Source organism: Pseudochaenichthys georgianus, chromosome 22 (assembly GCF_902827115.2).
Source record: "Pseudochaenichthys georgianus chromosome 22, fPseGeo1.2, whole genome shotgun sequence".
Classification (NCBI taxonomy): Eukaryota; Metazoa; Chordata; class Actinopteri; order Perciformes; family Channichthyidae; genus Pseudochaenichthys; species Pseudochaenichthys georgianus.
This window is the reverse complement of record NC_047524.1, coordinates 12,753,219-12,825,307: the sequence shown is the minus strand read 5'-3', so window position 1 is coordinate 12,825,307 and position 72,089 is coordinate 12,753,219. Positions and strand designations below refer to the sequence as shown.

The 72,089-nt window shown below is 40.9% G+C and overlaps 1 protein-coding gene across 5 annotated transcripts; it reads left to right on the top strand.

The window, feature by feature from the left end:
- Positions 1-31,894: 31,894 nt before the first annotated feature.
- On the top strand, positions 31,895-63,006 carry ppp2r5ca (protein phosphatase 2, regulatory subunit B', gamma a). 5 transcript variants are annotated; one of them, XM_034111002.1, is made up of 17 exons: positions 31,895-31,975; positions 32,061-32,278; positions 32,370-32,432; positions 33,422-33,572; positions 51,339-51,538; positions 54,299-54,409; positions 54,605-54,697; positions 54,792-54,922; positions 55,016-55,075; positions 56,254-56,362; positions 56,668-56,721; positions 57,241-57,411; positions 58,328-58,455; positions 59,211-59,312; positions 59,482-59,554; positions 61,134-61,250; positions 62,838-63,006. In XM_034111002.1, the coding sequence occupies exons 2-17, from the start codon at positions 32,252-32,254 to the stop codon at positions 62,970-62,972; spliced, it is 1,725 nt and encodes a 574-aa protein (XP_033966893.1). In that variant the 5' UTR covers positions 31,895-31,975; positions 32,061-32,251; the 3' UTR covers positions 62,973-63,006. The 5 variants fall into 5 exon arrangements, with proteins under 5 accessions (XP_033966893.1, XP_033966891.1, XP_033966889.1 ...); XM_034111000.2 differs by having other exon boundaries at positions 61,169-61,250; positions 62,838-62,927; XM_034110998.1 differs by lacking the exon at positions 61,134-61,250.
- Positions 63,007-72,089: the final 9,083 nt, after the last annotated feature.

Below are 72,089 nucleotides of genomic sequence, written 5' to 3'. Positions count from 1 at the left end.
AGAATACAAAAATCAAGTGTATTCAGCTGGCGTTACATTTGAAAAACGAGTAATCTGATTACAGTTACTTTCGTAAACCTGAAGTGAATACATTTTGGAATACTATTTGGAATTATTGGTGGGAAAGTTTCCTCACAAAATGTGCACGGCGCTGCAGCATGTCTGTGAGCGAGAGAGATGCAGCGTGTCTGTGAGGCCCCGCCCCCGCACGCAGATGAGAGAGAGAGAGAGATCTCTTTTAAAATATATTGAAAGTTAGAAACGGAGATGGTTAGATAAAATGTGCAAGATATGTATGTAGCATTTCTTTATTGTCGAAATGATGACATTTATAACGGGATAAGATCAAAGTGAATGGCCTGCTGCTGCTGAATGCATGGGGCAAGTGACTGGAAAAAGTTTTAAAAGTTATTACATCGTTTCAGATAATAATAATAAATAATAATGATAATTCATTCTATTTAGGGGCGCCTTTCAAAGCACCCAAGGACACCTTACAATTCATAACATATTCTAAGGAAAGGTTTTAAGACAGTACAAAGAATGCAGTCCGGGTGATGTTTTTTATGTGGGGCGCAGATGAGAGAGCTGTCCAGAATGACACCAAGATGTTGTGTTTGTGCTCTTGATAAGCCATTAAAACAGTAAAATACGTGTCTCCTGTTCACCAAAACATACCCATCTGTTATGGAAAAATAAAGTATTCCAAAAGTATTCTAAAAGTAATCTGTCACCGGTTCTGATGCACAGAAGAAAAATCTGGCCCACCCTATTTTTTACAGGCCCACCCTAAAGTACATTTCTGCCTACGCTACTGCATGAAGGTGTGAAGTATAACGCAAAGTCATCACTGCTGTGAGTTTACTAGAAACCTTTATGCCAGCTATGCAATGTACAACCCCGGGGCAGGGTGAGAAAGAGTACAAATCAGGGAGTATGGGGAAAGCACAGAGTATTTGCTGATTCTACAAGAAAGCTACCGATTGGACTGAAGGTTAACCAAGCAAGAAAAGCGTGCTGGTTGGCAGGCTGAACTACTGAACATGTGATCAATAGCTGCAGGGGTAGAATTCAGAAGTGAGTAAATCTCTCTGGTAATCTTTGAGCAAAGCAGAACTCACTCGTACCAGTTTTTCACTGAAAGATATTATAGTTTTCTATGTCTGAAAATCATTCAGCAAGAATCAAATAAACCCAGAAGCGCAAATCTGGAGCCCTTGAAGTGTGGTGTGAAGTTCAGATGTTTGTGAGACCCTACAGCCAAACATTTCGGAGGCGAAATATTGTAGTTGACAGCTGACAACGATACCTCAACACCAAGGAAAAACTTGGTGGCTTGTTTTGCAAAACCAATCATTCGTTATGTTTTCACTCCCGCCTGAGAGAATGGCAGCACAGAACAGAGCAGCTGTCCAGGGGGGTAATCTGCTGCTGGATTCTTTTCTTACCTTCTTCTGGCAATCCTTAAAATGTAATCCTTCACTGTATTTAAAGTTGAAATATTTCTTTCAGTTAACACATCATTAGTTTGATTTTCCATTTTCAATATGAAATCACTCATCAAAAATGGTGCCCTTCTATTTCTTTCAAATTCGAAGGTGTCCAAGAAGTTGGACCAAAGTCTCCTAATTGGACTTTCTTCTCATACATTGATAAGATTGTATTTGCACTTTTATAAAGAGGGTATTTTACTCAGAGGTTTCTCTTCTCTTCAGTCCAATTTCAGTCTGTGACACTTTTAAAATACTTTCAAAGAAAAGTTTTTCTTCAGCTGCATCTACAATCAACTTGGACGCGCTATCCTTTGAAATGTATTCCATTAAAAGTTCCAAATCTCCAAGTAAATATTCAGCGAGTACTCTCTGGGAACACTTTGTCCGTCCTTCCCCTCTTTCTCTTCCTTCAAATAGCTCTATGATAGAGCAGTTTAGACTTGTCTCATGTACTTTCCACAGTCGGGGAGGAGACTCATAATGTTGTTCATAAATCTTTGAAGCAAGAGGAGAGGAGAAGAAAACTGATGCTTAAAGCAGATAGCGTTTGGATGCAGAAAATAAGCATGTGGGTTAGAAGAGAGGGATTTTTGATGAAGAATTAAAGAACTTTACAGTCAATCAATCATCTATGAATCAGTTAAAATCTCATTTTGAAACAAAAATGACTGATGAAAGTACTAACAGATATCATCTAATCTATCTAATGGTATTATCATTCTGCAGATTTTGTTGCGATGATTTATAGAGCTTCAAGGCAACTGAAATGCTGCATTCAAGTTGCACTGTATGATGAAGTTTTACATTGCCTTGACACAATAAGCCTTTCATATTCTGCTCTTTGGGCTACTGTGGGGTGCTGGACAGGAAAAGGCCAGGATATTAAATTTGACTAAAGGTCAACAGGCCTCCGCAATTAGCAAACACATGGCAGGTAAAGGAAATGGGCGGTCACTATGGAGAGGCAGATTGACCTTATGAACCCCTATTGTGAAATATACCCGCCTGTTAGGTGGACGCACCCAGGTAGGTGATGGGTTTGGAAAAATAATAATAATCACCATAACAACAGAGAAAGAGACTGAAACTGAATATACCTTTGTACACACATGCAAATGTTTCCATACAGTGACGTGAGAAGGCGAGCTGCATGCACAGGTCACAGATACAGAGACACAAAGACAGATTAATGAGCAAACAGGCAAGATGCCTTCCATAACAACTCCTGCTGCTCACAACAATGTTAATCACGGAGCTCCTGGCACAGAAAATGCAATATCTTCAAGTGTGGGGGGAGACAGAGAAACGGGGAGGGTGTAGGAAAGACACACGCACACGCACACGCGCAGGCACGCACACGCGCACGCACACACACACACACACACACACACACACACACACACACACACACACACACACACACACACACACACACACACACACACACACACACACACACACACACACACACACACACACACACACACACACACACACACACACACACACACACACCTCCCAGAGGTTGTCTGTTACAGACAGTGATCTATCTAGTTTAGCTGATGAACCACAGTTGAACCCAAATGGAATGAGGCATGGCAATCTTCTTTATTTAATGTATTATTTTTTTAATATTTGAAGAAGATGTTTTCAAAGTCTGTGCACACAGAGTTGGTAAATAAAGCAAATCAAGTAATATTCCCAAAAAACATAATTTGTAGTCCTTTATTTGTTTATTTTTTGGAGAGGATGGGCTATTAAACTGCTAAAAGACATGTCCTTATAATTATTACCTTCAGATAGATGCCTTATACAGCCACATTGTCTTACTACTCACACTAAGAGATTTAACACCTGAGGCTGCAACAAGACAAATACATGGCAGCTTTATTGAGTTTTCTTTAATCAATGAATAGACATTGTGAAAGGAGATATTAACCCAGATATCCTTTTCTCATAAAAAAAGAAAGAAGAAGAAAATATTTCATTAATTATTCAGATGCGATTAATTTAAAATCAGATACTCACATCACAAGAGCTCATTACTACGAAACATTATCTTAACAACAAATGATTGTACATTTATGTAGAATTCCTCTTATAGGAAGGAATAATAAATGAAATATCTCAATAATAAATGTTGTTAAGCCTGGGTCGACTATTATGCTGTATAAATGAAGCTTAGCGCAAGTTCAATAAGGAAGACCTAACACGAGTCACTTACACGTCACTCGATGGCTCCCTTCCCCCCTCATTAAATATGAGGGCGTCACCCCTCAGCAGCCAATAGCTGCACATGCTAAATTCCTTAAATGCCTGCTCTTCCTCCCTGTCAGTTGTCATTTGCAGATGACCGCAAAGAGTAGCAGTACTACAATACTCCTCCTCGTGAGAAGAAAAAAAAAAGCACAAGAAAAACTAGCTCAAGATGTCCAACTCGGACAATTCAGATCACGAACCTGGTATGGAATTATTCGAGCCCGGTTCGGCTCCCCACAGCGGCCTATCACCAGAGGCAGACTTCCTCATCGCCCGGCTCCTGCAGCAGGGCATCCCCACAGCCCCAGGCCTCACTCTCTCGCAGCTCCGAGAGCTTCTCGGATCAGGTCTCCAGCACAGCTCCCCAGTCCGGGGCAGCAGCTCCAGTCAGCTCCCCAGAGAGCAGGGCGAGGACGCGGAGGTAAAAAAAAAGAAAGAAGTCGAGCCCTCCAGGATCCCGTCCACCTCCAAAATCCACCCCTTCCCAGGCTCGCCAGTCCGGGAGCGTCACTAACACACCCCTCATGGAGAGTAGCGTGGCCGGCTCCCTGCAATCCCTGGCTAGCTCCATGATAGCTATCGATGCTCGCCTCCAGGCCCTGGAAGACTCGTCACAGGAGCTTCGACTTCCGTGGCACTCAGGTTAACGAAAATGTTTGCACTCACCCACACAGGGTCGGGTTGTAACGGAATAGATGTAACGGCGTTACGTAATCAGAAATACAAAAAATCATGTATATTAAGCGGGCGTTACATTTGAAAAACGAGTAATCTGAGTCAGTTACATTCGTAAACCTGAAGTGAATACTTATTGGAACTATTGGTTGAGAAGTTTCCTCACAAAATGTAATATTCATTACCAGCAGAATCGTGTGCACACTGCACAGCGCTGCAGCATGTCTGTGAGCGAGAGATGCAGTGTGTCTGTGAGGCCCCGCCCCCGCACGCAGATGAGAGAGAGAGAGAGAGAGTTCTCTTTCAAAATATATTGAAAGGTAGAAACGGAGATGGTTAGATAAAACGTGGAAGATAACGTTTATGTAGCATTTATTTATTGTCGAAATGATGACATTTATAACGGGATCGAATCAAAGTGAATGGCCTGCTGAATGCATGGGGCAAGTGACTGAAAAAAAAGTTATTACATCGTTTCAGATAATAAATAATAATGATAATTCATTCTATTTAGGGGCGCCCCCCAAGGACACCTTATAATGCATAACATATTCCAAGGAAAGGTTTTAAGACTGTACAAGTATGCAGTATGGGTGAGTTTTACGTGTGGTGCAGATGAGAGCTGTCCAGAATGACACTAAGATGTTGTGTTGTGCTCTTGATAAAACAGTAAAATACGTGTCTCCCGTTCACCAAAACATACCCATCTGTTATGGAAAAGAAAGTATTCCAAAGAAAAAAGAAGAAGAAGAAGAAGAAGAAGAAGAAGAAGAAGGAAAGAAAAGAAAAAAGAAGAGGAAAGAGAAGAAAGGAACTCGGAAGTATTCTAAAAGTAATCTGCCAAAAATCTGGCCCACCCTATATTTGTACAGGCCCACCCTAAAGTACATTTCTGCCTACGCTACTGTTTTTTTGCGAGCAACGTGACCAACAACCAATCACATGAATCTCTTGCCCCCGAGATACAAAGCAATAGCAATGTTAAAAAAAAATTAAAAATTGAACATTGCTCAACTTTTGAAGCGAGCAACACCAGCAACGCTCCACGTCGCTTCCCAAAATACAGTTCTGCTAAAAGTGACGTCACCCTATTCAAAGTGAATGGGCAGGAGCGTTGGAAGCTTTAACGCACGCCACCGTGTGGACGGGCCGTCACAGTAGCACTGCGCCAGAAACCTCGTGGAGGGGGAAAGAAAAAAATAAAATAAATTGGAATATCACCCCTCCACTCCCATTATCATCCCTCAGCTAGCAGCTGCGCTATCTACTCACCCAGATTCCGTGTTTGTTGACTATCTCCTGTCAGGGCTCTCCCAAGGCTTCAGGATAGGGGTCCTCCCATCCGCCACAGTGACTTTCACAGCAAGAAACTTACAGTCAGCCGCTAAAGAACCCAACATAGTTTCCCAGCTCATCGACAAAGAACTTCTCAAAGGATATATAATCGGCCCTTTCAGCTCCTCCCCCTTCTCAGTGTTCCGTTCAAATTCCATCGGAATAAGCCACACGTAAATGAAAGGCTGATTTTCGATCTGTCCGCTCCCCGCTCCGGCCATTCGGCAGCGTCAATAGCATCATCCCTCTAGATCAGTTCTCCCTTCACCATGACTCAGTGGATAATGCAATAAAGATGATCAAGTTCACAGGGCACGGAGCTCGGCTCTCCAAAGCGGACATTACCGATGCCTTCAAAATCATCCTCATTCATCCGTCTCAGTGGAATTCGTTCGGTATTAAGTGGGAGTCCAAACTCTATTTTCACCGTTCGCAGAAGCAGCCCCTGCATCTTCAATTCCTTCTCGGAAGCGCTCTGCTGGATCCTGCTGAACATCGTCAGAATCCCCTCCGTCCTTCACCTACTGGACGACTCCTCCCCATAGTCCCACCACAGGACAGCTCAGGGACCTCACTGGCCAAGCTTAAACACTGCTTCAGGAGTTAGGTGTCCCTCTCTCCGAAGAGAAAATGTTAGGTCCCGACACACGCTTAGAGTTCTTAGGCATCATCCTCGACTCCATAGACATGAAGGCATCTCTCCCCTCCGACAAATTGCAGCGCATCCGGGACATCACCAAGTCATACTGCGAGCAACAAGTTATCACAAAACAACAGTTGCTCTCCCTTCCCGGACACCTCAACTTCGCCATGCACGTCACCCCCCAGGGGCGCTCTTTCATCTCCCGCCTCCTGGACGCAGCATCAGCGGTCGACAAACTCCATGACTGCGTTTTCTTAGACGAAGGCTGCCGCTCAGACCTACGTTTCTGGTCCCTCCTGCTCGCCCACTGGAACGGAGTTACTTTCTTTTACGATGACCTCGTGCGTTCCTCTGACTCAATGAGGTTCTTCACGGATGGCGCCCCATCCGTGGGTTTTGGGGGTTGCTTCCAGGGAGAGTGGTTTGCAGGGTCATGGCCCCTGTCAATTTCTACCTCAAGCAAGTTCTCATTAAATCCGGCCTATCACCTATATCAGGGGTAGCCAACACGGTGCCCGCGGGCACTTAGTCGCCCGCAGGGGCAACGTGAGTCGCCCGCAGGGGCAACGTGAGTCGCCCGCCGGGCATGTTCTAAAAATAGCTCGCCAAGCAAATCCAAAATGTATAAAATACACAAAACAAAAAAGGAAATGTAATTAAAAGAATCTACCCTATGCATAAACGAAACCTAAATCATAGCGAACTCTATCTACTTACTACAACTCTATAACACCCCTCCCCCACCCCCACAATGAATATCGACCAATCACGTTCTTGCTTGATTTGCGGGACCAGCGTTGCAGTCGGGAAGAAAACCAATTTGTCACCTCCCCGCTGATTTTCCTTCTGGCAGAATCTACACTACACATCAGCCCCATTGAACACAGCCTATCATGCGAGCCTATACAACACATGAGGGGCAGAGTTGTACTCTGTGTGTTGTAACTTATTGCACTTGACGCACACACACGCATGGCGTAATTTCCACTGGGGACATGTCCCCCGCACTTTTCGAAATCACCTTTGTGTCCCCACTTTACAAATATGTTTATTATTATTTTTTAACGCAATCCGTCATCGCCACGGAGGAGCACACAGCCTTTGTGAGCGAGCGAGACAGAGAGAGAGAGAGAGTGAGCGAGCTAGGGAGGGAGGGAGAGAGAGAGAGAGACAGAGAGAGACAGAGAGACGGAGAGAGAGACGGAGAGAAAGAGAGCTAGGGAGAGCACACCTTTATCTATTTAATATAGATAAAGTAAGAAATAATTCCAATGTGTACTATAGGACAGTAAAAAAAACAGTTTAAAAGGGGAGTGGTTAGTAAAATATGCATAAAGAAAAAGAAAGAATGCTAATAGGTAACATAAGATAAGAATAAACAAGTTTAAATGATTTGTTATTGGTTGTGATCATATTCTAAAGATGTATGGATTATTGAAAATACAGCTCCCTTTCATCTGAGTGTTGAGAGCTGTATCCATCAATTCATGTTGTGCTCAAAGTGCACCAGATTGATGCATTTCACTTCAACATTTAAAAAAAAAATCTTCCATGCATGCTCATGAGGCGGTGAGGACCCCCCCTAGAGGAGGTGAGATCCACCCCCAAATAAAGCAGGTTAAATTAATTAAATTGCAAACATTTTCTTTTAGTAAACACTGCAAACGGGTCCCACAGACCCAAACAGCACACAAAGGTTAATGGTCAGCATATAATAATGTTAAAATGTGCTAAATATATACACTGCAAAAAACAAAAAAAAGAGGAGTAAAAGTAGCCCTTGACTTGTTTTATTTTTTGAAAGTAGCCCTCACCCTAAAAAAGGTTGGTGACCCCTGAGCTATATCATACCCGGGACATTTCTTCAGGATAGGTGCAGCCACCTCTGCTGCTAATCAAGGTCTCTCTACCTCATCCCTACAACAACTAGGACAGTGGTCCTCCTCCGCCTTCACAACCTACATTCGCCCGGACATCAGCACCGTACTGGCTTCCCAAAGATCTCTCAGACCCTAACTATGGTATATATGCATATAACTGGTGGTGGCTCACAAACACATTCACAAGTATACATGTCTCACTAAGGTACCTGATATTCAAACTGCAGTCCTGTCCTAATTCCACGGGCCCCGCCCACAGGGAATAATGTCTCGTCTCACGCTGCAACTACATGTAACGGGCTTCATCTCCGGCACACAGGTATTTCATGTCCAGGCCTTGCTCAAACGTATCAGTGTAAAATGTATGTCCAGTCAGGCGTGGACTCGGGCCACCGTACACCCCCGTGGCAGTTACAAAACAAAGAAAATAAAGAAAGAGTAAAGAAGGAAAAGAAAGAGATATCCTGTGAAGTCAGGCATGGACTCAGGCCACCGTACACTCCGGTGTCAGTTACAAAACAAAGGAAAAAGGAAGAAAGAGAAAAGAGTAAAGAAAAAGATATATATATATATAGCCTGCGAAGTCAGGCGTGGCGGAAGGCCACCGTACACTTCGGTGTCAGTTACAAAAACAAAGGAAAGAAAGAAAGAGAAAAGAGTAAAGAAAAAAAAATATATATATATATATAGCCTGCGAAGTCAGGCGTGGCGGAAGGCCTCCGTACACTTCGGTGTCGTAGCTTCGGGCTACCGTACACTTCGGTGTCAGTTACAAAACAAAGGAGAAAGAGAAAAAAGTAAAGGAAAAAAAATATATGTATATATAGCCTGCGAAGTCAGGCGTGGCGGAAGGCCACCGTACACTTTGGTGTCGTAGCTTCGGGCTACCGTACACTTCGGTGTCAGTTACAAAAGAAAGAAAGAGAAAATATATATATAGCCTGCGAAGTTCAGGCGTGGCGGAAGGCCACCGTACACTTCGGTGTCGTAGCTGCGGGCTACCGTACACTTCGGTGTCGTGGACGTTGGGCCACCGTTACAAAACGAAACCGCTCGCTCCTCGGCGTAGTCAAGCCCTGCTGGCCAGGCATGCGACCCGCAGGTCGTTTTCAGGTAAGACCGGCACTGATTTCGGCAGTCAGAGTCTCAGCATGACCCGTAAGCTCCGGCAGTGATTCCGGCACTATGTCGCTCATATATGTGTTAATCTATTATCTTTCCTTCCCAGATCACCAGTCACCCCACAAGGTAAGCAACTCAGTTCATCTCAATATTTCATACTTCACTGGTTTTGGGGATTTCATCGGAGCGGTGCTTTCCCTCCTGAATGATTATCCTGCAAACCGGGGCCTAATCGCCAAACACCATTACATTCTCCTGTCGTATTATCATGGCAATCATTTTATTCATATGACGTGTAAACAATAAATATGTAATTCTTACATCACGTCTCTCCGGTTTGAAATGAAGCTTAGCGCAAGTTCAATAAGGAAGACCTAACACGAGTCACTTACACGTCACTCGATGGCTCCCTTCCCCCCTCATTAAATATGAGGGCGTCACCCCTCAGCAGCCAATAGCTGCACATGCTAAATTCCTTAAATGCCTGCTCTTCCTCCCGGTCAGTTGTCATTTGCAGATGACTGCAACCCGCCTCCACCCCTCTCGCCTCCAGTCTCCTCCAGGACAAAGCTAAACCTTCCTTCTTCAGACCGGTCTCACCTACTCAGCACCACCACCAGTGTCTAGACCCCGGGGATTTCATCGGAGCGGTGCTTTCCCTCCTGAATGATTATCCTGCAAACCGGGGCCTAATCGCCAAACACCATTACATTCTCCTGTCGTATTATCATGGCAATCATTTTATTCATATGACGTGTAAACAATATGTAATTCTTACATCACGTCTCTCCGGTTTGAAGTAGAATATGTTTCCCCATCTGCAACACAATTGATGAATTCTTATCTGGAGTTTGTGAAATACACACTTGATGGCATTCCTGCCTGAATGTCTTCCTGTTATGTTGGCCTCCCTCTTTACAGACACTTGGAATAGCTCCTGGGATAGGACTCCTGCCATCAGTGGTGGGCTGCAACATCTCTGCTGAGCAACCGACCGAACCATCTCACCATCCTACGCTGTCCAGTGGCAGATCCAATAAATACTTCTGCTTCTCCCTCAGAAAGCTCCTTCAGGAATTAAAATAAATCTTGTTTTTCAGACCTACACTGGAGCAGATGTGTCACTCAAAACACACAAAGTCTACAGTGAAGTTTGTCTATTTTCTCTATAAATATGTCAAGGGTTAATAAATTGCCAATCTGGGAATAAAGATTGGACTAGTGTTTTGAATGAAAAAATATATAATGATATTTTCACTTGTATTTTAGTATAACAAACATTTCAACATGACTACAAGCCTTTATTCATGCAAGCAACTTGGCATACTGAGCATGGACATATTAAGACAACTTCCCTTTATTCCTCTAAAAGTTGCTATTTTAAATGTTCCAGAAAGCATCCTACAATTGTCATAAACAAGCTACAGTGAATATAAAATGCACAATTTGTTAGAACGGGGTACAAAAAATACTGGACTCAAAATGCGACGGCTCCGATTTTAATGAAAAAATAAAACAAAGTTTTAACAAAAAAAATCACTCAAGCGAGGACAAAACTTCTCGATTTCAAACAAACAAAACTCTTCTCTCTGGTTTTAACGCTGGGTCTCTGGACATGGAAGCACACTGAAACAAGACGAACTGGCACAAGACAAAGGGAGACAAGGACTATTTATACATGAGGGAATAGGGACCAGGTGGAAACAATCAGGGGCGGGGCAGACGCTGACGATGACGGAAAATCACCCAAAGTGAGGAATTAACAGGACCTGAAAGGAAAGACAAGAGGTAAGTACAAACTAAAACAGGAAATGGGAAAACGAGACATGACATGAAATAGACAGACAAGACATGAAGTAACAAGAAAACGTGACACTACATAGAAACCTTACTAGACTTGGAATTACATACCTGACTAAACATGAAGTGACAGACATAAACAAACACGACTAACACAATTGACGAGACACCACAGTACCCCCCCCTCTAGGGACTGCTCCGGAAGTCCCAGACCCTCCTGGATGATCCTGATAAAAGTCAGTGATCAAACTCCAATCTACAATGAAGCTTGCAGGGACCCATTGTCTTTCTTCGGGACCGTAACCAACCCAGTCCACGAGGAATTGTTTCCCTCGACCATGGTTACGGACTCCAAGCAGTTTCTTAACAGTGTAGACAGGACCACCATCAACCATCCGGGGAGGCTGGCACCAGAGCACTCTCTCTTACAGGCTTGACCTTCCCCACATGAAACGTAGGATGGACTTGAGGCGACCTGGGTAGACGTAAGCGCACAGACACTGGGTTAATCACCTTAGACACCTGGAAAGGACCCACGAACCTTGGGGCTAGCTTTCTGGACATGACATGAAGGGGTAAGTCTTTGGTAGCCAGCCAAACGCTTTGTCCAGGCCTATAGGATGGAGCAGGTCTGCGATGCCGATCCACCACCTTCTTCATCTGGCTGGCACTGCGCAGGAGAGCACGACGAGCACCTGCCCAGATCCGGCGGCACCGACGGACCATGGCGTGTGCCGACGGGACCGTGACCTCACCTTCATTGCAGGGAACAAGGGTGGCTGATAACCATAAACACACTGGAAAGGAGTAAGTCTAGTAGCTGCGGTGGGCAGTGTGTTGTGAGCATACTCGACCCACCCAGGTGCTTGCTCCCGATGCCTGGTTCTGGGAAACGAGACAACCGCAAACAGGTCTCCAGCTCCTGGGCTTGATCCGCTCTGATTGGCCATTGGACTGCGGGTGGTAACCCGAAGACAAGCTGACTGTGGCACCCATGGAGATGGCAGAACTCCTTCCAACAACCCTGAGATGAACTGGGGCCTCGTCCGATACGATATCCCTGGGAAAACCATGAATGCGGAAAACTTCATGTAACATGACCTCTGCCATTTCTTTGGCAGAGGGGAGCTTGGGTAATGCAATGAAATGTGCCATTTTACTGAATCTGTCCACCACCGTCAGGACGGTGGTGTTTCCCTCGGAAACGGGTAATCCAGTGACGAAGTCCATGGAGAGGTGTGACCATGGACGATGTGGAACAGGAAGAGGCTGCAGCAGACCCATCTGAGCTTGTTGGAGGTCTTGTTTTCTGGCACAAACGGTGCAGGCTGCCACATACTCTGCCACCTGTTTCTCCATAGCCGGCCACTAGAAACGTTGCTTTATCATAAAGATTGTGCGTTTAACCCCCGGATGACAGGTGAGCAAAGACGTGTGAGCCCAGTGAATTACCTGTGAGCGAACAGAAACAGGTACAAACAACCTATTTTGCGGGCAACCACTAGGAGCCGGTTCTCACCATGTGCTTGCTTCACTACAGATTCTATTTGCCATGAAACTGCCCAACCACACAATGAAGTGGAAGGATGCTTTCAGGTTTTTGGCAGCAGGTTCAGGCTCGTACATGTGTGACAAAGCATCTGTTTCACATTTTGAGAGCCTGGTCTGTAGGACAAGGTGAAGTTAAAGCGACTAAAAAAACAATGACCATCTAGCCTGGCGTGGGTTTAGTCTTTTGGATTTTCCTAATGAATTCCAGGTTCTTGTGATCAGTCCATACTATAAATGGTTGTTCCGCCCCCTCTAACCAATGACGCAGTCTCTAAGGCTATCTTTACTGCCAAAAGTTCCTTGTTCCCCACATCGTAATTCCTCTCTGCGTCTGTCAACTCCGTGACAAGAAGCACAAGGATGGAGCTTGTTGTCCTTGAGCAACCTTTGGGAGAGCACCGCTCCGACGCCTTCGTTCGAGGCATCCACCTCCACAATGAATTGTCTCTGCTGGTCAGGCACTGTGAGGATTGGAGCGGGTTGTGAACAACGTCTTAAGTCTTTGTAAAGGCTTTCTCCGCCTCAGTTTCCACTTAAAACAACATGAGAAGAGGGTTAGTGCATGTAATGGGCGGCCGCAATGGTGCTAAGTTTCTTATGAACCTTCTGTAGAAATTGGCAAAGCCTAAGAATTGTTGGATCTGTTTCCTGTTGTGGGAGTTGGCCAATCTTCCACAGCACTACCTTTACTGGATCCATCTGAACATGGTTAGCGGTGACGATATAACCCAGGAAGGAGACCGTCTTGACAATGAAACTCACATTTCTCAGCTTTGCAGTACAGTTGATTCTCCAACAGTTTCTGGAGTACTTGGCGGACATGTTGAATGTGAGTTTCCTCCTCATCCGGTGACAAAATTAAGATGTCGTCAAGGTAGACGAAGACAAACTTGTTGAGAAAGTTCCTCAACACATCATTGATCATACCCTGAAAAACACCTGGAGCATTGCATAAACCAAAAGGCATAACAAGATATTCGTAGTGGCCACTCGGAGTGTTGAACCCTGTTTTCCACTCATCCCCCTCCCGAATTCTGACGAGATGATAGGCGTTTCTGAGGTCCAGTTTGGTGAATACTTGGGCATCCTGCAACAGTTCAAACGCTGTAGACATTAGTGGAAGGGGGTATTTATTCTTGACAGTTATTCCATTGAGTGGACTATAGTCTATGCATGACAGGAGGGAACCATCTTTCTTGCCCACAAAGAAAAAGCCTGCAGCCGCAGGTGATGACGACGGTCTAATGAGTCCAGACTTAAGGGAAGAGTCAATATACGTCTTCATGGCCCCTCTTTCTGGTGCAGAGATGGAGTAAGAGCCGACCTCTAGGGATCGGAGCTCCAGGCAAAAAGGTCAATAGGGCAGTCATAAGGTAGATGAGGTGGTAGCGAAGTAGCCTTAGTCTTGTCAAAAACCTCTTTTAAGTCCAGATAACATGCAGGCACTCTGGACAGGTCAGTATACTCTGACTTGATGTCAGTGGTAACTCTATTGGGGATGTCTGTCTGATTAACAGACTGTCTGGAGTTCCCAGGGGAGGCTAAGCAGGTTACTTTACAATCAGAGCCCCAGTTCATAATGTTTCCCGACCGCCCAGTCAATATTCGGATTGTGCCTGAGGAGCCATGGAAGTCCCAAAAACTATAGGTGAAGTGCAGAGTCAAATAAGTGGAATCTTAATGTTTCTGTGTGCATGTCATCTATGGTTACTTGAATGGGTTCAGTTATATGGGTTACTCTGAATAACAGCTTGCCATCTAAGGCACTGGCATCTACAGGAGAAGTCAAAGGAACAGTAGTAATACCCAGTCTTTTAACAAGACCCCAGTCCATCAGACTTTCGTCCGCCCCTGAATCCACTCGTACCCCCTGAGTCATGGTGTGGTCACGTACTGTAATTTTACCTTGGTCAATGAACGTGGAGGAAAGTCAGCTGCAGAAAATCGGCTCACCAGCGCCCTCCGTCGCGCCGATGAGCCTGTCCTTTTAACGGGCAGGAAGATGCAGCATGGCCATGTTGTCCACAGTAGAAGCAGCATCCTTCACGGAAACGGCGCTGTCGCTCCTCTGCCGTGATCCTGGCTCCGCCCAGCTGCATTGGTTCCTCGGATGATGTTGTCAGAGGTGTATTGTTTATCCATGGGCGTTGTGGGGCAGATGGGCGCACGCTGGTCCTTAACCTTTCACTGTTCCTTTCATTAAGTCTAATATCAATGCGGGTAGACATTGCAATGATAGAGTTAAGATCTGTTGGTAGCTCCAGGGGTGCTAATTGATCTTTAATAGAATCCTTTAATCCATTCATAAAGGCATCAATAAGGGCTGGGGTGTTCCACCCGCTATCTGCTGCTAAAGTGCGAAATTGTATCGCATAATCTGCCTCTTCTGGGTCCCTGTTTAATCTGCATTAACACTCGGCTGGCCTCTCTGGCTGGTGAAAAGTGATCAAAAACATGCCTTAGAGTCTCTGAGAACATGTTCACTGACTGGCTCACTGGAGAATTAGAGGACCATTCGGCCGTAGCCCAGGCAGCAGCTCGCCCGGTTAAATGGGACAGCATAAAGGCTACTCTAGCTTGGTCTGAGATAAAGGCTGAGGGGTTATGGGTGAAATGCAGTTCACACTGTACCAGAAAGGGGCGACAATCCCCAGAGTCCCCGGAAAACTTTTCTGGAGATGCAAGGCGAAGCGACGTTCCAGAAGAGGGAATGTGGTCTGCAGCAGCACCAGCGGATGCAACGGATGGGCTTGGCATAGTAGGAGACCGTGTAGATGATCCAGCCTCGAGCTGGGCAAGAGCTCTGTGCACTTGAACCGCCAGGTGATTAACTTGATTCGTTACAGCCTCCTGAAATTCTGCTTGGCGATCAGTGAGGTTACCAACTCCTCTGTTAATGGAGACCAGCTGTGCAGCATGGTGAGCAAGCTCTGCTCTCTGTTCTTCGACATCCACTTTAATTTTTTCTGAGTCGGCTGAGTCCATAAGGGCCAGTTCGTTCCGTTAGAACGGGGTACAAAAATACTGGACTCAAATGCGACGGCTCAGATTTTAATGAAAAAATAAAACAAAGTTTTAACAAAAAAATCACTCAAGCGAGGACAAAACAAAACTTCTCGATTTTAAACAAAACTCTTCTCTCTGGTTTTAACGCTGGGTCTCTGGACATGGAAGCACACTGAAACAAGACGAATTGGCACAAGACAAAGGGAGACAAGGACTATTTATACATGAGGGAATAGGGACCAGGTGGAAACAATCAGAGGCGGGGCAGACGCTGACGATGACGGAAAATCACCCAAAGTGAGGAATTAACAGGACCTGAAAGGAAAGAGGTAAGTACAAAATAAAACAGGAAATGGGAAAACGAGACATGACATGAAATAGACAGACAAGACATGAAGTAACAAGAAAGCGTGACTCTACATAGAAACCTTACTAGACTTGGAATTACATACCTGACTAAACATGAAGTGACAGACATAAAACAAACACGACTAACACAATTGACGAGGACACCACACAATTGTAGTAAATAAATGATTGCATATGTTACTATTTAAGGAAATGTCTTTTTTCCCACCCTCAACATTCATCATACATCAGGGCATTGCTCTACCAAAAGACCACCAGCAATCCTCAAATAATTGCCTCACTGTCTAACTTTGCCAGATAATAAATTAAATCCCAATGTTCTTTCTTTGTAAATGGCTGCAATGCAACCCTGGCCAGATAAAATGGTTGAGTTATTTCCATACCTGTTATAATTCCCACAAAGTAACAGTGGGACTAATTATTGTGGCATGGCAAAAACGCGCAATCTGGTTTTCGGCACATTTTTTAAAATACCCCAGTAAATTTCTAATTAAGGGAATCCATACTGGCAGAAATCACATTTTACATTTCTGAATCTGTGCCTTGAGCCTCGAAGGCAGAGCCCAAAGCAAGTTCAATTACAGGCATAAAAGGATGAATTAACAACTCCCACACGTACAGTAACATGCAATTATGTAATTACCCATTCAAAAAGCTGTTTATTTACAGGCGGATGATTGATGTGAAATGCTTTAAAGTATTATTCCGCTGTTGATGGTTTCTTTCTTCTTTCTTCAAAACTGCCAATACACAGCATCATCTTTTCCATCAATCTCAGGTCCTGGTGTTAAATTCAAATGTCTTCTTCTGCGAGGCTATTTGAACTTCGTGTCTGTCGTGGAGCCACCCATGAAGCTGCATTTCTTTTTCTTTGGAGTTCGAGTACATTTATAGTTCAAGTTAGATGATATCTGATTTGAGGCCCAAGCACAGCCTTTTATCGATGTGGAAAAGCTGGCCTTTCTGTCAACCTCTGTCTCGGTCTCCAGCCGCCTGTATTCCCCAGATTAGTCCGGGCAGCTGGCTCATTTTCTGACCTGAATACCTCACCAGCAGAGAGGAAGAGAGCTCAGGCTGAGAGAGAATGCAGAAGAGGAGATAGTATGAAGAAATGTGAAAAGGATAGTGAGAGAGAAAAGTCGGTCTTAGATAGAAGAGAGGGGGTCAGAGTACTGACTGACAGAGGGAAGGAGCATTATTTCATTCAGGAAGCTTTTCAGTAATTTTATCTGTAATGCAACGCAGGCGGATGAAAGCAGGATGAAAGTCAGAGAGCAGACCTTTTTTTCATGATCCACTAGTTTTCGGAACAGATAGTTATTTAGAAGATAAACCAATAATACTCTTATTGTCATGCTTTATTTCTATGGCTGTACACATCTCAACACATTTTTATATTTAACATCAGCAAAGCAGACACAGTTTAACCATCACAAGTCGTCTCTGGATTGGTGGACGTGGCAGAAAGCGACCCCAGTTTGAGTACCTCACAACGTTTTCATATGTCTGCGGACAGATTGGGGGTACGAGATATCACTACAACTGTGCAAGATTCAGTCAAGAACATTACAGAGGTGTAGTTGACATCAAAGTAAAGGTCATGTTTGAAAATGGCTGTGGTCCAATGTTTATTACAATGTGAAAACAGCTTGGTCAAGTGGCTGCCGCCGGTGGTCAAGTTGCATTGTAGGTAATGTGTATTCCATGTTTGACAAGAAAATAAAATGACTGGAATAAAAAAGACAGTATCTCTGAATCGGCTGCAACCATTTTATTTTAACGGTCTGATTGGTAGTCTGACAATGCTAATGGAAAGCAATGCTTAATATCTATCATTCACTTTAAAGGAATGGTATGCTCATGACACTCATTTTTAAATAATATCATCCGAATAAAACAGACCAGTCTCTGCCAGTCTTTCTTTTCTTTTTTTTTAATCCGATGAACATTATCAGTGATTTTAAACTGATTATATACACTGTGGGCGCCACCATTTCCGGACGTGACGTAAACCATGCGTTTGGTTTCGAGGACACGTTGATCTCCATGTTATTTACTGTAGTTTCTCTCTTCAAATATGCCTCACTGTATCGCGAAATATTGCCACAATTCTGATAGGAACAATCCACGGAATGCTCGGTTCCATCTGTTGCCAAAAGGTAAGCGTAAGAAGTACATTCAGAGGCAGTGGCTAGCAAAATGTGGCCGGCCCGAACCGAAAGATTCACAGGCTCATGTATGCAGCGAACATTTCAAATTTCCGGACGACTACTCTGAGAGTATGATAAAACATAACATGGGATTTATGGAACAACCATTACTTAATGGAGATGCAGTACCATCGGTCTTTCTGGTGTCATCACCGACCAGGACACCAGTTCGGCCTCTGCAAGTGTGAAGCGACGGAGGAGCAGAAGTAGTGCTCGGAGTAAGAATAAGGTATGTTATAGCGCATTTCCATTGTAGCGGCTAGTCCCGTTTTAACGTCCTTTAGCGTCCAGGCCAGGACAGTTTTTGGTGGCCTTTCCATATAGCGTAGTACCGACTAGTGTGTATTTTCCCCCAGTTTTTTCCGGCCCCATAAAATCGTGATTCTATGGCCAGGGACAATGAAGCTGAGTATGCTAAACTAGAGAGGGAATCGCTAGCAAGGGTGGTACTACATGCATACATATAGTATCTTATATCATCTTCCCATTATACACACATGCATTTCCAAACATCTGGACGATGACTCCCACCCTCTGCACTCAGAATTCAAGCTTCTTCCTTCGGGCCGGAGGTTACTTGTCCCAAGGAGTAGAACGAAGCGGTATAAAAACAGTTTTATCCCAGCAGCTATTGCACACATTAACACATCATAGGAGCGTCACACAGATGCCTATTTTTATTTATTTATTTAATTTTGAATTGTGAATTTTGAATGTCCATGTTTGTACTAGTGTTTTCCTTCTTAAAATGTTTTTTAAATAAATTAAATATACTTGTACTTTTACAAGTCCTTTATTAGAGATGTGTCTGTTGTTTGTGTTTGTTTTTAGTGTCAGGATGGAACCCTTGTATTTTTCTCTGCAAACAGAATCTACCTACGGGTACAAATAAATAACCTGAACCTGAACCTGAACCTGGACTACCTATGTTGCAAATGTATTATCTCTTCAATTTACACACGGCATCTATTGCACGTCTGTCCGTCCTGGGAGAGGGATCCCTCCTCTGTTGCTCTCCCTGAGGTTTCTCCCATGTTCCCTTTAAACTGTGGGTTTTCTTCGGAAGTTCTTCCTTGTACGATGTGAGGGTCTAAGAGGGTGTCGTATTGTCATACTGATAAAACATCAAAACTTCTTCCTCTGCTGACGAGTCCGAACTCAAATACTCCGCCATGTTTCCGTGTGTTGACAAAGTGAACGCATGGATGACGTCACGACCATCACGTGACTACTGAAAATGGCAAAAATGGCGGCGGCCAGACGGAATATAAAGGTTTTGATAAAAAAGAGATATAAAATCATTATTTACCGGGGAATATCGCTGATTTCTTCAGGGTATGGTTTAAACATAATGTTTCACTAAATACTGAAGTTTTGATTAATTATCTAATGAGTGGACCATTCCTTTAAAGAAATTATCTAAAAACTGAAGAACAGAAACATTTTGTCATGAGGTTTGATCAAATGCCTCGAAGATAAAGCTGTAAAAACATAAATTCAGTGTTTTGTTCTCACAGCTTACATAATATGAACCCATGTTTCTTTTCATTTATGTAAGACAAAATTCTAGTCACAAGCAATAATACAAATGCGTGGGAAGTAAAAACGTAACTGCCTTTGGGGTTGTCAACCAATCAATCACAACTGTCGGTGAAAAGATAAGTCTAAGAAAAGATTAGTGCATATACCAAGTTATCTTTTGTATTTGAACTCCAACTAAAAATGAGTCAATCATGAAATCTCTGCAATGTTTAATTCTGATTATTACATTTAGATTCTCTCTTAATCCATTGCCTCTTTCAGCCTTTCCTCACTTGTTCTTCTTCCTTTTACTGGACTGACAGCTGCAGCTGTGACAGGCCTTTTCATTCCCTTTTCATTTTTTTCAATGAAAGATAAAGGGAGGTAAAAACAAGAATAAAAAAAAGGATTTGACCCACACACACAGGAGATTCAGTTACATTATTGACTTGTCCCCCACAGTTTTCAAAAAGCCTGCAGATTTCATCTAAGCAGCAGAAGAAGAAATAAGTCCGCTCAGGAACCGTATCCTCTAGCCATTTCAACCCAGGACTGACAAACCCAGTGTTAGCATCGGTATCGCAATGACATGACAGCTGTAGCTGAAAACTGTGTGTCTCATCCATCAGAAAGAACCAGTCACAAACACATGACAGCAGATACTGTCTGAGGTAACTGCCAGAGTGAAGAGTTTACACTGTAGCTTTACGTACTGCATTGTAACATAATCGTTGTCTGTCATATGGATTATGATATGTCCAAGAGGATGTTTGTGACTGGGTGCATCATATGCTATTCTTTTCTTATACTTGCAGGCATGCTAGGACATTCAGATGCTCACCAGAGATACTATATCTAGTCAGTGGCGACTGGTCATTAGGGGCACAGCCCCACCTAGTGTCAGCAGAAAGTATTAAAATAATGATTACAACAAAATGCAAAAAATAAATTAAAATATATATAAAATATATTTTAAGATCATGTTTAATCATCTGATTCGTCTGTACATTTCTGTTTTAGTCTGTGTTCTTCTAATTAGTGTCTACAGTGTGTGCCTATTGAGCTGTTTAGAGCCATGTGGGACAAAACCCGATCCTGCCCCTCCCTCTCACTGTCTAAGTGAACGGTGACTGTAAAAACTACACTGCGCATGCTCAGAGTATTTTCCTATTTAATGTGTGTGGCAAAAAATAATGACCATAGGGGCATAGAGCTGCCATCCCCACCATACGTCATCTCACATAATTCAGAGCTGATTGGCTGTAAGTATGTGTGCCGCGAAAAGTGTGGTGTGTGAAGAGCAGGTGAAGAGGAGGAGAGAGACGCGTCCTAAAACCAGGAAGTAAGCTGCGCATGGCTTCCCTCCACAAAAAAGCAATGAGATTTCTCCATAGAATTTTAGAAAATAGCTCAAAATAAGATCTGTGGGAAACGTACCTGTTAGATAAATGCACGTTTTGTTCAGCCGGACAATATCCTACTTTTATCATTTTCGAATCATAAATCTAACGATTAGATTTATGATAGACTTTTGAAACTACAAGAAGATAGGGAGGACTTTTACAAAAAAGTAATAGAGATTTTTGTCCAGAGGGATAGGCAAATGGACTTCACAATTTTATTGAAAATGGGATCTTACTAAGAGAGAACAATTCAATATTTAAATGATAAAATAAATTTTTTTTGGGTATCCTTCTGTTGAACTGTCTGTTAAAATTAATTGAAGCATCAGACAAAAAAAGCTTTTGAAAATAATATTATATTTTGATTTAGGTCAAAATATAATATTTGTAAACCTGAATAGTCAGTGCCAGTGCCTCACCAGCCATGAACCTCACTGCAGAAGCTTATAGACATCTAAGTTTTTTGTGCCCCACCACTTTTGCACATATAGAAACGCCACTGTATCTAGTATATTGCAAAACGTTTAGCTCATTTGTCATCATGGACTGTAGGTGAGGTTTCTATAAGGATGAAGCTAAGTGCCTGAAATTGGGCCGCTAAATTCAAGATTAATGAATTAATACTGTAGTCAACGTTTATGAATCATTGCAAAGAGTTTTATGCCAACTTGTACCACTCTCATAAGTCTGTTCAATATTACGATCAGACAAGAAACTGTTCATCTGAGCATAAATAATCGAAGTGAAGAACAACAGATGGCCTTACTCTGGACAAACAAGGAACAAATTCATCATATGAAAATAAAATAAAAAAGTAATGATCTTTTCACCTAACTATCGGCAAGAATGCAAAAATGCACATTTCCAAGAAATACCTTTAAAAAACATGATAACACCTTTTTTTTGTTTACATTGCAAACAATATTGTAAACAACAGAGCCTTTTCACATGATGCTGCATTGATTCAAATGTACAGTTGCAAGTAAAAGTATTTGAACCCTTTGGAATGACCTGGATTTCTGCATAAGTTGGTCATAAAATGTGTTCTGATCTTCATCTAAGTCACAACAATAGACAAACACAGTCTGCTTAAACTAATACCACACAAACAATTATATGTTTTCATGTTTTTATTGAACACACCATGTAAACATTCACAGTGCAGGGTGGACCCCTAGGCTAAAGACTTCTTCAAGAGCTAATTGGAGTCAGGAGTCAGCCAACCTGGAGTCCAATCAATGAGACGAGATTGGAGGTGTTGGTTAAAGCTGCCCTGCCCTATAAAAAATACACACCCGTTTTGAATTTGCTATTCTTAAGAAGCATTGCCAGATGTGAACCATGCCTCGCACAAAAGAGCTCTCAGAAGACCTACGATTAAGAATGGTTGACTTTTGTGCAACAATCCTGTCAAAATCCCTCAACCAATAGGAGGCCTGGTGTCCTTGCGGGTGCGTTGGCTTTACTTATTACAGCGTCCTGTAAGGGCGGTTACTCTTTGGTTTATAAAGGTTACTCTTTGGTTTATAAACTCCCGCCCTCCACGGCTTTATAACATAACATGTACTTCACTTCGCTGTACAACTTTTTGTTTTTTGTGTGTGGGGGGGGGGGGGGGGGGGGGGTAAGCACAGTTAGTATATGTTTATAAAACGGACAAGTCAAATCAAGCAATCTGATGTTTCTTAGCCGTGATATAATGAGCGTATATCCCGGGTATAATTGTAGTTACTTTTCACAAATCAGTATCCCTCCGTGTCTGAGAACCGTTACAACTGTTACATTACGTCCGTTACGAAACTAACTAACTAAGCTAACTAACAAAGCTTAAGATGGAAAGACTGAAATACACATTTCGATCGCTTCTTCTGTCGTTTACATACATCGTTTTGGTATATTTGGCTGGATAGGAACACTTTGATGCACATTCAGTACCCAGTGTGTGAGGTTGTGGTTACGATGGCGATATCCGAACGCGAACAGCGAGGACTACAAAAAGAAAAAACGAATTGACTGGGGATGTCCTGTTCAAAACATTGCGAGCTCCAATAATCATTTAAACAGCTATTGTTGGCAGACTTATTACTGAATATCGTTCTTTAATGTGATACCAAGTCCATCTGAGACCTGTGTACACCTTCAGACAGCCTCCAAAGTGAAGCACCACGTTCTTTACCTCACAGTTGAAAGCAGCGTGGAGAAGTCTTCAGCTGTGTTAAAGGTGTGATCCGCTCGAATAAATCCTTAAACCAGATATTGTTGGCAGACTTATTACTGAATATCATTCCTAATGTGATACCAAGTCCATCTGAGACATGTGTACACCTTCAGACAGCCTCCCAGTGAAGCGTACGTTGTTTACATCAGAGTTTGAAAGCAGCGTGGAGAAGTTTTTCAGCTGTGTTAAGCTGTGATCCTCTCAGGTAAACTGTGATTCGCCCAGGGAAAATGGGATCTGCCCAGATTAAACTGTGTTACATCTTCTGTGGCTATCTACCAGCGATCATGTTGAATATGAAAGACACACACATACATCCCTTATAAAAACGGCATTCTGCAGCACTCATCCAGATCAAATGTGACTCGTTTTGCAAAGATAGCAGCAGAAATGTCATTGCTGCATGTGCAGGGATATTTAGACTTTTAAATGCTGATGGGTCATTAATCTTGGTCTCGGCCAACAATATTAGGAATCCTCTATTCAAACTACATAATATTCAGTGTACATCGACATGAAAATAACAAAAAAGTTCCCTGGCCTCATCCGTCCTTCCTCCTCATCCTGGCCTACAGGTTTAAAATAACCTGTAAGCTTCGACATGTTTTGTAACAGCTGCTTGTCTCGAAACTCCTTTTCCCTCAACAATTTCCTTTCCCGAGCGCCACTCAAACTTTTTCTTCTCAAACTTTTTCTCCTAAACAACCTTCATCTGTCACTCAATCACTCGCAATTTGAATAAATCACATGTGAAACATATTCTCATTCTGATTGGCTGTTAAGTGGTGCCCACTGACTGTTTCGGAGTCATCTCTGGAATCCATCGATCTGATTGATTAGCGGAGCAAATGATCAAAATACTACGGAGGGAAGATATTTTAGTTTGGATTACTGGTCTGGGGGGAAGCTCGCGAGTGTGTGTGTTTGTGTATTTTTTGCGTTTGTGTGTATTGTGTTTGTTTCCCGGGGAAAACACTCACGAGAAACACAGGCTGTTGTTGTGCCTGCTGTGACGTCAAGTTACTCCGTTCTCCGCTTGTAATTATGCCGTGAAGCTTCAACGTTGTATTTATCATCTGAATTTGCCGAAACAATTTTAATATTCTGAAAGCCAAGACTTTGTTTATTTGAAACCAGATGAAAACAAACTGTAACGGACCCTGCCGTGTTATCTATGATACTAAACGCCTTACATTACGTGAGTGGCGGCGAGTGAGAGCTGTCATCTTCCCTTTACAAGCTTCAAAAATGTATTTATTGTGTGATTTTGGAAATAAAAGTTTCATATTCTGAAAGCCAAGACTTTGTTTGTTTTTTTAAATTACATTTTTTTTTTAAACTTTTTTATTGGTTCATGATAGGCCCCTGATCTCCGTAGGCCCCTGGGCTTCAGCCCAGGTCAGCCCGTGCATTAAGGCGGCCCTGGGAATAACCCCCATAGTTGTTCTCCTCTCCTGTAATCTTACATGCCTTTTATCTCTAATCCTCATGGACAAAAGAAAGATAAATATCTGAAGCAAAATCTCATTTTCATCTCAGTCCCAGTTCAGTGCTCAAGTTGAATCAGTGTTGACAAACTAGGACTTCAGCTTTTCAAACAAGTCTTAGCTTGGCAACAATGATTTAGCCAGAGAATACAATTGCATCCAACATTGACTCAGTATGGGCCATATTCACCACTGTAACATGTGCATTGTAAACCATACCATACTGTAACTGTGCAGTGTGAGCGTTTGATGTGCCAGCTGTGTTCACATTTGTATGCGTGTGTGTGCTTTCTGAGAGAGATGAAAAAACCTGAGGGCTTTTCCTTCTTAAAAGCCCGGCCCCTCTGACCTACCACAATCCAGACTTGAGCTCTCAGGCTGATGAGAGAATTGAAATTGGAATCTGTTGAAAATATCCTCTACTACTCGATGTTATATAAAAACCAAGTAAGTTTTTAGTTACAGCCTTAAATTCAGTTATGAATGAATACATTTTTGAATACATGAAAGGGGAACTTTTTGAAAGATCAAACTTTATTTTGAGATTAGCTCTTTTCAATTTGATGTATGTCAAATAAATGGAAATAAGGTCCCATTTTGCAGACTTTACTTGCATAACTAAGATTTAAAAATCTAGCCCTCACTGTGCCCTGTGAATGGTGGCTCTTTAACTTCTTCTGGTAAATGAGCAGGTCAGCAAAAGGCAATGTACTGATTCTGAAAATGCCTTTAATTGCTTCAGCGAGACAGAGGCGAGGATGGTGGTCTACTGAAAAAAAGTGTAACAAGTCAGCCAATCAATGGCTATTATGTCTGTGTCAGAGATGAATGGTTGGCGTAATTGTTCTTAATGAACTTCTGAATTAGAGATGGCTTGACTGGCATTAACCATAATGACTTGTCTTTGAAAGAAAGAAAAAACAACTTCCTCTCCAAGAACCTTGCCGTTGTATTCTCTCTTTTAACATCTAGCTATATAGGAATCTAAAATAAGAGCAAGCTATGTATAACTCATGTGAAATGTTACCACCAGACTCAGGGACAGTTTTCATCCCACAGGGAATAAGACTGTTAAACAACATCCATAACATCATCTGGCTGCTATTTAGAAATTATTTATCTATTTATCTAATATAATATTCCAATAACTTGCATATAGACTCTTATTGCACTATTTTCCTTTTTGTATTTACTATTTACTTGCACTATATTTTCTGTTTACCTGTTTTATTGTGTTGCACTGTTGGAGAAGCCTGTGACCTAAGATTTTCATCGTCATAACTACACTGTAGCTATGTTCGTATGACAAAATAAAAACCTTGAACCTTGTTTATATGAGGTGCGCAGAGTATTTTAGTATTTTATACGCCGATATATATATATCTACGCCGGGATCCGGAGTCGAGGCTGATCCTCTTGCTGTAGTCCTGTGTCTTGGATCCTCCATCCTGAGTTCTGGATTAAGTCGTGGACTTCGGGTCGTGGCTGAACCTGTCTCTGCGGTCCTGCCTTGGGTCTCGTCATGCTGCTTCCCTGATGGCTTCCACTGGATTGTAGCTGACATCCTCGTGGATTCATCTTCTTATTACAGACACATGCATTTCCTAACATTCGGTAAATAAAACTTGATTTGATTAGATTTGATTTTAACCTTAATGTTTTCAGGCTGAATGTTAAAAGCTGTCTGCAAGCACAACATTTCTGTAAAAGTTAGAAATAAAGCTTCAAATAAAAATGCAAAGGGTAGAGTACAGGGGAGAGCAGTCTGGGGAGCGCTCCAACACCCAGGGGAAAGGAAAAGAGGTTGGAGCTGGTGCAGCAGAGCTGGGGGTTGCCGAGCGTGAGGTGAGTTCCAGTGGAGTTGGCATGAAACAGCAAGGTGACTGCAGAAAGTAGCTACAGGCTACAAGACTATAAGGTCACTTTGAAGGAACTGGAAAGTTAAATCCCAAAGGACGATGTTCCTGAGGCAAGTTGTACACGATGTTCTTGCCTCAAACATCTTCTCTGCTGAGGCAAGACGAGGACACCTGGATGTTGTCTCTGTTCTCAGTGAGAGCGCTCCATAATGATAAATATAAGCACTCCAACATCCTAGTTGTTATAATATGCATGGCAGTGTGCTAACAGTGGCATGCTGATGACAGGATCCTTTTCTCTAGCACAGCAAGTACTTTTAACATTCAGTAATAAGCAGACATTTTAAACATTACTTTTCTGCTGATCAAGATTGTGGAAATCTCTACCAATTGGATCTCGAGGCAAGATTATTTTGTAACCAACATAAGTATTTCTTAATGCCCTTAGGAAAACAAGTACATTTAAACATGACATTTACTATCCAACGACTACTTCGAAAACCTCATCTGCTAATGAAAAGCATGTGAAGAAAGCTCTCAAGAAAGAACTCAATAGATCTTGAGGCGAGGCTGCTTTGTTAAAAAAGGGGGAAAGTTCTTAAAAATCGTCTATCTAAAATGTTGTTGTGTAATAAGAGTCCCACAGGGATGCTAACATTCTCATCTAAGCTACTGCTAAGCTCTGAGAGGTCAACTGTTCCTCTGAACTGGCAGAAACATCTGTCATTTAGCCCATTTGGAAATTCTTAAATTTGGGTTGACAACTCAGAGGTCTGGTAACCAGGCCAGAGCCATATAATAGAAGTGTTACGACATCTCCGTTCACTCCAATGGACCACTTTTTTACAGCAATGGCGGATCGTGGAGCCTCTCAATCGTTCCCCGGAAGTTAGCGCCAAGGCTGGCAGGGCTGTGGAGTTGCAGCATAATAGACCGTTCGTGACGGACTTTTAAAGGTAAGAAGAAGTTTAAAGATTTATATTGCGGATATTATCAGTACATCTGATTCAAATGAACATGTGTATTAAAGGATGTCAGTGGATTATCCCTAAATTAGTAGATTTAGGGAACGTTTACAGATAACAGATTAAGCTAGCATACCGAAGCAAGTTAGCAACACACGTTGAACAGCCTTTTAATTGTAAGTTCCGTTCTCTTAATGTCATTTCGTCCAACATGTTGAATTAGAGAAGAGGGGCTTCTAAACGGGATTGTATGTGGGGGTGGAGGGAGTTAAATATTAGATAAATATAACTTTGGTGCGTGTAAGAGTGAGTGTTTTTAGCAGAGCCATATTGTGTCCTTGTGATTCTGTTGATTATTACCTGTCTGTATAATGTTGCAGCTCAGCTGATTCTGGATTGATGGCAAAGGGAGAGGGACTTAAGTGAGAGTGAAAACACAAGGTACGTTTAATACTACTGTTTTATATAAGTAAACACCTTATCTCCCCAAGGCATTTCCCATCCAATAGGTGTGCTGTGTGTGTATAACCCTTTCTCCTGTCTGTTACTCCCTCTTTCAGCACAAGAACCAGAGGGGGATTCAATGGAGCCTGAATACCTGCACTGAGACCCTCACCCTGCACCCTGAGTCTCAACTCTCAGTGTTTTTCAAGCCTTTCCCTTTTTTTTTGTATTAAACAAAACATTAAGCTTTCCCAATGGTGTGGTTTTCGTTTTGTGAAAAAGTGCAAATGCAGTGTTTGTATATAATTACCTCACATATGTTGTTGCTGTTGGTCGTGAAATTGCTCCTGCTGACTTGAGCCAGCCATTTTTTCCTCCGCTCTGTGTCAGTGGGGAAGCCGTACATTCGTACTCCTTTCTCTGAGCGATTTGAGCATCCCCAGGCAGCAAACCATGGTGGCGACTAGGAGGCAGCACAGCAAACCAGGACAACACGGAGGAAAAGGCACTGACAAACTGCATGATATGCTATTCAATGTTTATTGAATTCCATGTATTTGCAATGGATGTTCCTAAAGCAACACATTTAACATCATCATATGCTTCTGCTGCTGCTGCTGCTGCTGCTGCTGCTGCTGCTGCTGCTGCTGCTGCTGCTGCTAGTCCTTTGATAGTCACCTGTCGGTCTCCTGTCCTTTCTGAAAGCCATAAAGATGACATTAGTCATTTAGATAACTTATGTCCTCAATTACCAGGGGATTACTGAAACTACCATGAATTTAAGAAAATGGTAGAAATGAATCTAATCTGAATTTTAAAGCATTACTTTAGATCCCCTCCCTCTAAATGTATCAATAAACATTAGAAAGTGATGCTCCTGACTACCATACAAGTTTAAGAAGATAATATTGGTTTGCAAGAATTCAAAGCTGTAAATAAACAGCAACAGGCTCTTTAACCAAGGCACTGTTAGCCTAACATGTAAACTAGTTGTTCACACTAATCCTAATATTATCACTTAATATTAGCAAATTCGATTTTATTTTTTAAAACATATTGATGTAAATACATACACATATCGATTTGTTGTATAAATATTGCAAATCAAAACCTTTATTCACTAATAATTACCAAAAATCGTAGTTCTATCTCCTGTTATCAATGCATTCACATTGCCCGCCATGAACTTCCGGGGAACGATCCTCGTCTCCATGAACCACGTGACGATAACCGTTTTTGGACTTCCGTTGTCGTAACTCTTCTATTATATGGCTCTGAACCAGGCTAAGTGACGAATAAAAGATAATCAAGATTGAAATCACAATTTATTTTATAATGTGATTTTTTTTTTGCTTTATCTTTGATTCAGATTACATTTGGTAACCTACAATATTGTTGCCCACATTAACTTGTTTTTACTTCCTGAATTTGTGATTTTATATTGTTAGAGTTATCTGTGAGGTGTCCTGATTTTCACCAAAGACATTTGAAATGTGATGAAAAACATGAAATACAATCCTTTCTAAATCAATCCACCAAGCCTTGACAGTCCCCTTTCACAATGAAAGAAGGCAAACAGACCCCCATGCAAGTGTGAGCCTGTGTGTGACAGATTGTGTCACAATCAATACACATTTATGTCTTATCATTGGGGATCGTGCACCTGCACAGTGATTACAGTTAACCAAGCCATCTTTTCCCCTGTTACCCTCTTTTGTTCTCTCCAGCAATCTTCTTCCACTACAACAAGCTGTCTATTGCTATCTACCCTTAACCCTTTCTCTACCTCCCTGACAAATAAACAAGCTTTTGTCGAGCTGCCCTGCTCATTAGGACCTATTTGCCTGACAGCTTTCTTATAAAACAAGCTGGTGTTATCGCAACTCACATTTCAGCTCTGGCGTAAAAGAGGATTAATTGTTATGGCAAAGGATAAAGAATGTTAACCAGGTGATTCTCAAAGAAAGCTTTAAAGAAATATAATGATGAAGAGTCAGGAAAATGAAATAAATATGAGAGAGAAATTAGTTTTGAGCCTGAAGTGGATCAAAAAAAGTCTATTGGACATATTTATGTGGAGGAATAAAATATGTATTTATTGGAGAATGGAAGAAATACAAATCTTCCCTCACATCACTGATATTCTTCATTAAACAGCTGCCTGTGAAAGTCTAGATTATTTATTGCATGTCGCTGTGTACTGTCTCACACACAGCCATCCACCCAACTGTGTACGCACACATGCACGCACACACCACAAACTTTTTCCCTTTATGTTGTTGCACTCACTGCTGTTGCAGAGACAGGAAATGAAGGGAGCCGTATCAGCCAGTAATAACTGAGTACTGATGAAGAAGCTCTGACCATGCACAGAGAGATGGAAACACAATGTGAACAGCACACTCTCACAGCCTGATCAATACACACCAGTGTTCAGCATTGACAACCAGAATAGAAAAACAATCCCACTCTCTTTGTAGCCCACACATCCATTCATTGCTCGAGTCAATCTTTACTTCTTTTAATCATGATAAGAACATGCACACCCTTTAGATGTTAAAACAAGTGTAAAACACAGAGGTACACTATAGTTAAATCATCAGAAATATGTGGGAGTTCATGACCTATCAACCTACAGACAGAGGTGAAGAAATTCAAGGACCATAATCTCATTTAAAGTGTTTTAAGTAAAAGAGTATTGAAGGATTATGTGGGTGGTGTATGTTTTCTTGTTTTTTAAGGTTAGTGGAAGATGCATTGTCACTGCATGGCAATCTTATATGACAGAATTGTCTACAGACTCCTTGGTACTTAATGTAAGATTTATATTCATAGAGTACACCTGCCTTCAGGTAAATGGAAACCCTTAAGAATCAATTTACACAAAGCTGAAAAGCATGCAACACTGCCACCACATGAACCAAGTTACGTATTGCAGCAAAATAACAGTAATACATTGAGAACATTACCCAGGAAGAACACTTTCTCATTGATAAGCTCAACTAAGGAAGTAAAATAAATAGTATCACACTTGAACCAATACAACAATGTATTTGTAGTTTCAACTTGAATACATGCTTTTCAATGCTTTTTGTTTGGGTGGTGTTCAAAATCAGTGGAGTTGTGGTACTGATGTGAGGATCTGAATCATTGCATCAGCGTTAAACATCAAACATTACTGTTTTGTGAACCTTTATTAATTTTCATTCTTACATGTTTCCATATATTTAGCTATTTTAGTTATGTGTAACAGTGTTATTATTCACTTAACATCACCATGGTCCAAATCAGGTCAAGTCATGATAACCTTTGTACTCATGAATGAACATTTATGAAAGTTTTGCATTAATTAATTTAAATTTGAAGAAGTTAAAGATCACATCCGAATGAAAGAAATTCAACTATTGTCCATAAAGAAAAAAACATTTAGCAAAACAATTAAAAAGCTATTAAAACTGACTTTTCTATCCATTTATTCGCCCTTTTAGCTTCAATATCTATGTATTTGTCAGTTTAATTTGAAATAATGTTTATGTGTATAATTGTATTACATACTTCGAGAGAAACACTTTCAATCCATTGCCCTGAGGTTGTAAATCCACCTTCTTTTTGATATCCAACACTGCCCTCCTGTGGCACTCACAGAGCATTACAGCCGGCAGAGGGCACACATCTCTCGGTGAGGCTGGTGGAGGACACACGGCTATCAGAAAGTGCAGCCACCCACCGGCAGCAGTAAGTTGGGCGCTGACAACGAACACAATCGGTATTTTCTTTAATCATGAACTGTACGTTTTTAACAAGTTGTTGTGCTATGCAGCCACCGTGGAAATAGGTCGAGATTTTGAATGTGGCTCGGAAGCAGTCACATGGTTTTTGTCAGTGAAGACACATCAGTGTGTGCAGAGCTGTACAGTCTGTGGTAGAGACGCGTTCACCAGGCTTTAGCTGTCAGTGTGTGACACACACAGTTTCAACGAGACCTGCTGACACCGGGATTCCCATCTCAGCATGCCTCACAAGAGCAAAAAAGAAAAGGTAAAGTGGATGTTTGATGCAATGGTACTTTATTACATGTTACCATTATATAATGTGGGTTAATGTGTTTCATTGATTCTTCACTCATTAGGAAACTAAACCTGGAAGATCTAAAAAGTCTGGAAGTAAAAATGGGCCTGCAGACGACCAAGATGTAAGTATTGTTTTACTTTTCTCTGTCCAGACAGAACTTACATTGGCTTATTTTTTTTAATATGCAAAACATAAAAATGCATTACTAGCATGTAGATAAAGTATTAACCTGTGCTGCTTTTTGTGAAGACACCACAGGGTACTGCAATAAATACCCTTAGCAAGGTCAGTGCACACATTTTATTTGCTCTAATGAAGATGTTACATTTATTTTTTATAGGAAACAAGCTCCTTTTATGCTGTTGTGAATTTTATAAAGTAAATATATTTTGTCTTTTGTTTTAATTGGTGTCCTAATTAACAAACAGCCTTGATAGCGCTTAGGAGGTTCACTGTAAACTTCTTTTGACCTTTTTGTGGAAAATGTTTAGCATGAATTAAGGAAAAGTTGCTCATGTGACACTTCAGCATGATCTTATGACTTTATTTTGTCTGAAAACAGTGGCATTCAATCCCCCCCGTCATGACTTGTGCTCTGAGTATAATACGAGCCATTGTAGCGGCTATTTTTGGCTCACATTCATTTCTGGCAGGCATCAGTAATGTTGAGTATCCTGCTTTGAGATTGGAAGAGACCTGATTGATTGACAGCTTGGCCTCCTGTTTGTTCCAATGACAGCTTTATCAGCTCCATCAATGCTCAATTATTCTGTCCACTAAGGTCCATCACAAACACTGTCAACAGATGCAGTGCAGTACACCGCCAACTATGATCAGGTTGCTTCACTGAGAATCACCTGATCTGATTCGGAAAGGAACTTGACCCTAGCCACAACACCCTCACTCCTTCTCTTTTCCCTTCAAGTCCTATGTTTTTTCCCTCCTCCCTTTGGGTGTCCTGACCCTCTCCACTCCTTCTCCTGCTTTGAACTACATGGGTGACACTTGAGTAAAGTGATTCCTGTGCTATTTCCTTTGGGTGCAGGAACTACCTCACTCTACCTTGCTCCAGTAACGGGAGCTCTTCCTTTGCAACTCTTGTTTCTGCAGGGCTCCAATAAAAAAGTGCCTCCTGCAACTCAGTTGATGAGGGTGAAGCAGCCGGGGTCACATTCGGCCGTCAAGAGGGAGAAGAGGTTCAGCACTTCCTCCTTCCCACTCAGTGCTAACAGAGAGCTACAGAAACTGGCTGCACTGGCAGGTATGCCTAACTAAATATAAAGTTTCTCTATTTTTATCTTCAATGCAACTCCACTACATGTCCCTTCTCTGTGACGACACAATGATAGGCGGTTACTCTTCTCCTGGAAAATGCTAGCTGACCTTTATCTAGATTGCATGTTTGGCCTATATGGATGAAGGGGATGCTATTAACAATTCATGGCCTTGGTGGATCCTCACAACCGCCTTTTTAACCTTTGCTCACTACATAATTTAATAGCTAAGCAGACTGCCCATCAGCTTTATCTGTAATGCAAATGATGTGCAATCAGCTGCATCTCCAGCCGTTCAGTGCATGGAGGAAACAGATATTGCCCTGGAAGGACTCGCTCGTGTAAGATAACTCTGACTCAGACTGAATGGTCAGTGGTGGAATCTGGGCACAAGATGTAAGCCCAAATTAAACATGAACCCTAACTGGTGACATGTGTTGGAGCATCATGCAGCTGAAAGGCCTTCAATACACTTCAATACTGCACTTTAAAATAAGGTTAATCGGAAATACAGCCTGATGAAGATGTAGAAATAACTGGAAGCGTAGTTACTATAACAGAACCATCATTATACTGTAAGTTGTTAAATGTTGATTTATCATTACGTATCACACTGATGCTGATTCTGAGACGAGACAGTGAGGTTGAGGTTTGAACATACATCAATCTTTCATGGCTTCTTTGTTTACACACCACATTACATTACATTACAGGATCTGGCCTAAGTGGTTTCCTGTAAACTATACGCAGCTATGCTTTGTTCTCATACCTGGATGAGCCTGGTGACACTACAGAGGAACCATTGAGGTGTACAGCCCAGAGGATGTGCAAGTTTGAGGAAGACACGGTCACAGTTGACTGCATGTGACAATTAATTAAAAATAAATACAAAAAAAAGTTTGGTTTTTCATTTAAATAAACAATTTCTGTGAGTCTTGGAAAGATGAATCAGGCCACAGAGAGAAATACAAGAGAAGACAAATTGATTTTTGTTTCTAGCTAAAACTGTTGCCACAGGTTTCAGGATTCAAATGTGTGCCCTTTATATCTGACCAAATACTAAAAGAGAAAGAAAGGACACGTCGATTTGTAAGTGTGTACCCTGACAGCATCAAATAAAAATGCAACGTATATTTCTTGATCATGGATCCAATTTGAGACTTTATCTCCCTTTTTTAAATGTTGAATATCAAGCGACTACAGACAACAGTCCTACTTGCTGCCGTGGGCAACATGTAGTCAATAGAAATACAATGCATGTTTGAGTCATAGACTGTATATATAAATGGACGTAGTGTCCGTGACGTCACCCATAGAATTCTGCAGAGTTGCCGTGGCCACTAACGGCTCGACTGTGACGTCAGAGTCTAATCCCGCCTGCTCCAAATAAGGGCAAAGAGGCGGAGCCGAGGCGGGACCTGCAGCCTCCGAACTGGAAGTAAACAGAGCTAGCTCAGGCTAAGAAGCTAAGCTAACATGAAAGACATGCATACCAAGTTACTGCTAACAGTGTCGTTCCCCTATATAAACGTCACATTCATAATCAAATGAGACAATCTGCAAGAGAATTATCCATATTTTGTTATTCTTAATGCTTGTCATTCACACGTTGAGAAAAGACGGACTCCACCGCCCGGACCTAACGGAGCTGCAGTGAGCTAGCTCCGGGACGCCGGCTGGAGCTAGCCCCCTGCGGTTCCGTTAGCTCCGGCGGCCACCACTGGGATAATTGGGTCCCCTATTAACATTTTCTCCCGTTTAGCATTATGGGCGTCATAGCCAAAGACTATAAAAGTCTTACCCAAGGCTGAATCATAAACTAAAATGTATATGTATGCATAAAGGGTTACGTCCTTAGCTGCCTAATAAGTAACAAGCTAAGCTACCAAGCACACACACACCTGCGAACGGGTTAACATGTATAATATTATCATTTTAGACTTCTTGGAAGTTCTGTTAGTACATTCAAGCGCACAGCATGACATTTTAATTGTCTGGTATTTGTAACAATATTCCCTAAAAGGCACAATCACCACGAACACGGCTAAAGCTAAAGGGTCAAGTACAGTACTATGACTAACTAACGTTGTAGCCTCTATGGTTGTAGCCTAGCAGAGTGGACAAGTTGCTGTTAGCTGACAGTGAGGCATGCACGTGTCCATCAACGTGACCACGCCCTAATTTATGCAACAACTTTAAGACCTAATATAAATAAAAGGGTCGTGTTGGAAAACAATTCACTCACAGATTCATAATCATGAAGGTGGAATCTAACTATATCGATAATAATATTTATTGCATCCATGGGTAGAAACATGTTTTTTTCTGCTGTAAAGTTGGGCATTTTAACATGGGGGTCTATGGAAATTGCTCCTTTCTGCAGCCAGTCCCTAGCGGCCCATGTATGAACTGCAGTGTGTGGCACTTCCGTATTGGCTTCCCGGCTGTTCCCCAGAGTTTGCCGCTTGGTTTGAGTACTAGTTGTTCCAAGTGTCAGTAAAACATTTAGTGAGGGGCTCATGTTACAGACAAAGATTGCAGACACTCTTGGACAAATAGCTCAGCCTATGCTGCCATCGTCTGGCTGGAAATGGGAAAACTGCTGTTTCATTGGTTGAACCAATTTACAGTAAATTGTGGAGATTTTTCAGTAGTTAATGTCTAGCCTTTTTTTTCTTCTTTTTTTTTTTTAAAGTTAACCTATTGTTTCTCTCTGTTAGATGAATAATGGCAGTGTATGTTATGTGTTTTTAATGTCCACAAATCTATTGAAAATACAAAAAAAACAAGATGTTATAACTCTCAATACGTTTCTGACTTCCCACTCCATCTGTTGCACTTACCTGCATTATCATTTGTTCATAGAAAATACATGGATGTCTAATCCTGGGACACATACAAACTATTTTGTCTTTATTAAAGTCTCATTAATTTCCTTAAACAGCTTGTCATCTGTCTATATTGCAATTATCTCACCCGAATGTTTAGTGATTTATTTGTAATGTTTTTTATTGTTTTGTGGTTGTCCACCAGCCCAGTGAAAGCAGATGCAACATTTGCTTCTATAAGTTACTCTGATGCAATTACTTTCAATGGAGGACTGTGCAAAACATAAACAATACAATAATACAATTAATGGGGAGCATGTTCAAGTGCAGATTAATCCACATTTGGTGCATTAGTGAGTGTTTACGTGATCAGGATGCTGTGTGTGTGGGCCTGACTCAAAATAAATGTCAAAGCCTGTGTTGAAATTACTATTATAGGATGTGTTTTGTATTGATTTTGGAAAGTAATGGAGGTGTATGGCATCACACTACACTAATAATACTGGATAATATCTTCATGGTGGCTTTTGGTCTACTTGAGATTTGTTAGAGCGATTAAAATATATAACATCGTCAGAATACTCTTTTTTGTCTTGTAAAAATCCAGAAGTCGTCCTGGAGTATTTCTGATCCGGTCCACTTTTTGAGCCTGTCCTCTCTTTAGGAAGTAAGTGGCAGCTTTTAGAAAATACCGGTGCTGGTTGTCATGACTGAGGAATGTAATGGCACCTCTTGGAGAGGCTTTGGCCCCTCAGTGAGAGAATGCCAAGTGAGAACTGCTTAGTGATACTTGGCCTTCCTCTCCAGTCCTCTCCTCCCTTAACCTCGAGAAAAAAGAAAGAAGCGTTGAGAAAAAACTCAATCCACAATGAAGTTATAACTACACCTGCTGAGACAAAAAAAACCTTGCCAAAAAATCCAGACACATATTTTGGGTAATATGTCTATAAAACATAATATTTTGTGCTCAAAACTGATCATTTCTACAATGCTTTCAGACCTCAACCTTCAATAGAACTCAGTGCTTAGTAATTGAAACATTACTTACTAGTAACAATTTCCTAATTGGCCAACATTAATTAGTTGTGAAATACATGCCTGACATTGCTTATTGTTGGAAAACAGCGCACTCCCTTTGTCATTACATGACTGTGAAAAGACTGTGAAAATGGTCTTTAACACCACTGTTGTAAAAACTGTGGTCGGCCTTGTGATGGGAATGTGGTTTCACTTCGTGGGTCCTCTGATGAATCACATGAGAAGGACAGCTGCATGCTTTATTATATAAAGATGAAATGCAGATCATATGCATTTGTTGCATTGGAGTTTTACTTTTTTGGTGTAGATTCTTGGAATAATGGTCAGTCTAAATATACACAACCTTTATTGTGATATATATTGTGATATTCAATTTGTATAATATATATTTTTGACTTTAAAGAGATGTTTAAGTCCCTAGATGAACTTTCATACAGGCTGCATAATGCTGCTCTGAGCTGCAGCAGTTTCCTGCACTGTGTGCCCGTGCAATTTATTTTTCTATCCTCGCTTTCATTTCCTGTTTACAGCTAATTTTGTTAAGCACTGTACATTACCCAGAATAACATAATGCAGCAAAATCTGCCTTTGCCCTGAACATTGTGAGTCAGAAAGCCATCTCTCAAAATACATTATTATGTTACGAAAGGGCTGATTGAAGCTTAATTCAGTTCCTATTGTGGAATACTGTCTTTTCATGTCTTTTAAATGACTGTGCCACACATTTACATGGTCTTTCATCATGTGTTGTGCATAATCACACACATTTATGTTGAAATGCTTTGGTTTTCCTCACTGAAAAGCTCTGGTGTTTGAGTCCACATTCAGTCTGTCTTCAGCCCCTCTTGCGGTTTCTTCTTGTCTCCTTCTGTTCCTCATTGAATCCAAAGATGTGAGGCCCCCTCTGACCCTCTCCTCCACCTCCCTATGATAAAGCACCAAGCAGAGATGACAGGAGAAAACAATGAGAGACTTTGAAGATTCCGTCGGGGCCTCTCTCTCTCTGGGCACACTCGGAGTAAGTTATTTCCAGCTGTTTATCCTAAATCAGATTATGCTGAATCCCCTGCTAATGGTTAAACTGTGGAAAGGACTTAAATCAATCTGATCTGAGATCTGTGGCAGGGCCTGCCTCGCAGAGCGTCACCAGAGACCAGTCAGTGGAGAGGAGGAGCCACACCGAAAATTCCAATGCATGTCCCGCATCCGACGCACCTCTCAGCCAATCATCTTCGCTCTCTGCAAGCAGCCTTTGCCTCCATTGCTCCAGAGCAGCCTGACCTCAGCCAATCAGCTGGCTCCTTCACTGCTTACATCACTAACTAGCCAGTTCCCTCCAGCAGCGGAGAGCTTCATTTTCTGATCTGCTTTTGTGCTAAAATGGAGGCTGGCCTCTCGCCCTGAGTGGATCGCCTTCCTGGTTGAGGTTTAGATGTTGACATGCAATAAATCTGGAGACAGGATGGTTGTGGATGCTCCTAATTCCAATGGGCCTTTTCAGCCGGTGGCTCTTATGCACTTCAGAGGTACGTAAGGATATAATATTCCTCCTGTATGGTGCTAGGGTATTAAGGAGAGAGCTGTGTGTTGCTGTGCTGCTGTTCCCCTCCACTGGTTACAGCTTGTTACTCAGCATTCAGGCGTTTCGCGTTTGAGATAACATCAGTGTTACTGTGCCGTGGAAAGCCGCTTTATTGTGTTTAAAACAGGAACCAGGGAACGGTTGTGCATTAATGTGGGACGCGGCAGCTACATACAAATCTGGTTTTACTAGCTAGCTGCTCTCTGCCCATCCCCCCGCCAAGCTGTGATGTCAAAGGAAGTGAGGTCAGAGCCTAGGGAAGGGTCTTCTCCTTAGTTTTTCATGTTTGACTGTTTTTGTGTGATAACCTATTTACACGTGCAATTATCAAGTAAAGCCTCTGAGGAAACGAATCGATATATCGTCTTTGCTCTTCATCCCCGTCTTAGCTGCTCTCCCGAACCCGGCATTTTTGTCACACTCTAGTTCATCTGGGCACAAATTGGTCATAGTGTGTAGGCTGTAGCCAGACACAGCTCTGCAGCAAGCAGACCCTACCTCCATCTTCCCAGCCTTTACCCTTGTGAGACACGTTTCTGTCCAAGCTACACACATGAAACTTAAGCCGAATGTGTTTTTACAAGTTTATCTGTGTCAACATAACGCTGCTGTCAGTAAGACCCAGCCATAGCAGCAGTGGTTGAGGATTTAAACATCGTCCTCTGCCTCTTAATATGTGTACAATGTACTCAGTCATGTTTGAAAGGCCCAGCCTGTTAGCACTGTACTCGGGTGCAGCCCAGCGTTAGATGAAGCGTCAGGCAATTATTGATCACACTCTATTGAGCCACTGCCTTGAATGACAACTCAGTGTTGATGAACAATCACACTCTCTCTGCCTCTTTCCTCTCTTTGTGTTTCTCTGTCACGCTGACCCTGTTCTGACCAAATGTCTTGTTACCCAGATCTTTCTAGATCGTGTCCAGAGTTGGCTGAAACTGAAACCTGGTCTCTGAATGTGTAAATGTTAGTCACTACTAGGGGTGTAACGGTTCACAAACATTTCGGTTCGGTACGTTTTTAGGTCACGGTACGTTTTCGGTACAGCAGAAAAAATTATCATAAAACATAAAATATATATATATATTTTTTAATTATTATTAAACTGTGAATAATGTATTCACTCAAATAAATACAAAATAAAATAAACATTTAAGGTGCAGCATTTCGATGAACTGAAATAATCTGTATTTGAAATGTACTATATTAGTACCTAAGCAGCCAGTTTGACATTATGACTTGATTGTCATTGTATTTTCATGTTTATTTTTTTTAAGGAAAGATGAACTTGTCCACATTGCTTGCCGAAAGGGCAGATCTGCTGGCACTAACAATGTCTCCTGCTGTGGAGAACACCCTCTCGCTAGGGACAGAGGTAGCAGATACAGCCAGGTAGCGCTTTGCTAACATGGCAACATAAGGATATTAGGCGTTTGTAATAGCTTTGGCTCGGTCTGAACTTTTTGCGAGTGGTGGAGGCTAAATGCTAGTGGGAGTTGGGTCTTTTTTCTTTTGGTACCGGTGATATTCACGTTCGGGTGATGCCTTTTCAAATGAGTGTGCAAGTTTGATGTATTGCCAGCCACGTAACCAATTTTAGTTGAACAATGCCGACCAACAGCTTTGGTTCGGTCCACCTGTCTTTGTCCGTCATCCTTGTACGTAACTGCGAAACCAAAATGTTCCCAAACCGTAGACTTCAGTGATGCTGGAGGAATTTCGAGCTCAACTTTATCTGCGTTCGCCATTTCGACAGTTCCTCAAATTACTGACTAAATTTGAACGCATCCCTGTGATAAGCTCTCATAGTATGCCTCTCGTCCAATGAAATGACTTGGTCGCTCTATGACGCGTTGAACCCAATGTGAGCAAATTACTCTGAATGCTGCGACGCAGCACCTGAGATTACTTTCAACAAGTTGTTCACGTTCTCAATCTTTTACGTTTAACGTTATATTCGTTCGGTACACTTCGGTACACACGTGTACCGAACCGAAGGGCCATGTATATGGGTATGTATACCGTTACACCCCTAGTCACTACTCATACTGTTTTAACTTCCCTTCTCCCATTTGGTTTCGATGTGGGGAACTGAAACTACTACTTAACCAATAACATGTAATGGATTTGTATAGCTGGGAGCTTCACACACTACAAACATTAAATTGTATTTATATAGCTCAATATCACACATTTAGCCTCAGGGGGCTTTAATGCATGCATTTGCATTCCTAATACACTACCTTTTTAGACGGAAGAATCCCAGGCCACCTCTCAGGCTTCACACCCCTACATTTACCTCAATATGTTTTAAGTGCACTAATGCCTGCTTGTAGACCCATGTGCATGTTATCAGACATTTTGGGGCACACATTTTGTCACCAAAGATACATTTTTGCACTGTGTGAACAGAGCCTGTGAATCTCAATTGCTGCCTGTGTGTTTCTTTTGAATGCAGGGCATCAATTTTAATAACCAGCACTGAGAAGCATTTGGTTGTCATTGTCAGTCACAAGTGAGCTTCCTAATTGCAGACATGACCATGTCTATGTTGCATCTTTGAAACTATTTTCAAACAATACACGATTCATGAAAGATGTATACCCGTATATATCCTGGATGCTTTCTCATATGTTGCAGACAATGTAGCCAAAATAACTAATACATGAATTTGGCCAACCTCGTTGCTCATATGATTTCTAAACTGCAACACACTGTCCCTGTACATGGATATAAATAGTAATCGGTCAATGTTTACATCGATCATAACATGCTGTCGATAAAGCAGAATGCCAAACCAGTCCCAACTCCAGATTCGACTGGCAGCTGCTCATTTGACCCATTTTAGAGAAAAAATAGAAATTGTTGAATCAATGTGACTCCAGTTATATGTTGTCTTTGTTTTGAACAGGGTGTGGGGGCATTAAAATAAATCTCTGTTCTTCACAAGACAAGATACGCATTTGTGCGTGTGTGTTGTACGCACAAGCTTGTCCTCCTCTCCTAAGGCTTCTGCGGCTCCATTAATAGTCCTCACATTGTGGTTAAGATCCATTTTGGGATCACAACACGGGGTCTTTTATTTGTTATACAACAACCTGCTTGATATTTTAGCAGAACTGGAACTCCCTAAAACCGGCAGACAGACTTATGTAATAGGAGCAACGTAAGTCCGACAGGTCAGGGGTGGAAGGCATGGAAAGACATTCCATTGCAGCTTCATGTCCCAGTGCAACCAGCGAGAAAAACACAACACTCATTGCCAAAGAGTGTTGGCGAATGGTAATGAATAATTGCAACTATACTCTACTTTTTTTATGTTGCTGTTCCCCTTGTTTCTGTTAGTTATCTGGGTTGAAACTGGTGCACCTCAGTTGACCTAGTAGACCTCAATCTAATGCATGTGTCCACTTTAGAGACAATTATGATAATCAGTGCATGACATTAAGGATTTTGGGAGATGGCCCTGTGGCAGAGTCCTGCGTCGGGTCGCGGGTACCCCCCAAAAAAGGTGATTCGCGGGTGGTATTTTTTCAAACGCTTTTTTCCGGGTTCGGTTCTGGGTAAAACAAATAATTTAGTTTAATGTTTAAATCCTCAGACTTCTCCCCCGTGGGACCGCGCATAATCATAACCTCTGCAGCGCATCAATCTGCTGCTGTGCGCGCCACATTCGAAATGGCTGAGGTGAAGCTCTCTAGCGGAGAATACAGCATTTTCAATAACACTTCCTCAAGAGCGAAATCCAACGTCTGGGAGGCTTTTGGTGTCATCCTAGATGGAGAAAATAACCAACATCCCACGCTTTTTGAGACAAATATGCAACTGCGTGTGTTAATAATTGCACGTTTTCACTGCTCATATATAGGCTATACCGGTTCGGGTCGGGTTGCGGATCTTGTGCCGACGAGTCGGGTTGCGGAACTAATTGGCAATATGTGCGCGGACGAAATGAGGCACAGAGGGTTTGGGGGGCCTCCCCCTAGAACATTTAGATTTTTGCAGGTCTTAGATGCTGTCTGGTGCATTCTCTAGACTGAATTATAAGATGAACCACCACAATATTATATTGTACAATTTCAATTTTATTCTTCATTTCACTTGTTTGTTTGTTCTTGTTTGTGTTTGCTCGCTTGCATGCCCTGCAAAGCTTTAAGAAATACTTAAGTTGTTGGTCAAGACACTTTCCATCTGATGAAGGCAAATGCCTTCCCAGATGTAAAAAAAGTAGAAAGCATTACATTCAGTTATAACTGCCAAAACAAACATTATTTACACTATTATGGCCCCTGTTAAAAATGTTTGTAATGTTATCTACTGTAAGTTGGTCGAACGAATGCCTCCTCATCCGGAAGCTGACCGAGCAGCAGTCGAGAGGAGCCGAGCGCATCTGCGAAGCACACAAAATGGCGACGTCAGAGTTCCCGTTAGCCGGCAAATCTAAATCTCTTCGGTCAAAATAATTTCCCTTTAGCGCAGTGACCACCACATCCGGCCCGCCAGACATTCTCATCCGGCCCGCACGACGGGGGTGACTGTGGCGTTGGCGGAGTGGTTACTGCGTTCGCCCCCCACCCATTTCTTTGTTTACAACGTCTCGTGAGTAAGGTGCAGTACTGGAATCCAACAGAGAGGCAGCAGCTGCGGGACAGTAGACTGCGTACTGCGAAACCTTCCCTCCCCTGAAGAAGAAGTGATCCTTCGTTGTAAAGAGTCTGGTTAATCCGCTCCGCACCACAGCAGTAGCCCCGCTGCGACAGAGTCCAACAGAGAGGCTGGAGCTGCGGGACAGTAGCCAAGAAGCAGGGTTGGGTTGTAACGGAAAACATAACGGCGTTACCTAATCAGAATACAAAAATCAAGTAGGCTAACTGTATTCAGCTGGCGTTACATTTGAAAAACTAGTGATCTGATTACAGTTGCTTTCGTAAACCTGAAGTGAATACATTTTGGAATACTTATTGGAATTATTGGTGGAAAAGTTTCCTCACAAAATGTAATATTCATTGCCGGCAGAACTGTGTGCACACTGCACGGCGCTGCAGCATGTCTGTGAGCGAGAGAGAGAGATGCAGCGTGTCTGTGAGGCCCCGCCCCCACACGCAGATGAGAGAGAGAGATCTCTTTTATAATATATTGAAAGTTAGAAACGGAGATGGTTAGATAAAATGTGCAAGATAACGTTTATGTATCATTTCTTTATTGTCGAAATGATGACATTTCATAACGGGATCAAAGTGAATGGCCTGCTGCTGCTGAATGCATGGGGCAAGTGACTGGAAAAAGTTTTAAAAGTTATTACATCGTTTCAGATAATAAATAATAATGATAATTCATTCTATTTAGGGGCGCCTTTCAAAGCACCCAAGGACACCTTACAATGCATAACATATTCCAAGGAAAGGTTTTAAGACAGTACAAAGAATGCAGTCTGGGTGATGTTTTTTATGTGGGGTGCAGATGAGAGAGAGCTGTCCAGAATGACACAAAGATGTTGTGTTTGAGTTCTTGATAAGCCATTAAAACAGTAAAATAAGTGTCTCCTGTGCACCAAAACATACCCATCTGTTATGGAAAAAGAAAGTATTCCAAAAGTAATCTGAATACTATTTATAAAATTCTGGGCTATATAAAAATCGCTGGCCCGCGATAGTGTCTATTAGTTACATTTCGGCCCTTGGACAAATGTAGTTGGTGATCCCTGCTTTAGCGCAATAACACTTCAGTTGCGCCACTTATGTGACAGACAATTCTAATATCTAACACTTAATGTGGAGAAAGAGATGTCCTGTATGGGTTGATTGTGCGTTGATCTGTTGGTAATGCCTCGGGGTTCCGGTGGGCATGTAAACAAATGCATAATGCTGTGCTATACTTTGTGGCCTCACCCAGTTGCATAGCGACACTTATTGTTTAGGTGTCTTTTAATAAGCAGGTAGTCATATCATTAGCTGGATCTGATCGATATGGACATAAACGCGAGTGAAGTCTAATCTGACGGGAGAGAGAGAGATCAGCTGCTGCTGACGACGAGTCAGCACCCTATGGTCGACACGCAGCTCTGCATGGTCACATGCAGCGGTGAGCGGACAAAACACACTTCAGGTTAGAATATCACACGTAGCTATTTTAATTACCTCTCAAACTACCTAAACTAGTTATAGATATGTTTAGTTTTACTGTCGGGTCACTCATTACTGGATCCGCGAACTGCATGATACTGGCATAATAGATTGCCCGATCGGGCCACCAGCAGGTGAGGCTTCATTGCCCGAGCTAAACACTATATGGTAGCGGTGTAACGGTATTCGTCACGGTTCGGCACACGCAGTCACACGACGAATACGCCTTTTTTTTTTTTTTTACGAATGTGGAAAAAGTCTGTCATTCAGGGCAGTATCCACTACACTATATATATAATCCAGGGGGCGGTATTACGCCTAAAAGCTGTTTGCCAGCCGCCCTTAAACGACAAATGAAGAACAAGAAGAAACACAACAACAAAACGAACAAAATACAAGAAGAAGAAAAGTTAGTATGGCGATTTCAGATAACACACAGGAGCTAGAACCCACCTGCTTCTTTTAAATCAGCTGTGTGGGAACATTTCGGGTTCCCCGTGGACTACAATAACGATGAAGTGTGCGAGTGGTGGATCGGACGAGGACGGTGTGTCGCCGTTGTTCTACAGTGGTGCGGTATGCTAATGGTAACACACGCCAAACATGCTAAATCATATCAGAAGGCATCACCCAGATTTGCTAACCACCGGAGCCCGGCAAAAGACAACAGCAGTTCAACAGCTGATCCCCGCTGTTTTTAAGAAGCCCATAGACATGAGAGCCGAGAGACCAAAATAAATAACGGAAGCTTTTGGCATATTTCTTCAACGACTTTGCGCTCTTGAAACACTTTCTTATTATTTATGTCATATTTTCAAGACATTCTTTTTAGTTTTACAGCTTGATGAAACCTTTTTGTTTGACATCAGCCATTATAGATAATATGGCCAACTGAGTGTACTGTGTATGGTTTGTTTTTAACTGTTTAATACAGTTAATTATTCAAAATGTCAGAGTTCTTTATTTTTAAACTGAAACTTGCACTACTGTTCAAACATAAATAACAACAAACCTGGAATTATGCATTTGGGACTTTTTTTTGCTTTTTCTTGTTGTACCGAACCGTGACTTCTGTGAACCGTTACACCCCTACTATATGGCCATCGGGCGGTCGTTAATGTCGAGCCCTGATAATGGTAAATGTGTGGAATAAACATCAATCTCATATGTGTCAGGCGAGCTGGCACTGGTAGTGTTTTTGCTGTGTGTGACAGTGACAGGGCGTTTAGCTCCCAAATCTTCATGGAAATGGCCATTAATGGCATCTCACAAACGTACCCTCTCCTCTGGAATTCCCAACCTCTCACTGTCATCAAGATAAATTGGCCGACTTGAAACTGACACTGCAAGAAGTGTGTGTGTTTGTCCCCGAGCCAAGTCTCCATTATGTCTGAATAGGATATCTCTCTACTTACCTAGAATCTGCCTATTTGCAAGAATATCAATCGTGTGTGTGTGTGTGGCCTTCTCTGGCCTCTGTCACTCTTGTCACTTGTGTACATTCATCAAATTGGGGCATGAGTAAACTTTACTTGCCTATTTCCCCCCTCTGTTTTTATGAAGTTGTTCCAGCACTGTTCCTCCCTGTTACACACCTGCATTAGTTTGTTTATTTGCTCATTACTTTCATTCAAATTAAACAAGACGGAAGGTAGCCACCAAGAACAAATTCATTTATTTTAGAATAATTTGGTTTCATATATATTCCTGCCAAATTCATAAATCATAATTTGTCCCACAACATCATTTTCTTATCTCCGTAATTGGAAGTGTTCTGCCCACAGGTTACTGTCATTGAGGACAAATGGAATTCATCTATTATGTTTGCCTTTTATGTATATTCCCTGTACGTATCTGATCAAATTCACTTCACCCATGGCGCCAACGTCCTCATTCATGTGCAGACACAGCCTCCCAGCCCGCGTGCAAGCCTATTGTGGACGCCACACCCTTTACTGATTAGTAGTTATGGGGTATAGAAGAGAGCAGCTTTTGCTTCATGTAAGGAGTATTTGAATTTGCACACTGCACTCCCCTACCTCCATTTAGAGCAGTAGAATGTGATTTTCATAAGAACAGTTGCATAATCTTATGTAAAGCTACTGTAGATGTGCTGTGTGTTGGCAGTGATTGTTATAACTAGGGATGCTCCGATCGCCAATTTTGGGAGTAGCATGAAGCTGCAGCGTCGGAGACTGCAGTCTCAGGACCGCACTCCCAGGACCCTAGTTTTTCGTGAGACTGCCACCTAGCGAGCAGGAGACACGAATATGAACGACAACGCAGAGAGTGTGAGTAATGTGAAGTGCTTTTAAACTTGTATTTGTTTAATAATAATAACAATTCCGGTGTCTTGAAATGAAGTGTGATTAGCTAACATTAACTATGAGCTTATGATAGCTTCTAACCTTATTAAAGGCACTAAAAACAATTATTCGTTAGCTATAGCTTTCGGCAAAATAAACTGTTAACATATTTGATTATTTGTTTAATGAAACTGTAGCATGATTTTGGCAAGCTCAACTAGGTGTCCTACATTAAATGTTGATTGAATCACTAATTACAGTAAGAGTGTGAGTAATGTGAATCGTGTTTGTTTAAAGTTAACAACTATTCTGGTGTATTGAATTGGACAGCAATACAAGCAACACGTGCTAAATGTGAGTCTTACAGGGAAACAGTCTATGATGACTCGCTGCAAAACCAACTGTTAGCCTTTTTGTTTATTTCTTTAATGAAACTGTATGTTATGGTTGTTATTTAGCAGAGGCTTTTATCCAAAGTGACTCTCAAAAAACATAAAATAACCATAATTAACATTAGAATATCAATACAAATAGTTACATAGTCAGTTACATTACTTATTACATTTTTAACAGGGTAATTAGTCATCTGTAACCTACTACATTTTTAAAAAAAAAGTTAACTTCCCAATCCTGATCATTAATTATAGTCAGCTAATTAATTAAACTTCAAAGGATGACAAAAGCATTTCAATATGATCTCTGTCAGCTACATTAAATCAGCAGTAGTCTAAGTTCTGTCTTCAGTGTAAATGCTTCTTTAATAGTCATTGTATTACTATTTGAATTCATTGTACATAATCTTAACTGTGCTGACTGCCTGTTTACTGTTTATCAGACAGTCTCATCATTTTTTACATGTTTTGTAATATTGTATGAAGTGTTTTAGTCAGTTATTATGTCGGCCTATTCTGTAGGTTAGAATCTGTCGTGTCAGACCCAACTGGCTTGACAGTAAGTTTATAAAGTGTCTTTACTTCTGCCTTCTCCTATCCTAGTATTATGAAGTTGATTGACTAAGAGTAAGGTCAGCTAAATTTAAGGAAGGTTTTGTTCTTTTTCTGTCTGAATTGTAATTGTCTTATGACATTCTACTTCAGGTGTCGTCAACTGGAATGTCTTTACAGAGGGACACAAACAAGAATTCAGGAAGGCCTACCAAATTTCCAGGTGCTTTCAATGCGACAACCTTTATCAGGACGTTGGCACAGGCTACCGGGGAAGTGGACGGCGAGGAATGTTACAGGGTTTTTACTCCGAAGAGGGCTTCCCGGTGTACTGCAGCTGGAGCTGTTTTCTGGTGGCTGAGGGAACAGCAGACCCCGCCTCACCCCAGTGAAGGATCCAGTGTGGAAATTGTGCCCAATGAATAAAAATGTATTCTGCACTGAAATGCCTCTCGGTCAAACTGCATGTTTATCTTTTGCAGCCTGGTGCATAAACACACTAACGGTTGTTTTTGAGTAATCTAGCACCTCTTCAAAGACACATTTGATTTGATTTATTTCCAACGTGTAATACAATAAAAAAAAAAAAAAAAATTATAATAATGAAATTATGATACTGTAGAAATATAAGCAGTATCAAATTGATAAACTAAATATTATTGACTTACACATTATATATAAACAAATGATCTATTCTACCTAATTACACATCCGAAAAGGCATGGGAAGGAGTTTACACATATTTTATCCAACCCCTTCTCCCAAAAACTAAATTAACATTTTAGTTTTCTTTTAACAAAATATACTAATATACATTTACAATTATAAATCGATTATATCATTATTACTACAGTATATATATTTACGTTGTGATGTCAAATTTGATAAGACAAATATAAAAGACTTATCTTTTTACATCTGACATACATTTTGTATGTCAGATGTAAAAAGATAGTCTTAGTAAAAAAACTAAAACATATTAACAAATTGTTGTTAATAATTTAATTTCTGTTAGAAAAACACATTTTCATGCATTTTTAGATGGTTAATAACAAGCATTACAATGTCTAAAGAGACTCGCTCGCTGGTTGTATTTTTGCGGTCATCCAATTCGCTAGGTGGCGATGTTGCAACATGGAGGTCTAACTCTTAGTGTGTGTTTTGCTCCGCTCACCGGTCCGTCACAGCGTGTGGAGCTGCAGGATTTCTGCTTCACACACGTTGCATACATTACATGTCACTTGTTAGTCGCTTTTATCCAAAGCGACTTACATACTAAGTACTGTGGGCAATCCCCACAGGAGCAATTTGGGGTGAAGTGTCTTGCCCAGGGACACAATGACATGCTGACTGCAGTGGGGTTTGAACCTGTGCTCCCTTGATCCGAACACCAACTCTATGCACTGCGCCACACGCCTCTGTGCATACCGCTATTTTATTGTAATTTTTTTTTCCGGACACCTTAAAATACTGCCAGACTGGTGAAGCCATTTTGGCGAGCTTGTTTAGCCGGGCACAGAGAAAAGTGTCATGTATTTTACGTCATCATAAAATGATGACGTGATGCAATCAGCAGAGAGTGAGTATCGGCCGATATTGATCGGCGGCCGATCGATCGGAGCATCCCTAGTTATAACTACTCAAATAGAGACACTAATGAAAAGATAAATATGATTTAAGCAAACTAATCCCATTCATGTTTTGTTTTGTTGGGCCATTGTAAATCACTTGATCGGACAGACCTCTTATCTGTGTCGCATGCAGCTGCTTCACACCTATTTCATTACAGCGATTAGTTGGGCTTATAGTCAAATACATTTAAATCAGGGAAAAAAAACTTGAGATTATCACACTTGTCTGTTATTTAATTGAGAACTATCTACTCTAAATTGTAGTATAGAGGTTATTGTGAATGAAATTTGAGGCATGATTCCAACTAAGTGCCTTATTTGCAACTTACAGAAAGAACCACACCACAGGAATGCAGCACAAAATGCCTATCCGCCATCCTACATTGTTAACAAAAATATGTTGTGTCCGCCCCTGATCAGCTCTAAAGTGTAATGGGTTCTTTCTTGGCCCTGGCTGATCTACACATTTCCTCACAGTTTCATGATATTTGGGTCAATAGACTCACTGACTCCCGGTAATCCTGCTGACAAACAAACAAACAAACAAACCTGTTGCCCCTATTTCCAATCCTTATGCTAAGATTCATATTAAAGGAAGAACAAGTGAATGGGGATATTATTTTAGCAAATTGTGCTTTCTAATGAGCGGTTACTTGGGTAGCTGAAGAGCTGTGTTGAGTGTCCTCCAATGTGACTTTTTCGTGCGCACCACGTGGGCAGGTAGGAATTTAGAGAAACCGAGATGGATGTTTTCTGTCTGTGTTGTCATGTGTGACGTGTGGGCTGTTTATTAACTGCTCTTGAGTTCTCGAAAAGTGGAAACGAAGTGAAAAGAGGAAGTCCTCAAACCACAATGGACAATTGTAATGACAGACTTGAATAGCTGGGGTTCTTTTATAAAAATACATTTTCTTTTTTTATTCTCCGCGTGTGTGTCAAATGGCTAGACTGACCATTCACCTAGTTCCCAAATCCTTCATCCTCTCCTCTGTATCCCCACTGGGCTTTGACCATCCAAGCCCTTCGCTCATGCAGTCTTCATGACTCATTTGCCAAGTTCCTTCATCTCTCTCTTGATGCCTCATTCCTTTTGCTATCCATTGCTAGTTTCAACTCATCCTTGACAGTTAGACCTCCCCTCCTCTTTTTTCTGACCCCTCACTCTTTGTACATGGCTCCATTCTCTCTTTATTCCCGACCACTTTATTCAATAACCACTGTGTAGCATTGTGACGTCTTAATGCTCTGAACTCTTTAATTTCTTAGCTTACAAACCTCTCTTACCCCCCTCTGTCTCCTCAGATGTGGCCCCCGCAGAGCAGGAGAAGCTCTTCATCCAGAAGCTACGGCAGTGCTGCGTTCTCTTTGACTTCCTGTCCGACCCGCTGAGCGACCTAAAATGGAAGGAAGTAAAGCGGGCGGCGTTGAGCGAGATGGTGGAGTACATCACCCACAACAGGAATGTCATCACAGAGCCCATCTACCCGGAGGTGGTGCACATGGTCAGTAAACCAGGAGGGGGTTAAGTTAGTTTGCAGTTGAAGCTAAAGATGAGGGTGAAACTTGGGACAACAATAAGGGCAGGCTGTAGCTGTGGGTAGGAACTGAGCTCGGTGTTCCAGCTGATGTTTGTGATCTTTTTTTAAACTTTTTATTTCCTTTGATCAAGTGTTATCATACAATATAGCCATCTGTTCAGAGACACAACACAGGCATGAATGTCTTATGGGCATCTTCCCAATGTCCATTTATAGCTGTGTTGTGATCAGGTTTTGAGGGGGCTACTTGCTTAGGGCAGAAGTCAGCTTTCCTAAGGTGTCTATTCAGTCGCCTAAAAAAAATGATATTCAGTTGTTCAGAGAATAAGAGAATATGCTCAGAGTATTACCTTTTAAAAAAAAAAAAAAATTCAGAATAAATTGGGTTGAAGCCAAACAGAAACAAGATGTCATTTGCTTTTGCAAAAGCTTGAATGATCTACAAGATGTAATGAATGCAAATGTTTGTTTATTAGTGAACTGGACTTTTCATTTAGAGAAATCATCACAGTTAAATCTGTCCAATACCTTTTATTATTTATTAATTCTAACTTGCTAACTCGCTAGCATGCTAAACCAATATGTGAACATTGTATTACAAGCTTAACGTAAGCATGCTATCATAGTCATTGAGTGCATATAGGGTATAGCATGTGACATTAGCATTTAGCTCACGCTCGGCTGTTCATAAGTACATCGTCACCAGAGATGGGGTCGTTACTAAAAAAAAGTAATATATTACACTACTTCGTTACTCTCTACATAAAGTAACTCGTTACTTTACTCGCAGGGCCGACCCGCCCCTCCCTACAGGCAGATCACGCAGACTGCTAAAGTTTCAAATGTTCTCTTTAGTTCAGTTTCCATTGTCACATAAGACTGATCCAGATCCTGAATGTTTTCCTATCTGACCATGGCTGTCCTCTGTCTCCTGCTATCTGACCATGGCTGTCCTCTGTCTCCTGCTATCTGTATATTTTGCGCAGTCTATCTCTGCTCACGCTGTTGCGTCGGCGTGTTCTCCTGCGTGTTGGCCATGTGTTGCACTGGAACCAGACACCGCAAAGACTTCAGCCGAGCACGTACGAACTGCGCATGCGTGAGTGGCAAAAACTCTCCTTACCAGCAGGAGGCGGTAGTGTGTATTCGTCATTCAAAACAGGCAACAACCGGAAAACAGAGAAGAAGAACAGACTACGTGATATAAACAAACAACAAATAGCTGTGCGTTAGCTTCACCTTAGCATGTGTTCTTTGCAGGTGTTTGTTGAGGTTTGATTATGACAGATTTTAGTAAGTAACGAAGTAACGCGTGTCGGGGCAATGTTAGTAACTTTAGTGTGATTACTGAATTATAAAAGTAGCGCGTTACACTACTCAGTTACCGGCAAAAGTAATATTATTACAGTTACTTTGTAACGCGTTGCACCCAACTCTGATCGTCACATAGCTTACTTTTATTTAAGCCAGCAAGGCAGGTCACTGTCATCTTTTCAACATCCAGCATTAACAACCAATTACTTAAACAATTGCCTTCTCTAGTAATTCCCTGGGAAGGCTCTCCTCTGGTCCAAGGGTTGTGATAAATATTTTATTTCAGCAGAAGTAATAGTTTTAGTTTTCTTTGGTTTTTTTAATTAATCATTTATGACTAAACTTCACCATCAGCATATCCCATCAAACCAAAAACAATCCTGATTAGATGTTCTGCTCATCCCATTTTGGCCTTGGTGTACAAGGATACATAAATAACAATACAAACATGGCAAAGGAAGAGCATCTTACTGGACTACAAACTATTATCTTTGTATTGTCAAGGCCATCCGCAGATCTGCTAGAATCACAGTTTTGACTTTTCCATTTTAAAGTTTCTACTGCACCGTTTTTGCAAAGTCATCTTCAAAGTCTGTTCTGGGTCGAAGTGCAGCACAGCTCAGCTAATCTATCTACCTTGTAGCCTTGTAGATATTTCAAACAAGGCTCCCAGTGTTTTAGTAGGCCACCTGCACTGTCCCATGATCTGCCTGCCAGGGAGCAGAGCCCACAAGGGAGTCAGTTGACACTGCGAGAGACCAGAAACACAACACACTTAGATTATTGTGGATCAAACCCTTGGAGGCCAGTTGCAAGGACAACGTTTAACTTTAACTCTATAAAAAAATGTTTTAAGAATGTCTAAACTAGGACCCTTAATAGAAATGACATACAAACGCAATTTACATTTAATTAAATGGATTACAGACTCTAACGAAATAAATAGTCCCCGCTGTTTTTAAAGCAATGAGAGTATTGACAGATTTTCTATTTAAATCATTAAACGTGGCACTTACCTGCGTTTGTGATCATTTAACACAAACGATAGAAACTGAATTAATGAGCCGTAATCCTCCATAGGACATTATAATCTACCTTTTGAGCAAACTTTCTGTGCAGGCTGTGCTGTACGCCTTAGGAAAGGAAAAGTATGCAGTCTTTTAATGTGGTTTCACCTTTGCTTTATATCTCATGATGGGAAACATTAATTAATGAGTGGGAAACATCTGACAGGAAGTCCAGGTCTTGCAGTGTATTTTTGAAACTTTGTGAAAATCTGTCATAACCTATTCTCGGTAGAGCTATTGGCATCGTTAACCATGACCCCAGGTTATCAAAACAACAAGCGGAAGTTTCCTTTTAATAGTGGAATAAACATTTTCAATACTATTTTCACTTCTCCTCTTCCAGTTTGCGGTGAACATGTTCAGAACATTGCCTCCATCGTCCAACCCCACTGGAGCGGAGTTTGATCCAGAGGAAGACGAGCCAACACTTGAAGCTGCATGGCCACACCTCCAGGTTGACATTTCAATCATTGCATCATCTATTAAAAACAATGAGAAATTGTTATAAGAGCCTCCCAGCACAGCTAAAGTGTGAAATTAGGAAGTTTAAGTTATCAGATTTTAAATGTGTATTTAACACCGACACTGTTCCTTATGCACCATTTCGCCTGAATTCCTCTCATTGTTGTTTTTCTTGTTTTTGTTGCAGCTCGTCTATGAGTTTTTCCTTAGGTTTCTAGAATCACCCGACTTTCAGCCTAACATAGCGAAGAAATACATCGACCAGAAATTTGTTATGCAGGTAAGAACATTTTTTACTCTGACTGTACAGTCGAAAAAACAAAAATATCAAGTGACTGTCATGATGTTAACTTGACACTTCTCTTGCAATGTAGCTCCTAGATCTATTTGACAGTGAGGATCCCAGAGAGAGAGACTTCCTCAAAACTACCCTCCACAGGATCTATGGAAAGTTCTTGGGGCTGAGGGCGTACATCAGAAAACACATCAATAACATTTTCTATAGGTCAGTTCAGGTCTCCCTTTGCTCCTTTTTTAAAACATATTTACCCAGGTGGATAGTCAATATATAAATCATTGGTTTTGTTTGTTCCTACAGGTTCATCTATGAGACGGAGCACCATAATGGTATAGCTGAACTACTGGAAATACTTGGAAGGTACGGCCCTGAGCGATTATATAAAGCTGAAATGTCTTTGTGTCTTTCATACAGCCTTTACATGACCACCGACGCTTCTTCTTCACAATAGGGAACTTACTACTACTTGTCAGGTGTTCTGATTAGTGTTGCACGGTGTACCGATACTTGAAAGGTACCGCGATACCCTGCCGTTAAAAATGGTACGATTCCTCCGTTTCATTAGTATCAGTACTTTAAGAATGACGGGGAAAAGTACTCCGGTGAGAAAGCGCCGTTTTAATAAGAGCCGTGTGTGTTCAGCGCTCTGCTTCCACTCCCTGCACTGCAGCCGTGCCTGCAGTCCCGCCCCTCTCAAGCACGTTCTAAGTCCCTCCCCTCTCTCGTGCACGCGGCCACGCGCTAGCTGCCAGAGCATGTGAGAAAACGAGAAGCATGGCTGCAAGTGGGAGTGCAACTGCCGCTGCGCCTCGGCTTGTTGACAAAAAAGACGCCAGAAGCGAAATTTGGAAGTATTTGAGCTATATCTCTGACAGTGAGGGCAAGCCTACGGACACCACGAGGCCTGTCTGTAAGACATGGTTTAGGTCCCAGCAAACCAAGGGAGCCAACACATCAGACTTGGCTAAGCACCTGCTGACCGGCATCCAGCGCTGTTTAAAGAATTTAAAGACAGACAGGTTAGCGAATGTGATAGATAACATATTTACATCACGCTCAAGCCCATGCCCTCAAATCTAAGTCAAACAAGTGTAATTTATTTGGTGACAAACGAACGTTTTCGTAGTTTGACGAGGCAATTAATGGCAATGATAACTGTCAAATATGGCTAACTTACCAATGTGGCTAACATCTGCAATATACATTTTGTCAATAATTATTTATATTACTGTACTATTACATGTTAATAAAATATAAAAAAAATTATATTTTATAAAACAAAAAAGTTGTTTGAGATGATGCTTAATTTGATTTAATACGAATTCTTGTCATTTATTTTGTTTATTGTTCTCATTGTTTAAAAGTTTGTGTTATGGTTCTGGTGTGAAATAAAGCACAATAATTACATTTAAGACTGTTTCCCTTTTTTTTAGAAAAGAATCGGAATCGCAATTCTTGACTTGGTATCGGTATCGAAACCAAAATGTTGGTATCGTGACAACACTAGTTCTGATAGTACTTTTGTGTTTCTCTCACAGCATAATCAATGGATTTGCCTTACCACTAAAAGAAGAGCACAAGATTTTCCTGTTGAAGGTTTTATTGCCTCTGCACAAAGTCAAATCACTCAGTGTCTACCATCCACAGGTGAGTTTGTTGAACACAACGTGATTTACGAGAAGCGTGGTTCGTTTTTTTTCATATGTACGAAAAGCAAGACACGGCACATCAATTGTTTTTTAGAAGTGTATTTAAATATTCTTGTCCAAACCTGCTTTGAGTACACTGATCTTTTCATGAGAGCAGCAAGACATTGTGCAAGTTGTAGTAAAAAGACTGATGCCCGCCCCAGGCTGTCCCTCGGGAATCTACGTGTCTGTCGTACCTTTACTTGGCTTGCACATACATTTAAATACTTTCACACTAAATTATTTGTTTTTGTTTGTTTGCAGCTGGCCTACTGCGTGGTGCAGTTTTTGGAAAAGGACAGCACTCTAACTGAGCCGGTATGTCAAATGAAAACATGGTTGAATAATGTTGAAAGGTCACCTATTGTGCAACATCCACTTTTTCCTGTCTTTTCTACATCAACTCTGTGTCAAGAGATTCTGAACGTTTCAGGACAAAGATTTGCTCACTTTTTGTCCTGATCCATTTATATGTTCTTTTTAACCAAATATCTCTCAGAGGGGAGTGGCTCATTATTTTTCATCTAAAGTAACAGACAGAGAATCAGCACTTTTGAAACAAGGCTGAAACAGAGGGGTTTATGGGATGTTACAATGGGTGATCAGTTTGGTATTTGGAGGCAAACACTTCAGAAACGTGTTCTGTATGTATCTGAGACCTATAATATATTGATGAAAAAAAGTATAATAGGGGACCTTTAATCTCTTTAAATATGAAGTTGACCTTTTTCTACTACATTATGACTTTCTAAATGAATACAGTGTCCAGATGATTGACTTTTTACTCCCTTCTCAGTTATTCATCACTGTAATTATCTGTCTTTATCATCCCTATAGGTGGTAATGGCCCTTTTAAAGTACTGGCCAAAGACTCACAGTCCCAAGGAGGTGATGTTTCTCAACGAGCTGGAGGAGATCCTGGACGTCATCGAGCCCTCTGAGTTTGTCAAAGTGCAGGAGCCTCTCTTCAGACAGCTGGCCAAGTGTGTGTCCAGCCCGCACTTCCAGGTACTTTTTGTTTTCTTTATTGAGTCTCAGTTCTGTCAAATGTCCTCGTTAGTTTTTAATTATTTTTAATTGATTGATTGATTGATACATTTATTTCGAACATGTAAAATAAATAATTACAAAACAAAACAAATGTTGCAGTGCATAGTCATGTAAGAGAAATCAAAACAAAAACATGACATTTACAACAACAACAGCATTAGCAACATAAACAGTGCCACATCTAGTGTTCGTATAAAGTATAATTTATTTAATCTCACCCCCTTGTCTCTAAATGATTTATTTATAATCTATAATCTGCAATAATTATCATTATTATTCATTATTATTGTTATTATTATTATTATGAATCTGCTTTACCTGTTGATTGACATATACACATACACTGATATACATATATGCACACATACATACACACACACCTACATACTCACACATATACACATACACATAGTCAAACACCTAATTTAATAGGTCTTGGCCTTTAAGTCTTACCTTATTCAATAAGTCAGTTGACATTTTCATCTCCATAGTCCTAATGTTAACTTTAACTTAAGTAAGTTACTTAGTCCTCATGACTTTTCTAATTGTTTGCTGCTGCTGCTTTAGTCATGATATGGCATGTTTAGCACTGAAAACTGAAAAGCTACTTTTAAAAATAGTTTCCCCCCCCATTTCATATTGTTTTAAAATATATTTTGGTAGAGTTGTTTTAATCTATGTTGTAGTTATTGTCCCTTTTTGACGACAATAGAACATGTTGATAGTCAAAGTTAGTGTTTAATGATGTATAATCATTGTCTTCTCTTAGTCATGGACATATTTCAGTCATAGTTTTCGGTAGGGAAGTGAAACCGCTTTCATGTCACTGATGAGAATTTTCTCAGGAAATAAGTTAATAGGGTTTTTTGTGTAGGTGGCCGAGAGAGCTCTTTACTACTGGAACAACGAGTACATCATGAGTCTGATCAGCGACAACGCAGCGAAGATCCTGCCCATCATGTTCCCGGCTCTGTACCGAAACTCCAAGACCCACTGGAACAAGTAAGATGTCAAACGTTGGTCGTTCATACACACGCTATCTCCTTCAACGTTCTTCACACTGCATGCAACACCAGTCTGACACAACAGATCCCATAACTGATAACTCTCAAGTGTATGTAGAAATGTCAGCTTGGTCACAGAGCGTACTCTCCTGCACATCAGCTAACCACTTCACTAGATGTACTTAAAATAGGAATGGGAAGGCTGATTATCACCAACTTTAATCCCATTTGTTATGAAATATATTTATAGAAATCACATATTTATACATACATTTAAGTTTGCTGCGATTAATGCATAACTAATGACTTTCAAATACTTCAATGTATTTAATAAGTTTAATATATAACTGAAAAAGTTAATTGAGAAGTAATCGGTAACTGTTTTTTATAATCTGTGAAGCAAAATGCTATTTATAACCCACACTTACTTTTATATATCACTGTGTACTAAATATCTGTAAAGTTTTGGACTCTTCGATGGAAAATACATTTGAATATTTCTGCTAAATTACAAATAAAATAGGATTAAAAGTGTTGCCATCAGCCGCTCATGCATTGATTGTTTGTGTGTCATTTAGTCAGTTAATCATTTTCAGGTGCTCTAGCTTTTCTCCAATTGTCAGACCACATGTTTTAGATTTATTTTAAATTCCGGATAATCATTTCAATTTTTTTTCTGGGTAAAGTTGCGGTAATGTTGCTTGTTTTTTCGCGTTGGACCCCCATCTGACTTTTTCTTGTGTGTGTTCACAGGACCATCCACGGCCTCATCTACAACGCTCTGAAGCTCTTCATGGAGATGAATCAGAAGCTCTTCGACGATTGCACACAGCAGTTCAGGGCTGAGAAAAACAAGTAGGCACCGCAAACTCTCCTCTCACTTAATCTCTTTTTTAACAATAATGTCTGAGTGACACAGAATTGCAATCAGCCTGAGCACTGGCGCTTAATGAGTGCTGGGGTTCACATTTATCAGCGCAGTGGAGCAGATTAATGACCCGAGCTCTGCTGCTTTGTTCAACAGAGAGAAGGCAAAATCTAAAGAACGTGAGGAGGCTTGGATTAAGATTGAGAACCTCGCCAAGTCAAATCCACAGGTGAGCATTGTGTGCCATCATCTAACCCCGCCTGTTTTCCCCCTTTCTACCCCAGTGTGTGTGTGTGTGTGTGTGTGTGTGTGTGTGAGTGAGTGTGTGTGTGTAGCACTAATCTTTATGAAATAAGTGTCTTGTGTTTTCTGTAAGCCAGTTTTGTTGTTGAATTCTAGTTCCCCTTCCATCTTATCCCATTAAATGGATAGTTCACATTGTTTGATGGGGGCTGTATGAGGTCTGTGTATTACCTACAGTAAAGGCAGTCAGCATGCCCCTAGTTTGGAGAAGCACAGGAGTATGTGTAGGGGAGTTAAGCTATGTTCTGCTGTGGTAGGGGGATCAGAAAGACAGCATTTCTTGCAAAGTGACTGTTAAAGGGAGTATGGTTGCCCTACCGTCGAAAAGGAAAATATGATGAATATAGCATACACTTAAAGTGTTGCTTAGGCCTTTTGAGGTGCCTAACACCATTTGTGCTCCCTTCCACAGCAGTACAAACGTTAGCTTAGCCTCCCTGCCCTTAGCCATACCTGCTTAGCTATCCATCGACTGTAGATAATACACAGACTAGGGAGAAGTGCATACAACCCTACCTCAAATCCAAACTATCCCTTTAAGGACTTCATGTGTTCGTACTAGACTTAATGTTTTTCCAAATGACACTGCTGCTAAAGATGGAAAGAGCTTGATAAGTGGCCGTAGTCTTAGAATGTGCTTAGTTGTGGCGAATGCTTGAATCAAACAGCTCTAAAATGTTCTCTAAAGAAGTGTATGATAAATTCCAAGAGTAACTTTGTTAAACAAACCCTGTCCCCTCCCAAAAATTAGAATTTTGAAATTCCGCTAGAGTACCGTATTACTTCAGAATAGCTTTAGTAAATATGCCTATTTACTTTCTTAGATGAGAAGATTGCTACCATCATGTCCTCCTGACACATTCAAAGTTACAGCCCGCAGTGGATTAGCAAAGCTTAATCCCAAGACTGGCAACGGGGAAAAACTAGCCTGGCTCCGTCCTATTTAATCCTACTTCTTGGCTAGGTGCAGTAACTTCCCCGGAGTCTTATTGTCACCCAGTAAAGACTTCCTGAAGTCACTGTGCCTGGCCAAGAATACCCCGGCACATAAACCCGCTGTCAAACAGCAATTTATGTTTTTACCATTTTGTTTTTGTACAGATAAAACGACATGTAATTTATAATCACTGCGTTTTAAGGGCATGGTTTTTGTAATTGTTAGACTGAGCCCTGCTCTTTGTATGTAGACTATTCCTTGTTTCCCAACATGTTAAAACCTTTTTCTATTGTTGTACATTCCTTTTTAAAATGTACAACAATACAGATCTGTGTAACAGCATTACTGCTCCACAACATATTTTGACACCGTTGCTTTTTCGAAGTCAACACATCTTTTCAATAAATCAGTATTAAAAATCATTTTCTTCTTCTAAACCTCACCTACAGTAAATCTGCTTCTTTGAATCACTTCAGAGCCTCTTGATTCATTCTTCTTTGCATGCGACTGAAAGTCTTTCTCCATCCTTTTGTGTTTTTGTTTTTGTTTCTCTTTCTTTTCAACATAGTTCTTTATGTATGTTGATTCCTCTGACCTCAATAGTCCTGTAGCAATGGAGACGGATGTCCCTTTGATAGAAGATGTTCAGAGGTTAAAAAAGACAGTTGAGGAGGGCGCGACTCAGGTAAACCTGACTTACTCTCTGTCTCTATTCACCCCCCCTCCTATAATCCCTTTAGATAGGCTTGTGTGTTGCTAAAGCTTGCAAAGTCTACAAATTACATTTCCATGGATATCATTGCTGTATAATTCCTGTATGAATTGTAGTCCGTTTGTTTCTTTTTCTTAATTTCATTTTTCCAACATAATATTATAATATAAACGCAAACTAGCTGGCAATGGACTAAACACTGGAATCACAAGCTTTTTATTTGATGGTGTGCTTCCCGTTGCATGTTGTCTCGTATGGAGCCCCAAAGTGTTCCATTTAATCTAAACAAAATAGAAATTATGAAATAAATAACAATATCAAAGGTGGGGTAGGTCATTTTGGAGAAACCAGCTCGAGTGCGCTAGAATTTGAAAATACACAGCCGAAATAAATCTGCTACTTCCTCACAGAGCCCCTCCTCCAACACACACGAACGCGCACATGACCAATGAGGGCACGAGATAAGTTTGTGCACAGATGGAAGGCTGACAGGCAGGTAGGCCATCCAGTTATTTTAGCCGGGCCGGCTAAAATGATTGGTCGTGCTTTTTACAGCACTACGGCTTCCACAGATGAAATATTTGTATGGATTTTTTGTCAAAGCACTTCAGATATTTATTGCTATCGGGATGTTAAGAGCATTCCATGGAATATCACAAAAAGTGTATCTCGAGCCGGTTTCTCAAACTTACATACCCTACCTTTAATAATTAGAATTAACTAGTAATAATAATAATAATAATAATAATAATACAATTATTCAAACTCAAATTTTCAAAATCAGTTTTTGTGAAATGCGTTATGTAATAAACATTTTTTTAGTTAATAATAGTTAAAAATGTGTCTTTGGTAAAAATAGCATAATGAAACAAAAAAAAAAGCCTAAATAAATGATATAATAAATTAAGCTAAATAAAAACAAATTGTAATACTTTACTTGATTTATTTAATGGTTCTCACATAGTTGATATTTTAATGTATTCATATGATAGTTTATCTGATAAGTCATATTTATTTTTATATTGAACACTTTGGGGCTTTATAACCGAATGATCCAAAAAAAAATCAGTTTCCTCTATATTTTGTTGTTATAATATTATTGTCTAGCTATGGCTGGCTCTGGCCTGGACCATATGTACACTGGTATTTATGAGAACAGGGGTTTTCCTCCTTCATCGTAAGAAAAATAAATCCCGTCCACACAAAAAACGTTTCTAAAACAACTGAAGACAAGTTTAAGTACAATCCTCACCTTGAAAACGTTTTTACAAAAGGTCCATATCCTCTGCTTGTGTGTGGACAAAAGGATAAAAGAAAAATAATCAATAAATACCTGTGTACATGTCAACTAGGTATCAGTAAGCCAGTTGCACAGTAATTATTGGTTTCCCTCTGTTAATTAATTTTCCTCTGTAAATTAAATGTTGCTTCTCCTGCTGTCTTGCTTCATCTCAGAGATATGATCAGAACAGAGAGGATATGACACGTTGACAGGAAATGAGAATGTGAGGCGTTGTGATGAAGTCTAACTTTCTCCTCTTGTCTCGCTCCACCCGACAGTTGCAGCATGACCAGCGGAAAGAGCGGCCTATGGTGCGACGCAAATCTGAGTTGCCTCAGGATATCTACACCACAAAAGCCTTGGAGTCCCACCGCAGAGCTGATGACATGTTGACCACCCACGATGGACTCTAGGTCCCGCCTCCTGCCGGCTCTCTGTTCAACTGCCCCCCCCCCCCCCCCCCCCCCCATTTCCCCTCCCCCATTTCCCCTCCTCCACAGCCATGGACATCCTCCTCGCCCAGGTGCCAGAATTATACTGGCGACCCATGTTGGGCTCCCCATCCCTCCTCCCACCATCAGTTTACCCAGAATCCTCAGTTCTCCTCCATTCCTGCTGCCCTAGTGCAGAAGCCCTGTATCTTCCCCCCTCAGATTTCTGCTTTCTCAGGTTTTCGTCTTTATTTGGAGAAGAGTGGGAGTGTGTTTGTTGTGTCTTTTTAGCCCTTGCCACATTTACGTTCCGACTATTCCCCCCCCCTTCGATTACCTTCCTTTGTCCCGCCCTCCCCCTGTGGGTCGCTGTAAATGTGGAACCTGGGAGTACGGATGCCACAACGCTGGTTCCATCATTCCATTCACACAATGGATTGGACGTGGAAACATAGGAACTGACTGACTCACTGTCTAAGGATCGTCTCTTGGTCTCTGCTTGGTTTTCTTTTCCGTCAAAGGGAACAAAAACAGACCCTGTTGGTCAGATGAAAGACAATACTTTCCCGTCATCCGTTTTCTTTTCTTTTTTGCTAAATCTAACGGACATCTTGTCAGTGCCAAGACGTTTGTGTTCTTTGTTTGTTTCATGTTTTTATCTTTGACTTTAACAGGAACACCTGCCTTTGTTTTTGGTCACTGGTGTTATAGAAGATTTTTTGTTTTGTTTTTTGTTTAGTTTAGCACGCCAGACCAAACTGAGGCTCGTCCTTAGCCTTGCAATGTCCAGGAGAGGAGGCGAGGAAAGAGGAAGTTGTCCTGTGGACATCTGACTCTTTCCATTTTATTGTTTTGTGCCATATGCCGCTCTTTGATATGCTTGCTTCCTTATGTTCATTGGCAATATTTGAATACCAGACCATAGTAATGACTATACAGTTCAAACAATGGTACTTACTGTTTTTGAGTTTGACAGATGAGGAGGAACCTGAGTGAAAGCTGTATGTATTTACTACCTAAGTTGCAGGAACAATAGCTTGGATGTAGCAAGGAGAGCCATTGGATGCATGAAACGGCTGCACACTGAATAAAAAGAGGAGAGCTTGTGGGGTGTTCAGGGTGAATGGTGGGATTTTTATATATACTGTAAAATGAATAGTGATTATTATCTTTGTAAAGGAAATATAATTAGAGATATGTGTTTAGTTGAATGGAAGAAGAGGCACAGATCTGTACTTTCTCAACACTTAAACTCCACACACTGATGATTTTTATCAGCCGTTACAAAGTTAGAACCTTTGATCATTGTGCTTCTTTTTTAGAGCATGGAGGTGTATTGGTACTGTATGCTGTAAAGATTTCTAATGTCCTAATTACAAATAGAAATTAATTTATTATAAAATAAGATCTGTCAACCTTAGTAGCTTTTAACATACTGACATTAAATGAATAATACACTTGATGAAAGCTACCAAAAATATGTCTTTGTTTCTACCATTCCTAGTTTCAGGCTTGCGAGTTATTTTGTTTCAGTGAGGAAGCTGTTTAAGGGTTGGTAAGATATCTTCCAGTCTGTACCATTGTTTAAACTAAGGAGGTCTGCTAGATTTCTTCATATTTGATGTGTTGTATTTCTTTGTCTTGTCTCTGGAGGTTAAGTAGCGTGGATGTCAGGTCTTTGGATTTGTTTTGTTCTGGCCATTCAGGATGCCCACACGCTGAAACAGACTGGTATCAAATGGCCACAAAAATGCCAGATGCTGAAAATAAACTGACATTGTGACTTGGCTTGTTAACTGTATTAATACTGTATTTGCTTGAATGCAAAAAGATGTAAATTAAAACTACCATGTTAAACATGTACCTTTTACCCTGGAGGAATGCCATTCACCAAACTGATTTCTGTTGTCGAGGTCATTGCGTTTATGAAACAGTCCTGCTTGCTGGGAGAGATGTTTTATGAGATTGAGTCAAGAGGTGTTTGAGGTGAGTGCAGAAAAACAAGTTGGCCGTGAAAACAAGAGATGATTTAAAAATGATTTGGTGGCTTGTTCTCTTTCTGCAGGATCTTTGCAGATCTTTTAATTTCACATAATTTCCAAAACATGATAACTTAAAGTGTCCTTTTGTATGTGACCTGTACTATATGATTCATTTAATATTGTATATATGATTTACCTTGTTTCATGTAGTGTTATATATCTAGATTAATTTTGTACAAATTGTCCCTCTGTACAGAATAAAACATCAATAGCAAGTGAAAGAAGTCAATCTGGCACATACCGTCTTATTTCTCCACTATTTGTTTTTAGATGTACTTTCAGCAACACAAGGATTTGGAAAATGTTCTTATTTTTATTATCAAATCTGCAAAGTTTCCTCCCTCTATATAACTGACAAATGTTCATGCCCGTTGTGTGCTCCTATCACTGTCTTTAGTGGTGTACAACTATATAGTATAAATAAAGAGATTATTTGAATATATATTTTTCAACTATGCATCCATTTTGGCTTTACTTGACTGGAAGGGCACATCTTAAAGTCCTATTTTAACACATACTTGCATACTTTAGTATATAAAACACAGCCAATCTGCTGAAACACAGGCGCCGGCTTGTTTTAGCAATGAGGGTATTATTTTATTTTGTGTAATACATTAAACAGAAGTAATGCCACCATCAATGTGCCACCTTTGTCGGGGGCTGCTTTGACCACAAGGGGGAGCCAGATAACTGAAACATAATTTATATTCAGAAGTCTATTATCAAAATGCAAAGAAATAACACCTTCAACACACTTCAAGCATTTATCTCTCAGGTCTCAACTCTCCCATCTATGACTGTATTCTGAGCTAAACTTATCACAATAATCAAGCACACTGCAATGACCATGTCTGTCTCACTTGCTCCCAGCATCACCCTTAAATGAGAAAGTCTTATGTGACCGCAGCCCACAATCTGACACAATTTCAATAAGTTTGACACAGTGAGCCTGTCTTGTGTTTTGGGGCAGATGTTTGTCATCAGTGTTCACTGCTAGACAATTGTTGTCTCAGTGCGAGAAACTAAACACAAAACCCCAATATGTCGCCAACCCTTGGGGAATACAATAACACACTATTTTGCTATTTTTCACTGTGACTATAGTCTTAAAGATTCATTTGTCTTGAGTTGGTGTACATAACAAAATGTCCCTGGTTAGGCCATCAGGAACATTTGCTGTTTTTGGTTTCGTCAGATATGAGAGTAGGCTACCTGAATATCGTTTGGATTGGGGCTCTAAATGAAAATAATTATTAGTTAAAGCCATATTTTGAGTTGAGTCATATGTCAGTCATTGACCTATAAATGACCAATACAAGTAAACTGCTGAATACATACTCTAAATAATTGCCTGCATCAGGAGAGAGCTTTTAATTTCCATGAAACAATTTAGTGGAGTTTAAAATAATTAAAATAGACGGTCTTCTTTGCAATGAGCAGATTTGATTTGAGAAAGTGATTTGAGTGTGCAAAGCTTGTTAATGGGTTGAGAAGAATAATTCGGTTTTTCCCAGAAGGAACAAACAAAAGGGTCATCCTCTTTTATGGATTACTTCCTGGTTCAGTAATGAGGGTTACTTTGTTTCGATGGCATTGGCCTTGTACTTCGGTAACAGTTGGCTGTCGTAGCTTAACTCCCAATTCGGAGAGAGAATTAAAACTAGGTGTTACACAAGGTGAAGGAGAAGCCACAAAATTGGTGAGCAGTGCCAACTGTAAACAAGTGTTTGTTTTTAGGAAGGGGCGGATTTCAGGGAAGCATGACGTTAGTTTTTTACCCGACATTTCTGATCCAAAAAAAATCTGTTGCCTTGTTACCTGACACTGCTGACGGAAATATCCCTGAAATACACAGTTGGCCTGAAGCACAAGTATTTCCACACTCACTTCCGCTTCAATAGAAGGTAAGGGAGGGAGAGGAAACCAAACTTTGATGGTATTTGAACATGTTTAGTCCTGTGAGATGTCCTCATGCAGCACAACAAATGTCAGCAACAAGCAGGGCCGCCCCTGGCCAACTTGGGGCCCCAAGCGACATTGTGAGATGAGGCGCGCCCCACCCCAACCGACAGGAGTGAAACAAAATGTTTTTTAAACAAAGTAGGCTACTTTGCAAATATAATTCCTGTTTATTATTATTATTATTATTATTATTATTATTATTATTATTATTAACACAGTTACTTTTGTATAAAGTGAGGTAAATGGTAAATGTGCATGTATGCGTTTACAGGTGAATACGTCTGCATCTCCTGCCAAATACTAGCCTCAAAAAGATTAAAATATAATTAATGCAAATAAACTACTTCTACTACTAATAATAATCATAATCAATTCAATAATATAATACTATATTATTTTATTATAATATAGTTGTCATATAGTCAAAAAAAACATGCTTATAACGCTCAAAAACTGATATTTCTTAAATCTGTATTCTAGTTCCCTCTGTCAGCAACACATTTCTATCAGTATTTCTCTGTGTTGTGGTTGACATGAGTTAAGGGGAGAGGCTGAGCATCACCATGAAATGTGCAAATTGACATAAAAATGAATACAAGGGGAAACAATGCTCCATGTTTTTTAGGCTGTAAACTTTAACTGTTATGTAAGCCAACTAGACAGACAGTTTATCACTCTTCCTCCTGCACATTAGCAGATAAAAGGCATAACATACTTGAATGAATGTTAAATAAAGAATGCTGGAAATAACTGCATCTCCATTAGCCTATATGCTATGCAGAGACTGCCTTCTTCATGTCGTGAATTGCAGCTGATGTTTTAATATGGCAATTGGCAATTTGACTTATACAATATCCCACCTTCGAGTGATGCTCTAGTTTCTTCATGTTTTGTTTTTTTCCCCTCTTGCTTGCGCCAGACTGAAACCGTCTTTTCACCGACATCTCTTCACCTGCACTAGTGGCCGTATCAAAGCCGTGATTGGTCAGATGTCGATTCATTGCAACGGTGTCGGGTTACAGACGTGCTCCCCTTGTCACCTCACTCTCACTCTCGCGGGGGGTGCGCAGAGAACTGCGCACAGCAGCTGAGGCCCTCTGGGCGGGGCCCCCTGCGCAAGGCGGGGCCCCATGCAGCCTGCGTGATTGGCCTGTAGGGAGGGGCGGCCCTGGCAACAAGTGTCTGTAAACCATGAATAAATCAACAATTACGTGTTACAAAAAACACCAGAGCAAAACTAGTCCTCAACAGTTATCATTGTGGCACCCTGTGGCCTATTGTGAGGAGGACTGTTGTCCATCCAATAAACATATCCAATGCATAGGCTACTAACTATAGACAGTTACAGAATGAACTGAAGAACTTGATACATTTAGCCTAGTTGCACGTTTATTTGCATTCCTCCTGACTCATGATATAACAATATCATGGTATTTATCACAGTGAAGGTTGTTAATATAACAGTTACCATGCTCATATCAATACTGCATCTTCTGATGAAGAGTTAATCAATCAATCAATGTTTATTTATATAGCCCAATATCACAAATGTTACATTTGTCTCAGTGGTCTTCACAGTGTGTACAGAATATCAGTATGACAATACGACACCCTCTGTCCTTAGACCCTCACATCGTACAATGAAAAACTTCCGGAGAAAACCCACAATAATACGAAGTTTTACAAAGTTACTCTTTAGAGCTCTGCTATTACAGCAGTTGCAGGCACCGAGAAGAACGCAATGTGCTCCAATCTCAGAGAGGCTTTTGCTATGTGTGAATATATACATATCTGGGAGTCTAGCAGTGAAATTACTAGTATCAGTTTAATGAAATACCTTTTTATGTTACATTTTCTGGTTATCCTCTAGAATTGACTTCCTATTTCCTGCTTATTTGACACCAATCACATTGCTATACCAGCAACCCGAGCCTCAGTGTCTCTTTCTGCACCTCCACCAGTAATCTGACCGTGACATCGGCTTATTTCACATCCTCCTCGTCGTCCTATCCAGTCACACTTTCACCAGAGGTCACCTTACCTTATTCAGTGTGACCAAACAACAGTTAAACAATACTAAACCTATTATGAAAAAAATAATGATAATAACAATAACACCAAAGTTATAAGAGCTAACGTAGCCCGGTGGGGAATCAGCTGTGTTAGTGCAGCTGCCGTTCTGCTCTGATTGAAACGCTTGAATGTGCCGTGACCTCGGTGATGATGAAAGATTATCAAAGCAATGTCTGCCTCTCCATCTTTCCGCATATTAACCATGACCCAAAGTGAACTTGCAGACAGCACATCATTCTGTTTTCTTCCTTATTTAAGTGTTTATCTTTGGGACCTATAAAGCATGTTCACTGACAGGTAGCTTCAAACCGAGAGACTGCATCACAGTAAGTGGCCATTAAACTCAAATGCTCAGTGGTTTATGTGATGTTTGTTTCCTTTTGACAGCTAGATTATTAACAAGGCCATACAATCATTACATATGTCAATTTGGCAATCTGCCAGGGGTTCTAGTGTGACTTAAAAGACTGTAAAGGTATACGTGGCAAAAGCATACAATGACTTCTTACTGATCCAGTACAGAGCTGCTTTCTCAAATCCCACAGCATCTCCGGCTTGGGTATCGCAGTTTTTCTTGTTGCCAAGCTGTCCTCACTTGCCCTACCTGACTCACAGGTGGCTCCGAGCCAAGTCTGACAGGCTGCTGGAAGGAAAACCTTCCACCATCTGGAACATCACAGGAAGCCAGTATAGCAGCCAGCTCAGCCAAAATGTTGCATTGTCTGTCTGTCTGGGTTTCTGTCTGACCGTCTGTCCACCTGATTCGCCGATTAGCCTTATTTAACCTGTGTTCACCTGTTCTTCTTTAGAGCTTCCTAGAAACCCAGCCTTAAAAACGAGTTACATCCAACCTTTTTTTTCTGCATACCATATCAATTGGTTTTGCAAATAAGAGGAGGAATATTCTCCTGGATTCAATGGTAAGGTTCATCACTATGCAGAACACATGATAGTTTGTGGTACAGAAAAAAAGGTCCATAAAGTTGCATACTACCATTAGTATAATTTTCAGTACATTTGATTATGAATTTGTCTTAATTTCAAAGGCCACAGCAGGTATTGAAGAAGATATTACAGACAAACTACATTCCCGTATCTGACAGTGATTGCTGATGCCCAAAATGAGGCTCTGATTGTAACCATATATACTTAGAATCACATTCTTAGATTACAAAAGTCAATTTCGGCACAACCTATATTGTTTCTGTTGTCATCTTTAATTCAACAGAACTACAGGACTAGAATTGTTTTCTTTTTCTATTTTGAGATGTTTATATTTTAGAATGGTTTATTTCTACTCTTTTAATTTGTTATTATGTGCAATGCCTTTTTTTGTTTGATGCCGCTGCAACAACAAAAAGTTCCCAAATTGGGATTAATAAAATACATGTTATTTTAGAAGAGCTGTAAAACTATTTTCTAAGCAATTACATGATGGAGGATTTGTCAAAGATCTTTCACATTTTAATTGACCTTTATTTTGGTAGACCCAGTGGCGTATATAATCATATTCTTTCAGATAATCATCTGAAACACGTGTGGGGTCGAAAAAACCTGTATGTTCCTATGAGGACATACAGTATTAATGGCTACATCTTTGTGTTGTTATGTTGAGAAATCATCTCTGGACTCATTATGGAGTGTCGTGCAAGACATCTGCTTCCTTTTTATATAAAGTCTGGTATATTTGATTGCATGCAAGCAGCATATGGAGCGAATTAAACTGCAAAAAAGCCTTTTACTCTGGATTCATGATGAATAAAATTGCAAGGGCTTCTAAATCTGAGCAGTGCTGGTCTTAAGGCAGCCGGATTTGGCACCCCCTCGGTAACTTTGGATAGGATGGTCATAATATCACGGAAATCACACTGTTGTTAGTTCCTTCTTGTTTGACAAAACAAAAGCAATTTACTCTGAGCCTATCAGGTGAACAATTAAAGGAGGACTTTTTAATCTGGCAGAGCTGGTGTTATGGCTGCCAGAATGGTCATAATCTGAGCCTATCAGGTGAGAAATTGCATAAAAGAAACAATTAAAATGAAATATACTCTGACATTTAGTTAAAAGGCTTTCAGTATTCTCATGATTTTCTCTCAGCTATTCCCTATTAATAAAATGTATAAACAAAATCTCTACTTGTTTGTCAAATGTGCAAAAACAGTGATGTATTTACAAAGAAATGTGTTTGTCTTCAAAGTTTATGTAACAAATAAGCTCTAATTGGAAAGAACTGTGACTTACTGTGAGATATGAAACAGGCACTGTCTCCTGATCTTTAACTCACCGCAGAAATCTTAATTTGTTTCCTCTTAAAATGAAACAAATCTAAAGAGTCCAGTCACGTGGCAGATTACTCACCTCAGAAGCCTTCATGGGAGGCAGCCAGGTGTTTGAGGTACTGAGTTGAAGTCTTGCTTTCATCCTACAGGGGGGAGTGTTACTCTGCAGGGACTGGACCACGAGCCAGTGACGATGGGAAGCGGAGAGATGGAGGAGAGGGCATCTGAGGTGAGTGCCAGGGTGGCAGCCGCAGAAGGGTAATCGATTTGATTACCCTGCTGGTGGTTTCAGCTCTGCCTCTATATCTCTCTCTCTCTCATTTTCCCGAGCTGTGATGTGACTCCTCTCATTATCTTCAATCAGGTATGTAGAGGTTTGAAAAGCACTGATACACACAGCAGTTCTTTCCCTGCAAGAAGACATTGTATAGTGTTTATTATATTGTGGGTTGTTTTAACTCATTGCTTGTCTTGTGGGAGAAAATGCCCTTGAGATGAGGGATCTACTTTAGATTATTGTTATGATGCTGTTTTGTCATTTCCACTTGCTTATAGACTACTTGAATGAAAAGTAAACTATATCTAGTGTACAGCATTCTTTTTAAAATTACATTTCTCTCTGGTGCATTTAATTTGATCCATTGACTTTCATACTCAGACCCACATTTATGCAGAGCTTTAATCATAAGGGCTGATGTTAAAAATGCACTTCCTTTCTCAGGCAATACATCTGGATAACTGAC

Coding starts and splice junctions, on each gene's coding strand:
- ppp2r5ca (XM_034111002.1), top strand. CDS start 32,252: ATGCCTCACAAGAGCAAAAAAGAAAAG. Junction 32,279..32,369: donor ACAAGAGCAAAAAAGAAAAG/GTAAAGTGGATG, acceptor TTCACTCATTAG/GAAACTAAACCTGGAAGATC. Junction 57,412..58,327: donor TGTCCAGCCCGCACTTCCAG/GTACTTTTTGTT, acceptor TTTTTTGTGTAG/GTGGCCGAGAGAGCTCTTTA.